At 37.2% G+C, this 72,089-nt stretch overlaps 1 protein-coding gene across 1 annotated transcript; it reads right to left on the bottom strand.

The window, feature by feature from the left end:
- Positions 1-44,611: 44,611 nt before the first annotated feature.
- Positions 44,612-57,039, bottom strand: LOC125833106 (SUMO-conjugating enzyme SCE1-like). Its single transcript, XM_049512252.1, has 5 exons — positions 56,971-57,039; positions 56,740-56,823; positions 45,317-45,472; positions 45,098-45,211; positions 44,612-44,674 (listed from the first exon to the last, which is right to left on the bottom strand). Exons 1-5 carry the CDS (start codon positions 57,037-57,039, stop codon positions 44,612-44,614), a joined length of 486 nt encoding a protein of 161 aa, XP_049368209.1.
- Between the last annotated feature and the right edge of the window lie 15,050 nt (positions 57,040-72,089).

Here is a 72,089-nt window from a genome sequence, read left to right as displayed (position 1 = left end):
TATATAGTAGTTAAGTTTGATGTTAGCTTAGAAACCCTCTCAGAACCTCTTAGTCTCTACTCCAGTCGATTACCTAGTTATAGCTAGACGGGTATACAAAAATTGCCCTATCACGGTCTCTCAGAAAGTCACCTCAACAGATCTTGTAGAGTTAGAAATGGTAGACTTCGATGTCATTCTAGGCATAGATTGGTTACATTGTTGTTATGCCTCAATCGATTATAGAACTAGGATTGTTCGTTTTTAGTTTCCAAACGAACCAATCTTAGAATGGAAGGGTAGTATCTTAGCGCCTATGGGTCGATTCATTTCTTACCTTAAGGCCAAAAAAATGATTTATAAGGGTTATCTTTACCATCTAGTTTGGGTTAAGGATTCAAGCTCTGAAACCCCAACTCTTGAGTCAGTTCCAGTGGTTAATGAGTTTCCAGAAGTATTTCCAAAAGATCTTCTCGTAGGTCCTCCCGAAAGGGAAATCGACTTTAGAATTTATTTCCTTCCAGATATCCAACCTATTTCTATTCCTCCTTACAGAATGGCTCCAGCTGAGCTTAAGGAATTAAAAGAGTAGTTGAAAGACCTTCTAGATAAGGGCTTCATCAGATTTAGTATTTCGCCATGGAGTGCACCAGTGTTGTTCGTGAAGAAGAAAGATGGTTCTCTTAGAATGTGCATCGACTATAGGCAATTAAACAAGGTCACAATCAAGAATAAATATCCCAGCCCCATGATTGATGACTTGTTTGACCAACTTCAAGGTGCTAGTCATTTCTCAAAAATAGACCTTAGATCGAGTTATCATCAACTCAAAGTCAGAGATAGTGACATTCCGAAGACAGCCTTCAGAACTCGGTATGGTCATTATGAATTTGTAGTTGTCATTTGGACTAACCAATGCTCCTGCAACTTTTATAGATTTGATGAACAGATGTTCAAGCAGTATTTGGACTTGTTAGTTATCGTTTTTATTGATGATATCCTCATTTACTCTAGGAATGAGGAAGAACATGCGGGTCATTTGAGAGTTGTTCTGCAAACTCTCAAAGATCGCCAGTTATTCTCCAAATTTAACAAGTGCGAATTTTGGTTACAATCAGTTGCTTTCCTTGGGCATATAGTGTTGAGTAAAGGGATCCAAGGGATTCCCAGAAAATAGAAGAAGTGAAACAATGGCCCAGACCTACCTCTCCTACAAATATCAGAAGTTTCTTGTGTCTAGCGGGTTATTACAGAAGGTTCGTCGAAGGATTTTCATCCATAGCCTCACCATTGACTAGGTTGACTCAGAAGATGATCAAGCTTCAGTGGTCATATGATTGTGAGAAAAACTTCGCAGAATTGAAAATTAGTTTGACTACAACTCCTGTTTTGACTCTACTAGAGGGTTCAGACAGTTATGTGATTTATTGTGATGTATCCAGAGTCGGCCTAGGTTGTGTGTTGATGCAGCGAGGTAAGGTTATAGCTTATGCTTCCATACAACTTAAGGTGCATAAGAAGAACTATCCCACCCATGACCTCGAGCTTGCAGTAGTGGTGTTTGCACTCAAGATTTGGAGGCACTACTTGTATGGTGTTCATGTAAATGTGTTCACAGGCTTGCTAATTTAGGAGTTCGTCTTATGAGCATATCAGATGGTGGTGTGACAGTTCAAAATGGATCAGAATCTTCATTGGTAGTGGAGGTTAAGGAAAAGTAAGACAGTGATCCGATATTTCTCAAACTCAAGGGTGCAGTCTATCAATAGAGAGTTGACGTATTCTCCCAAGGGGGATATGGTGTGCTTCGCTACCAGGGTCGATTATGCGTTCCTAATGTGGGCGAGTTGAGAAAAAAGATTCTTGCAGAAACCCATAATTCCAGGTACTCTATTCATCCAGGCGCCACTTAGATGTACCATGATCTGCGGGAAGTCTTTTGGTGGAATGGCATGAAGAGGGACATAGCAGATTGTGTGGCTAAGTGCCCCAATTGTCTGCAAGTGAAGGTAGAACATCAGAAACCAGGGGGTATGACTGAAGATATCGACATTCCTACTTGGAAGTCGGAAGTGATCAATATGGATTTCATCACAGGTTTACTTCGTACTCGTAAACAACACGACTCCATTTGGGTGATAGTTGATAGAGTGACTAAGTCTTCTGGCTTTTTGGCAATCTAGACTACAGATTCGGCAGAGAACTATGCCAAGCTTTACATTAATAAGATAGTCAGGTTGCATGGGGTTCCTTTGTCTATCATCTCAGATAGAAGTCCTCAATTTACCTCTTATTTCTGGAAGTCATTTCAGAAAGGTCTTGGTACTCAGGTTAATCTTAGCACAACATTTCATCCACATACTGATGGTCAGGCAGAGCGTACCATTCAGACCTTAGAGTACATGTTCAGAGCTTGTGTGATCGACTTCAAGGGTAGTTGGGATGATCACCTTCCTCTTATAGAGTTCGCCTACAATAATAGCTACCATTCCAACATTCAAATGGCCCCTTATGAGGCATTGTATGGGAGTAGATGCAGATCTCATGTTGGTTGGTTTGAAGTAGGTGAAGCAGCCATGATAGGGCCAGATTCAGTCCATTATACTATGGAGAAAGTGCAACTCATTAGAGATAGACTTAAGACAGCTCAGAGTCTCCAGATGTCTTATGCAGATGTAAGGAGAAGGGAACTAGAGTTCCAAGTTGATGATTGGGTTTTCTTGAAAGTGTCGCCTATGAAAGGGGTGATGAGATTTGGCAATAAAGGGAAGCTCAGTCCTAGATATGTAGGCCCTTACAAGATTCTGAAAAGGATTGGTAAAGTGGCTTATGAGTTAGAGTTGCCAACAGAGTTAGCAACAGTTCATCCAGAAGTGTGTGGGTGATCCAGCATCCGTAGTCCCATTAGAGAGTGTAGTCGTGAAATATAGTCTTTCGTATGAGGATGTACCAGTTGAGATTCTTGATCGTCAGGTTAGAAGGTTAAAAAACAAAGAAGTCGCTTCAGTCAAGGTTTTATGGAGGAGTCAGTCCGTAGAGGGGGCTACTTGGGAAGCAGAAACAGCCATGAAGTCCAAGTATCCCCACCTCTTTCCCTCCGATTCCACTCCAGCTTGAACTAATAGTTCCTCTTCAGTTTTTCAGTCATTCATGCGTAAAATCAGTTTAGCATCATGTTCCTTCGGTCTGTACTTGCATTTTCTGCATATTTTCATGTTCTTGGAACTTAGTTAAGTCAGAAATAAGTCTTCAGTGTTTACTAGTAGGGTTGTAGCTCATTCCCTCCATTTCAGCTATTTTAGTCTTCATTCAAAGATGAATGATCCCAAGGGGGAGATATTGTAACACCTCGAAAATCAGACCTAGAAAAAAATTGCAGAATTTCACCTGTACCAGTGAACCACGACAGGGTTCACGGACCGTGATAAAGTCCATGGTCAGTTGACCTGCCCATGGTCAGGAATTGGGCTTCACCAGGAGAGACATCAGACCACAGTCACGTTCACGGTCCGTGGTCTTAATAACGGGCCGTGGTGGCTCTCGTGGAGTCTAACCAGTAGACCCCCTAGACTAGCTTTCAGACCCTAGGACTGAGTGAGGACCATAAGCACTTTCACGGTCCGTGGTACTTCACACGGCCCATGGTAGGGTCCGCCAAGGCCAGCGAGTAGACCTCTAGCCCCGAGCTTCCAGACCTCAGCCCAAGTGAGGACCACAGGGACCTTCACGGTCCGTGGTCCTCCACATGGGCGTGGTAGGGGGTCGTGGCCAAGACCCCAGAATCCCTAAGTCCTGGACCAAAGACCACGACCCACTTCACGGTCTGTGTTCCCTTTCACGGTCCGTAAAAGTGGCCATGGTCTGCCCCGTCTCCAACTTAAGTCAGGAGTCTTTTGGTCTTTTCCTATTTCATTGGACCCCTAAATTACATTGTACTAACCCTAAACTACGTGGTTTTGGTCAGTTTTAGCCTAGAAACACAACTAGAACTTACCTAAGTCAGATCATTAATCAAAACATAGAAAATTATAAGTGAAAGAGGAGAAAAGGTCGAGCAACCCTAGTTCAAGAATGCATCAAGTTTCCTCCAGTTCCAGCCCTGAAATTGAAGGATTTCTCCGTGGAATTCGTCACCAGTTATGTGTGATTTCACTAGTGGGTTCCTTTCGCCCATTAGGTCCCTAGAATTCACTCAGATTCTTGGTTCCCTATTATTAACTAGACCTAGGGTTTCTAGAACTTCAACAGATTATCATGAATTAGTTATTTATATGTTCCAAATTAGATTATCATGTTATTACGTCGTTTCTTGCATGAATTTCAGAACCCTAGCTTGGTAGTTCTTTAGTTCTTGAATTACACATGCTAGGTCAGATATTTCAATAATTCAGATATTCGTGTCTCAGTTTTCGTATGCATTACTTTCAGTATATTAATGTGCATTCTCAGTTCACATGTCAATTTTGAGCTATCCAATATATTACAGAAACTCATTCATAATGTGTTAATCATTTAATCTATTAGAAGTAGCATAATACCAAGTTCCACTAGGGTCAGTCACCCATATAGTCCCAAAACTATGAGCCACGTATGTCGTAAGTCCCCTCTGTGGGCATCATTTTATTGATCATGCCAGCATGCCTCTACACCTTTGGTTGGGTGTATTGGGCCTTCTCGATGGGGCATATACATCAGACTCCACATTTAGCTCATGTGGTTTTATTATCGGTTATTAGTAACTCCCACAGTTCAGTCTGACTCCCTAGCATTGACCACACTTCAGTATAATCAGTATTCAACATCAGCATGTCTAAATTTGGTCATTGCATTCTGTTTGCTCAGTATTCAGTATCTATATCATGTTCAGATTATACTCTTGCTTCATTGCTTGTTCAGTTATATGTTTTTCAGCTTAACTCTATCCTGCATGCTCAGTACCTTTCAAGTAATGACACATACTGTGCGCTACATCTTCTTGTGATGTAGGTTCAGATTTTCAGCATCCAGAGCATGCATAGATTGGTCCCCGATCCCCTATTCAGCAGCATCAACGACGAGTCCTCATCCTTTGAGGACAATAGTCATGTTATCTTTCAGTTTTCATTGTTTTAGTTTCAGTTTTGCTAGACTTAGCTAGGGCATATCCCAGCCATTCTATTCAGTTAGAGGCTATTGTCAGACATAGTTAGATTCAACTTAGTAATTTGAGTTTGATGTTTCTTTTGTATTAAACTCTCAGATTTGATATTCAGTTTTAGTATATGGGTTTTCCCTATCATTTCAAATTTATTTATGATTAGCTTTCGCATCAGTTTTATTTCTCATTTTACCTTTAGTATGCTCATGATTATGCCAGCAGGGTTAGCTTGGGGTCACTTATGATCCTAGGTCCCGTGTCCGCGTCTCGGGGGTAGCTCGGGGAGTGACAAGTCCGGGCAAGTATAAAGAGGTCATGGTTAGGGAGTTCTATGCTTCTTATGCAGTGACAATGGAGAATGCCATGCCACCATGATTTAAGCCATTAGCTCGGCCTCTTCTGCAGGCCACATTGGTGCAGGGGTTCTCTGTTGACATTTTAGAGACCACCATCCATCATTTTATTTACGTCACAACTCACACTCTACCCATTAACAACAGAGTATTACTATATGATTAGAATTTTGTATAGCAGGGCCTTTTAGAAGGACGCCGAGAAGCGAGAGTCCCTACTTAGATGGATTGTCCATCATATTGCAGAGGATGGAGAAAGCATTGAGTGGGTGCGGGATATGACATAACAAATTCGGAAGGCATCATTGAACTTTGAAGCAAAATTTTTGTGGTCCATCATCCGACTCCCCCACACAGGCAGACAAAGTTGTCACTTGGGATCGTGCGGTGATGCTTGCAGCACTGATGGCAAGGCTCAAGGTAGGATAATTATTGTGGATATTCATCGGAGGGCCTTCCAGAAAACCACCACTATGCCATTTCCATGTTTGATCTTCAGTGTCAACTCGGAGGCTACAATCCCTTTTTTCGCATTGTGACAATCTAACTAAGGCGATCAAGACTGTGGATGTCGGCCTAATTAGAAATGATGCTAATCCCGCAGCCCGTAGGAAAGGTATACAAATCGACATACCTCTCATGGGTGATGATGCTACTATTGATGCCAAGCACCTTGGAGTAGAGTAGTCAGATGATGAGACCATTTCTACCGCCACTATAGAGCTCTATGTATAGGCCCCCTTCCACTTCCTTCGGACATGCTGCGAGCACACCCCGTGCTCCCACGCCTTCTAGATTTTCTTTGCTACCACTGGCTCGAGTCCACAAGCTTGAGACTCAGATGGCTACTATTTTACAGCATATGCGGCCTTGGATGAAAAGGTCTATAGAGGAGTCGAAGGTACGCATGAAGGCAGTTATTGTAAAGAAGATTGACACATTACATGAGCATATAGATGCTTTTGAGCTTAGGGTGTTGGGGAGGCCTTAAATTGGGCCTATTGTTGGTCTCACTACTTTCCAAATGAAGTTGGCTAGGCTCCGAGTTGATGTTGACGCTTTTGCTGCTACTACGGAAGATGTCCCAGAGCCCACATGTGAGGTAGAGGCAGATGATATGATGTTGAGTGCACTTTTTGGAGATAAGATGTCGTCACTTGATCCCCCGTGCGGCTAGAAAGTGCACCCGCTTTTCTGAGCCCACTAGTGAAGAATTTGGTCCTTAGTGTTAATAGAGAGAGATATCGTGTTTAGCTCCGAATTTAACCCATGAATGGTGAGATGACGTTCGGGAAGAAGGGAAAGATTACCCTTAGATTTATTGGTCCTTTTGAGATTTTGAGCCGAGTAATTGATCCGGCCTATAAGTTTGTCACGACCCAGGGTTATCCCCTAGATGTAGCATGACGTAGTTGACCCCGAAGGGGTCGCATACAAGCCCTTAGCATAATCATGCACACAATTCCATAAGAAATAATGCGGAAATTAAAACGTTTTCCTCAACAAACGAAGTCAATTTTTTTCAAAGTAGAAAGGAGTCTAAACATTGTCTCATTGGCCATCTATATAATCGAATACTTAGACATATAGGGATACAACCCTTACATAGTTCTAAAATGAAAATAATACAAGAAACTACTAAGATATCTACTAAGTAAGATGTTGGTCCCCGAACTTGATGACTCATCCACTGGCTTAGAGGATCACCTATTCCAAGCCCTTTGAACTAAAACTACCATCTCTATGAACCAACCCCCTACATTGTAGAAAACATAGAAATATGGGTTAGCACAAAAATGTACTAAGTATGGTAACCATGCAGAAAACCATTAAAACATGCATGAAAATGGACATTTCATTTGAAATCGTGCTTTATGCCATTTTTGAACATCATCTTTGAAATAGTTAGAGAATGCAACCAATAAGGCAACTCACATACATTTCATTATAACATAAGAAATATCATTATAACAACAAGCATTGTCTCCAATATCAATATAATACACATCCCAATCTTCACAATACATAGCCTCCAATTATACAAGGATACACGGTTAAATACCAAGAACATCACATCCTGAAGTATTCATCACATAAGTAACCTCTTAAACACATTTGTGCAATGTAGGGTAACTAACATGTATTTTCAATGTACAACACAAATCCAATATCACATTCATACTAATTTCATGGTAAAGCCATTACCTTAGTAACCTCTAGGAAACACTTGTGCAATGTGGAGTTAGCATCCCATAATACCAACCCTACTAAGTACTCTTTTGAAGCTACCTTAGTGATGCATTACATCTTTAGACTTCATTATATGCAATATTCACAAATTAAGGAAATAGTCATGTACATTACTCGAATAAAAGGAAAGTCAAGCATAACAACTATCCATTGAATATACATACATGAATTCGAATCTCATCATAATGCAAAGGAACCATCCGGTAACATCCTACTAAGTTTACTTGTGCAATGTGGAAGTGAAGTCCCATACCCCCACTCCTACTATGTAAACTCACCAAGAAGTCATAGTATAGTCCATGTCTCATTCATTAACTTCATTATTATAGGGAAAAGGTGTCATAACCGACATAGACCATGTGAGCTACATGGAATCCGATGTCATATAACCCTACACCGAAAGAAGGCGTTCTTACTTGACGAAGGTAGAACTAATTTTATTTAGCTTCTAAGTGGATCCACTAGCTAAGTCCTATGTTTGGCACATAGTTATGGGATAGGGAGATTGCTACTAGAAACCCAACCTATGGCATTAACGGAGGAGCTTCCATCTCATGAGTTTGCTATAGATGATCCAACCTATTGCATTAGTGGAGGGGCCTTTTCCTCATCGTCCATATCCACTCGGTACTAAGCATTATTTCCCAATTATACATAATTAGTATGGAATTGTATCTACATGAGTTAAGGCACACTTTACCCTTCATTCAATACAACTAACTATATAGCTCGTAGATTCGTTTAAAGGTAAGAACTAACTTTCAACCATATAATCATCATTAGTATGTGAGTATAACTTTCACACTAAGATTATGTGTTATCATGAGAATGGACTTTCAATCAACACAATAGGATCATAATGGTCATGTACATTTCATGCATAATAATGAGTAAAGGTGCATATGATAACTATACTTTCAATTAAAACCATTGATACATCAAATTCATGTGTATGCATGGAGTGTGTGTATGTGCATGATTGTCTTCACAACGGCACAACAACAACAACATTATCATCATAGACGCCTCCCTTCTCAAGGGGGTCACAACATGTTAATAATATCCAAACTCATGCACGATTCACATATATTGCATTTAAGGATCTTAGACCATATAAATCAACATATCTAATATTCATTACAATAGACATGGATACATTCATCATAGAAACACCATCATGATCATAACATAACATTCGTATTCTTATCGTATCGTACTTGGTCATATCTAGGGTTGTAGGGGAGAGGGACCTAATCTCAACACTACAATACATATGGCAAGTAAGCACCTCTACCATAAATGGATCAACAATTAATAATTAGAATACTTGACAAGTAAACGCCCCCACCATAAGTGGCTCTATCCATTCATATATAATAGCTTCACATAACATACCTTCATAGATTTCCCTTTAAGGCCAAGAGTCGAGATCAAGTCTAACATCTTAGATTTGGCACAATAGATAGAAGAACATCATAATCCAACAACATAACAAATATAATCATTTTCAAGGTAATTCATATCTACAAGATTCTATCATATTCCATTCATGTCTAGGTGATCTAAACTAAGGCCATTCATCAACCCTAGAAGATCATATCTAACCCCTCAATTTGCCTCTTTCATGAGATAACCCTAGACAAAGTCAATTTCATCTTAGATTCATAAGGTAATCAAGAATACATATAAAACTAAACTTAGATCATGTAATTACATCATAAACAACTCTATTTCAATCATGTGAATCAACTTCTAACAACATTCATTGTGTAGAGAAAAGCCATAGCTAGGGTTGGAGGAAAACTCATGGATTCTTTATATTTGAAGTCAAAACCATCTAAAATCAGTAGTATTACTAATAATAAACATACTTCAATCATTAAGAACAACTTAGAAAGGAATCCATGGGGTTGAGTTGAAACCATAGCTTTTGAAGATCTCTAGAATTGAATTAAAAGTTTTTGAGAGGGCTCCATGGGTGATAGCTACCCATGGATGAAAACCACCATACCTTAGGTGTAGAAAACCACGAAAAACCTAAGATTAAGCCTCCATGTTCAAGCCCCTAGACTGGTTTCTTCATTGGTCTTCAATGGTGTTCTTGGAGAGAAGACTTTGGGAGGGAAAGGGGATTTGAGTTCTTTTGATTTGGGGTCTTGACTTGTGGTGAATTAATGAATTAGTTTAGGGTCCTATAAGTTATTATAAGTCATTAATTAAACACCTAACCTACCTCCCTTAACCCGCACTTAATTAACTAATTAAAACACTAAACCTCAAATTAACTGAAAAGCTGTCAAAAACAGTCAAAAACAGTCCAACCTACGGGTAGCCTTCCACGGACGTAGATCAATCTACTGGACGTGGTTGGCTTCCGTGGTTTGGGACTGTGGCTCTAAATGTTGCAGGCTCCAAAAAAAACTAAGTATGGACCGACACCCCTCATCCAAGGACCGTGGTCTGGTCTACGGGGCGTGGAAGGCATCCGTAGGTCACCACTTAGTTACCAAACCTAGCTTTCTAGGCAGCCTTGGGGGACTGTTTTGGGGTCCTCCTCAAAGACCCCTCGAGTGGTCTTATGGGAGTCATACCCAGACTTTTTACCCCTAAATATGATGTTCTAAGTATGGGAGTCACTTCCACAAGTTTTCACCCTCATACAACACTCCAAACTTCAACGACAAGACCCTTAGATCTCACTAGTTCAAATGACTAGTTTCCGGACGTTAGTGTCGTTTCTTGACGTTTGACCTCAAATCTCCTCAAACTAAACTTGAAAAGACATATTACATTATTTAATTAAGTGTACAACTTCAACTCACATGTGAGGCTCTAGTTTCACCTACTATAATATGTCAAGCTTCCATTAGGTCTTACTGTTTCTTTGGGGTGTTATATTATCCCCTCCTTGGGAACATTCGTCCCCGAATGAAACTGAAATCATCTTATGGAATCAAAGACTCAAAACTAGCAGCCCAACAAGTAAGTAACATGAAAATGGAGCACAACCCAAAGATACACCATTAATAATGAGCATCATACAGAAGGAGGAAAACTTTATATCCAACAACATGGTCAATGCAATCTAAGGAAATAGAAACTACATCTATCAACCCATATGCATGACATTATCATATTTAGTTATGTTCAAGGAGGAACCACCTTCTCCTAGTCATGACATGCTCAACATACTATCATAGAGCTCATATGCAAGTTTCCACCTTTAAATGACATTCATTCAAGGAGAAATTTCTCAACTCCTTATTAGAACATGCTCAAAACCCATCAGATCATACAAAAATAGGAGGAACTACCTTCTCCAACATAAGACAAGTTAAACATGTCATTCCATCAAGGTCCAACATAAGCATGTTCATTAACTACCTCATGAAGTTAAAATATGCACTCATCATATATAATGCAATTCAACATGAGGAACATATAAGTCATGAACACGCATTTACTCTAAAACATGCATTCTCACAAGACATGCACAACATAAGGAGAATCATGCAAAAAACTCATACAATGCACATAACTCCCAAAACACATAGATTCAAGAGGAACCACTTTACCTCAACATATTTCATTTCATTGGAGGAGATTTCCTTCTCCAACTCAAATCATGCTTATCATAACAACTTAAGCCAACTATGCAATTTCTTCTTAAAAGCACTTTTAGGCAATTTCAACCATACACCTCATGAAGTATATAGGCTATTCACTCTAAATGCACATATACATGAGGAACATAAGACAAGAAAACTCATTTTATTATAAAACATGAATTCTCAAGAACATATTTATCATAAGGAAATCATGAAAATATATAAGTCACACATGACTCCTAAAACATAACATAAGCCCATCTAGGAACTCTTGGTCTCAAGTTAGAATAGGAATGGAAGAAAGAGATGAGGATTTCGGGATTTCAACAAGTCATGCTTTCTAACCACATCATCCCTTCCTTAGGAGGAAAGCCCTTACTAGAATCCTTAAGTAATACTCCTTTCAAGCAAAACCAAAGAAAAGACCAAGCTCACATTTGCCATCTTTGCAAAGGTCTATGGTCTCCAACAACGAACAATACCATCCTCACATGACACAACAAGTACCAAATCCAAAAAGGAGACATTTGTACTTATTTTCCATCTTAATCAATAGGTGATAGCTAATGCACAATTTCAAGAGACCCATATTCTTTCTAACCACCAATATTGGGCCACCCCTTAAAGAGATACTTCATGGTTTAGCAACTCCCCTTAGTTGCTCTTTCCATTCCTTGACTCCTTTGGAGCTATTCTTTAAGGAGGAGTGGAAGAAAAAGTTGCATATCCGGACTAAGGTCCATACCATCTAAAAGTATATTTCTCTCTCTCGGGAGGAATACCGACAAATTATCCAGAAAAAACTTCTGGAAACTCATTCATTACCGGCACCCACTCTAGAAAAGGGATTTTGGATTCAACATTCTTCACCCTAATACTAGGTTCATAAGGAAATTGGGACCTAACCATCCGGATCCTATCATCAATAAAGACATACCATGCATGTAACCAATCTATACTAAGGGTCACATCTGAACTTAACATGTCAAGTCCTACCATCTCAACAAAGGTAACCCAAGGGAACAAGGTAAAAGGGAAATCTTCCATAAACCCTTTTCTAACTTAAATCATTAACCGAGGTAAAAACCGAAAAAGGTTCTATCTACTCACCTGAGGAACATTAAACCTCATAGCCTCCTAAGGCATCATACAAGATAAGGTAATACCAGATGACAACATAGCACTTATACTCACATGAAATTACAAACATACCGGTACCTTCATCCAAAGAGTGTTCTGAGTGAACCCTAGTAGCATCCCTTTCTAAGGCCCTTACTAGGATATCACTCAAGGTCTTATATGAGTCTACTTCACCGAGTCTAAGTTTCTCAACTCACTACACCTCATAAGGGGAGATTTCAAGCAAACCTAACTCATGAACATAATGGATACTCAATGACCTTGTTATCTAAGCACATCATTCCCCATATCTTTCAACATACTACAAAGCTCATCATGACTTTCTATCAACATTACCTAAATCCATAAGGCAATTCCCCCTATACCCTAGGACTTTATCCATATTCACCATCAAGTCTTACCAAGTCATATTGCCACAATTGCCTCTAATCCCTTTCTCCCTCATTCATAGAAGCATTCACCCTCTTAAGTAGTCACATATTAAGAACCACTAGATAAGGAATAAGAGAGAGATCTTATACAGTTAGGCTCTATGGCACGAGTCAAGAGTAATGAAGAAGTGGAATCTTAAGCATCTTATATCCTCTCACTCATAAGTGTGACGCGCTTCACACTTATGAACAAGACTCTACTCGATGTAGCCTATGAGACACGAAGCTAAATTATCCCAAAACCTTATGATCTGATACAAAGTTTGTCACGACCCGGGGTTACCCCCTAGACATAACATGGCGTATTTGACACCGAAGAGGTCGCATACAAGCCCTTAGCATAATCATACACATAATGTCATAAGAAATAATGCGAAAATTAAAACTTTTTTTTCCACAAACAAATTCATTTTTTTTAAAATAGAAAGGAGTCTAAACATTGTCTCATTGTCCATCTATACATTCGAATAGTTAGACATATAGGGATACAACCCTTACATAGTTCTAAAATTAAACTAATAAAAGAAACTACTAAGATATCTACTAAGTAAGATGTTGGTCCCCGAACTTGAGGACTCATGAACTGGCCTGGAGGATCACCTATTCCAAGCCCTTTGAACCAAACCTACAATCTCCATGATCCAACCCCCTACATTGTAGAAAACATAGAAATATGGGTTAGCACAAAAATGTACTAAGTATGGTAGCCATGCACAAAACCATTAAAACATGCATGAAAAAGGACATTACATTTGAAATCATGCTTTATGCCACTTTTTAACATCATCTTTGAAATAATTAGAGGATGCAACCAATAAGGGAACTCACATACATTTCATTATAATCTGAGAAATATCATTATAACAACAAGCATAGTCTCCAATATCAATATAATACACATCCCAATCTTCACAATACATAGCCTCCAATTATACAAGGATGCACGGTTAAATACCAAGACCATTACATCATGAAGTAATCATTACATAAGCAAACTCTAAAACACACTTGTGCAATGTATGGTAACTAACATGTATTTACAATGTACAATGTACAACACAAATCCAATATCGCATTCATACTCATTTCATGGTAAATCCATTACCTTAGTAACCTCTAGGAAACACTTGTGCAATGTGGGGTTAGCATCCCATAATACCAACCCTACTAAGTACTCCTTTGAAGCTACCTTAGTGATGCATTACATCTTTAGACTTCATTATATGCAATATTCACAAATTAAGGAAATAGTCATGTACATTACTCGAATACAAGGAAAGTCATGCATAACAACTATCCATTCAATATACATACATGCATTCGAATCTCATCATAATGCAAAGGAACCATCCCATGATATCCTACTAAGTCTATTTGTGCGTTGTGGAAGTGAAGTCCCATACCCCCCGTCCTACTAAGTAAAATCATCAAGAAGTCATAGTATAGTTCATGTCTCATTCATTAACTTCATTATTATACGGAAAAGTTGCCATAACTGACATAGACCATGTGAGCTACATGGTATCCGGTGTCATATAACCCTACACATAAATAAGGCGTTCTTACTTGCCGAAGGTAGAACTAATTATATTTAGCTTCTAAGTGGATCCACTAGCTAAGTCCTATGTTTGGCACGTAGTTATGGGATAGAGAGATTGCTACTAGAAACCCCACCTATTGCATTAGCGGAGGAGCTTCCACCTCATGAGTTTACTATAGATGATCCAACCTATTGCATTAGCAGAGGTGCCTTTTCCTCATCGTCCATATCCACTCGGTACTAAGCATTATTTCCCAAATATACATAATTAGTATGGAATTGTATCTACATGTGTGAAGGCAAACTTTACCCTTCGTTCAATACAACTCACTAAATAGCTCGTAGATTCATTTAAAGGTGAGAACTAACTTTCAACCTTAGAATCATCATTACTATATGAGTATAACTTTCATATTAAGATCATGTGTTCTCATGAGAATGGACTTTCAATCAACACAATAGGGTCATCATGTTCATGTACATTTTATGCATAATAATCATAAAGGTGCATATGAGAACTATACTTTCAATTAAAACCATTGATACATCATATTCATGTTTATGCATGGAGTATGTGTGTGTGTGCAAAATTGTCTTCACAACGGCACAACAACAACAACAACATTATCATCATAGACACCTCTCTTCTCAAGGGGGTCACAAAATGTAAATAATATAACAACTCATGCACGATTCACATATATTGCATTTAAGGTTCTTAGACTGTCACGCCTCGAGCTAACCCTGAGACGCGGACACGGGACCTAGGACCACAAGTGATCCCAAGCTAACCCTGCTGGCATGATCATGAGCATATTAAAGATAATGAACTGATGCGGAAGCTAATTCATAAATAAATCTGAAGAGATGGGGAATACCCATATACTATAACTGAATATATCAAATCTGAGAGTTTAATACAAAAGAAATATCAAACTCAAAACACTAAGCTGAATCTAACTATGTCTGAAATAAGCCTCTAAACTGACTAGAAATGTTGGGACAGGCCCCAGCTAAGTCTAGCAAAACTGAAACTAAAGGACTAAAATACTGAAAAGAAACTCATGACTATTGTCCCCGAAGAATGAGGACTCACCAACTGATTCTGCTGAACTGAAGATCGGGAATCGATCTAAGCGTGATCTGGATGCTGAGAACCTGAACCTACATCACGAGAAGATGTAACGCACGTATGCGTCAGTACTTGAAAGGTACTGAGCATACAGGATAGAGTAAAGCTGAAATAACATATAACTGAACAAAGCAATTAAGCAATGAAATCATCTGAACATGATATAGATACTGAAATACTGAGCTAACTGATGCAATGACCAAATTTATAACATGCTAAGACTGAATACTGACTGTACTGAAATATGGTCAATGCAATAGAGTCTGACTGAACTGTGGGAGCTACTAATAACCGACATAAAACCACATGAGCTAAATGTGGAGTCCGATGTATATGCCCCATCGAGAGGACCCAATATACCCTGCCAGAGGTATAAAGGCATGCTGGCGTGATCACTAAACTGATGTTGCCCACAGAGGGGACTTACACCTACGTGGCTCGTAGTTCTGGGACTATATGGGTACGCTGAAACCCTAGTCCAACTCGGTATTATGCTACTCCCAATGAATTAAGTAGTTAACTGGTTATGACTGAATTTCTGTAAATACCGAATAGCTCAAACTGAACATGCAAACTGAGAATGCAACAATTAATCTGATAATGATGCATTCATAAACTGAGGCATGTAAAACTGAATACTGAAATATCTGACCTAGCATGTGTAATTCAAGAACTAAAGAAATACATAGCTAGGGTTCTGAAATTCATGCGATAAACTGAGCAATAACATGATAATCTGATTTGGAGCATTTAAATAACTAATTCATCATGATCTGCTATAATTCTAGAAACCCTAGGTCTGTTCATAATCATGGAATCAAGAATCTGACTGAATTCTAGGGACCTAATGGGCGAAAGGAACCCACTAGTGGAATCTCACATACCTGGTGACGAATTCCACGGAGAAATCTTTCGATTTCGGGGCTGGAACTGAAGAAACCTCGCTGCGTTCTTAAACTAGGGTTCTTGACCTTTTTCTCCTTTGTTGCTTCTAATTTTCTAAGTTTGATTAATGATTTTTGACTTAGGTAAGTTCTAGTTATGTTTCTAGGCTTAAACTAATTAAAACCTTATGATTTAGGGTATAAACGACGTATCTTAGGGGTTAAACGAAATAGAAAAAGACCAAAAGACCCCTGAATTAACTGCTGTCGGAGTGATCTACGGCCGTAGGTCAATCTACGGTCCGTAGATTGCGTCCGTAAGTCAAGCCTGCTCGACAAGCCTTCAATAAAACGAGCATAACCTTTTACTCGGAGGTCGGAATTTTCAGCTAATTCAATTATCTATCTAACCATAGGTCATGGGACACATAATTCATTTTGTGCTAAAAGTTATGACCATCTGAAGTTGACCCATCAGAATTTTCAGCTAACTGGCTGCTAACCTTCGATCTACGGTCACACCTACGAACCGTGGATCGAACGACGGTCCATGCTGGTCAACCATAGTTCGTGTCAGAGGCTGGGTAAAGGAGGTCTTGATCCACGGACACAGACCACGGACCGTGGTCTGATCTACGGACCGTGGGTCTATCCGTGGGTCGAGACTTAGCCAATTTGTCTGAGCTGGCTGGGGAGGGGTTGCAGTGGTGAACCACGGTCCACCAGCACGGGCCGTGGTCTGACCTACGGTCCGTGGATGGCGACCGTAAGTTGCACCTGTAACTTCTGAAAATCTGCATTTTTGTCTATTTTGAATACGGGGTGTTACATTATCTCCCCCTTGGGACCATTCATCCTCGAATGAAGACTAATCTAGCTGAAATGTAGGGAAAGGGCTGCATTCCCTACCACTAAACACTTAGAACTGAATTTCTAACTGAATTGAGTTCCAAGAACATACAAATACGCTGAAAATGCAAGTACAAACTGAAGGAACATGATTCTAAGACTGAATTTTCGCATGAATGACTGAAAAACTGATGAGGAACTATTACCTCAAGCTGGAATGGAATCGGAAGGAAAGAGGTGAGGATACTTGGACTTCATGGCTGCTTCTGCTTCCCAAGTAGCTCCCTCTACTTACGGACTCCTCCACAAAACCTTAACTGAAGCGACTTCTTTATTTCTCAACCTTCTAACCTGACGATCGAGAATCTCAACTGGTACATCCTCATAAGAAAGACTATCTTTCACGGCCACACTCTCTAATGGCACTATGGATGCTGGATCACCCACACACTTCTTCAAAAGAGAAATGTGAAAGACTGGATGCACTGCTGCTAAGTCTACTGACAACTCTAACTCATAAGCCACTTTACCAATCCTTTTCAAGATCCGGTAAGGGCCTACATATCTGGGACTGAGCTTCCCTTTCTTGCCAAATCTCATCACCCCTTTCATAGGTGACACTTTTAGGAAAACTCAATCATCAACTTGGAACTCTAGTTCCCTTCTTCTCACATCTGCATAAGACTTCTGGCGACTCTGAGCAGTCTTAAGTCTATCTCTAATGAGTTGCACTTTCTCCATAGCATCAAGGACCGAATCTGGTCCTATCAAGGCTGTTTCACCTACTTCAAACCAACCAACTGGAGATCTACATCTACGCCCATACAATGCCTCATAAGGGGCCATCTGAATGCTGGAATGGTAACTATTGTTGTAGGCGAACTCAATCAGAGGAAGGTGATCGTCCCAACTACCCTTGAAGTCGATCACACAAGCTCTCAACATGTACTCTAAGGTCTGAATGGTACGCTCTGCCTGACTATCCGTCTGCGGATGAAATGTTGTGCTAAGATTAACCTGAGTACCAAGACCTTTCTGAAATGACTTCCAGAAATGAGATGTAAACTGAGGACCTCTATCTGAAATGATAGACAAAGGAACTCCATGCAACCTCACAATCTCATTAATGTAAAGCTTGGCGTAATCCTCCGCCGAATCTGTAGTCTTGACCACCAAAAAGCGAGAAGACTTAGTAACCCTATCAACAATCACCCAAATTGAGTCATGTTTTCTGCGAGTACGAGGTAAACCTGTGATGAAGTCCATGTTGATCACTTCCCACTTCCAAGTAGGAATGTCAATCTCTTGAGTCATACCTCTTGGTTTCTGATGTTCTACCTTTACTTGCTGGCAATTGGAGCACTTAGCCACAAAATCTGCTATATCTCTTTTCATACCATTCCACCAATAGACTTCCCGCAGATCACGGTACATCTTAGTGGCACCTGGATGAATAGAATATCTGGAATTGTGGGCTTCTGCGAGAATATGCTGTCTCAATTCACCCACATCAGGAACACACAATCTACTTTGATAGCGAAGTACACCATCTCCCCCTTGGGAGAAAACCTCCACTCTCTGATTGTGGACTGCACCCTTAAGTTCAAGCAAGATTGGATCACTATCTTGTTTTTCCTTAACCTCTACTACCAAAGAAGATTATGCCCCATTCTGAACCGTTACACCACCATCTGATATGCTCATAAGACGAACTCCTAGGCGAGCAAGTCTGTGAACATCCTTTGCTAGCTCTTTTCTTTCTTCCTCAACATGTGCTACACTACCCATAGATAGTCTGCTAAGGGCATCTGCTACTACATTTGCCTTACCAGGATGGTAATGCACACTCATATCATAATCCTTGAGGAACTCAAGCCATCTTCTCTGGCGAAGATTCAACTCTTTCTGGGTGAATACATACTGGAGGCTCTTATGGTCTGTGAACACATCTACATGAACACCATACAAGTAATGTCTCCAAATCTTAAGTGCAAACACCACTGCTGCTAGCTCGAGGTCATGAGTTGGATAATTCTTCTCATGTACCTTAAGTTGTCTAGAAGCATAAGCTATAACCTTACATCGCTGCATCAACACACAACCTAGGCCGACTCTTGATGTATCACAATAGATCACATAACCATCTGAACCCTCTGGTAGAGTCAAGACAGGAGCTGTAGTCAACCTAGTTTTTAGTTTTGCAAAGCTTTACTCACAATTATCTGACCATTGGAACTTAACCTTTTTCTGAGTTAACTTAGTCAATGGAGAGGCTATGGATGAAAATCCTTCCACAAACCGTTTGTAATAGCCTGCTAGACCCAAGAAACTTCTGATATCTGTAGGAGAGGTAGGTCTGGGCCATTGTTTCACTGCTTCTATCTTCTGGGAATCTACTTGAATTCATTTACTAGACACAATATGCCCAAGGAAGGCAACTGATTGTAACCAAAACTCACACTTACTAAATTTTGCAAATAACTGGCGATCTTTAAGAATTTGCAGAACAACTCTCAAATGACTCGCATGTTCTTCCTCATTCCTAGAGTAAATGAGGATATCATCAATAAAGACGATAACGAACAAGTCCAAGTACTGCTTGAACACTCTGTTCATCAAATCCATGAAAGCTGCAGGAGCATTGGTTAGTCCAAATGACATAACTACAAATTCATAATGACCATACCGAGTTCTGAAGGCTGTCTTCGGAATGTCACTATCTCTGACTCTAAGCTGATGATAACCTGATCTGAGGTCTATCTTTGAGAAATGACTAGCACCCTGAAGTTGGTCAAACAAGTCATCAATCCTGGGGATAGGATACTTATTCTTGATTGTGACCTTGTTCAACTGCCTATAGTCAATGCACATTCTGAGAGAACCGTCTTTCTTCTTCACGAACAACACTGGTGCACCCCATGGCGAAATACTGGGTCTGATGAAGCCCTTATCTAGAAGGTCTTTCAACTGCTCTTTTAATTCCTTAAGCTCAGCTGGAGCCATTCTGTAAGGAGGGATAGATATAGGCTGGGTATCTGGAAGGAGATCAATTCTAAAGTCGATTTCCCTTTCGAGAGGAACTCCGGGAAGATCTTCTGGGAACACTTTTGGAAAATCACTGATACAGGAACTGACTCAAGAGTTGGGGTTTCGGAACTAGAATCCTTAACCCGAACTAGATGATAGAGATAACCCTTAGAAATTATCTTTCTGGCCTTAAGGTAAGAAATGAATCGACCCATAGGCGCTAAGCTACTACCCTTCCATTCAAGGATTGGTTCGTCTGGAAACTGAAAACGAACAATCCTAGTTCTACAATCAACTGAGGCATAACATGAATGTAACCAATCCATGCCTAGAATGACATAGAAGTCTACCATTTCTAACTCTACAAGATCTGCTGAGGTGACTTTCTGAGAGACTGTGACAGGGCAATTTCTGTATACCCGTCTAGCTATAACTGGGTCACCGACTAGAGTAGAGACTGAGAAGGGTTCTGAAAGAGTTTCTGGACTAACACTGAATTGGACTGCTATATAAGGAGTTACAAAAGACAAAGTAGCCCCTGGATCTAACAATGCATAAACATCAAGATCAAAGACTCAAAACGTACCAGTGACTACATCAGGAGAATCTTCCTGATCTTGACGAGCCTGAAGAGCATAAAGCCTGTTTTGGCGCTGTCCGCCACCAGTTCCAGAAGAGTTACCCTGCTGAGTCGGGCGACCTGCTGGTGCTGCTGAAGTTGTAGACTGAGCTCTACCATTATTTCCTCCTTGACCTTGTCTTGAAGGACAATCCTTCAATCTATGACCAGACTGGCCACACCCAAAGCATCTTTCCTTACCTGCAAGGCACTCGCCCGGATGGTTCCTACTACATTTCGAGCAAGTTGGGTAGGTTTTGGTGCCTGAAAAACTACCTTGAGACTTAGAGCCTGACACCCTACCTTTCTGATCATTACGGAACCTGGGGGATGGAACACTAGCTGATGAAGGGGCTGGAGTTGAAGACTTCTGTTGAAAATGCGAGCGGTTTCCACCACCCGATTTCTGTTGGGAATACTCATAGTTACCTGTTCTTGCTTTCTTAGTCTCCTTAGCATGTTCCCTAAGCTTATCACCCTCAACCTGCTGAGCATGAGTCATGAGCCTAGAGATGTTCATGTCTCCCAACAACATATCATTCCTGCACTCTGTTTTCACTAAGTCTGACACTCCATACAGAAACTTATTCATCTGAGCCCTGGAATCAACAACCATGTGAGGAGCATACCTGGAGAGTTGGTTAAACTTGAGCCCATACTCTTGGACAGTCATGTTACCCTGCCGTAAGTTCATAAATTCTTGGGCCCTTGCTTCTCTCAACTCTATGGGGAAAAACCTGTCTAGAAAGGTTTCGCTGAAACATTCCCAAGTAATAGGAGCAACATCTGTACCCCTGTTCTCCTTCTACTGAGTATACCAGATATGAGCTACATCTTTAAGTTGGTAAGATGCTAACTCAACCCGATCATTCCCAGTGACCTGCATCACCTCAAAGATCTTCTTGATCTCATCCAAGAAATTCTGAGGATCTTCACCAGTCTGCGATCCTAAGAACTCTGGAGGATTCATCCTAACAAAGTCACAGACCCTTGCTGCTGCTGATCCACCATTTGCATTCATAGGAACTTGAACTCGCTGATTGTTCTGGTTAGCGACACTCTGAGCCAACATCTGAATAGCATTCCTGAATTCAGCATTCGACACTTCCTGATCTGGAACTGGAGGAGCTGCGTTTGCGTTCCTGGCATTCGCATTCCTAGCATAAGCTCTACGAAGAGTCATGATCACTGAAACGTAGAACGTCGAGTTAGAATGGAATTTAGATCATACCTTACGCACGATAAGAGTAACAAGAAAATGAAGATTTCCTAAAACACTTTATAGCCTCCCTCTCATTAGATGTGGTGCGCACTACACACCCATGAAAAGGACTCTACCTAGTGCGGCTTTTCAGACATCCTAGGACACTTAAACCTAATGCTCTGATACCAAGTTGCTTTTGGGGCATCGATCCACGGACACGAACTACGGTCCGTGACCTGACTTACGGACCGTAAGTCCAGTCGTGGGTCAACACTTGGCCAAATTTTCTGACTGAGTTCTGGGGAAGTTTTCTGTCACGAACCATGGTTGACCAGCACGGACCGTCAATCGATCCACGGTCCGTAGGTCTGACCATAGATGAGGATCAACAGCCAGTTAGCTGAAAATTCTGATAGGTCAACTTCAGATGGTCATAACTCTTAGCACAAAATGAATTATGTGTCCCATGACCTATGGTTAGATAGAAAATTGAATTATCTTTCCAACTCCACCGAGTTTTCTAAATTTCGACAACCGAGTAAAAAGTTATGCCCGTTTTAGTGAAGCCCTGTCGGGCAGACTCGACCTACGGACCCAATCGACGGACCGTCGATTGATTGACGGACCGTCAATCAGGTCCGTCAGTCACTCCAACAGCAGCTAATTCAAGGGCCTTTTGGTCTTTTCCTATTTCGTTTAACCCCTAAGATACGTCGTTTAGATCCTAAATCATGAGGTTTTAATCAGTTTAAGCCTAGAAACATAACTAGAACTTACCTAAGTCAAATCATTAATCAAACTTAGAAGAATTAGAACGCTAAGAGGAGAAAAAAAGGTCAAGAACCCTAGTTCAAGAACACAGCGAGGTTTCTTCAGTTCCAGCCCCGAAATCAAAAGATTTCTCCGTGGAATTCGTCACCAGGTATGTGGGATTTCACTAGTGGGTTCCTTTCGCCCATTAGGTCCCTAGAATTCAGTCAGATTCTTGATTCCATGATTATGAACAGACCTAGGGTTTCTAGAATTTGAACAGATCATCATGAGTTAGTTATTTAAATGTTCCAAATCAGATTATCATGTTATTGCTCAGTTTATCGCATGAATTTCAGAACCCTAGCTATGTATTTCTTTAGTTCTTGAATTACACATGCTAGGTCAGATGTTTCAGTATTCAGTTATACATGCCTCAGTTTATGAATGCATCATTATCAGATTAATTGTTGCATTCTCAGTTTGCATGTTCAGTTCGAGCTATCCAGTATTTACAGAAATTCAGTCATAACCAGTTAACTACTTAATTCATTGGGAGTAGCATAATACCGAGTTGGACTAGGGTTTCAGCGTACCCATATAGTCCCAGAACTACGACCCACGTAGGTGTAAGTCCCCTCTGTGGGCAACATCAGTTTAGTGATCACGCCAGCATGCCTTTATACCTCTGGCAGGGTATATTGGGTCCTCTCGATGGGGCGTATACATCGGACTCCACATTTAGCTCATGTGGTTTTATGTAGGTTATTAGTAGCTCCCACAGTTCAGTCAGACTCTATTGCATTGACCACATTTACAGTTCATTCAGTATTCAGTCAGCATGTTATAAATTGGTCATTGCATTCAGTTAGCTCAGTATTCAGTATCTATATCATGTTCAGATTATTTCATTGCTTTATTGCTTTGTTCAGTTATATGTTCTTTCAGCTTTACTCTATCCTGCCTGCTCAGTACCTTTCAAGTACTGACGCATACGTGCGCTACATCTTCTCGTGATGTAGGTTCAGGTTCTCAGCATCCAGATCACGCTTAGATCGATTCCCGATCCTCAGTTCAGCAGCATCAGTGGTGAGTCCTTATTCTTCGGGGACAATAGTCATGAGTTTCTTTTCAGTATTTTAGTCCTTTAGTTTCAGTTTTGCTAGACTTAGCTGGGGCCTGTCCCAGCATTTCTAGTCAGTTTAGAGGCTTATTTCAGACATAGTTAGATTCAGCTTAGTGTTTTGAGTTTGATATTTCTTTTGTATTAAACTCTCAGATTTGATATATTCAGTTATAGTATATGGGTATTCCCCATCTCTTCAGATTTATTTATGAATTAGCTTCCGCATCAATTTATTATCTTTAATATGCTCATGATCATGCCAGCAGGGTTAGCTTGGGATCACTTGTGGTCCTAGGTCCCGTGTCCACGTCTTGGGGGTAGCTCGGGGCGGAAATTAAAACTTTTTTTTCCGCAAACAAATTCATTTTTTTTAAAATAGAAAGGAGTCTAAACATTGTCTCATTGTCCATCTATACATTCGAATAGTTAGACATATAGGGATACAACTCTTACATAGTTCTAAAATTAAACTAATAAAAGAAACTACTAAGATATCTACTAAGTAAGATGTTGGTCCCCGAACTTGAGGACTCATGAACTGGCCTGGAGGATCACCTATTCCAAGCCCTTTGAACCAAACCTACAATCTCCATGATCCAACCCCCTACATTGTAGAAAACATAGAAATATGGGTTAGCACAAAAATGTACTAAGTATGGTAGCCATGCACAAAACCATTAAAACATACATGAAAAGGGACATTACATTTGAAATCATGCTTTATGCCACTTTTTAACATCATCTTTGAAATAATTAGAGAATGCAACCAATAAGGGAACTCACATACATTTCATTATAACCTGAGAAATATCATTATAACAACAAGCATAGTCTCCAATATCAATATAATACACATCCCAATCTTCACAATACATAGCCTCCAATTATACAAGGATGCACGGTTAAATACCAAGACCATTACATCATGAAGTAATCATTACATAAGCAAACTCTAAAACACACTTGTGCAATGTATGGTAACTAACATGTATTTACAATGTACAATGTACAACACAAATCCAATATCGCATTCATACTCATTTCATGGTAAATCCATTACCTTAGTAACCTCTAGGAAACACTTGTGCAATGTGGGGTTAGCATCCCATAATACCAACCCTACTAAGTACTCCTTTGAAGCTACCTTAGTGATGCATTACATCTTTAGACTTCATTATATGCAATATTCACAAATTAAGGAAATAGTCATGTACATTACTCGAATACAAGGAAAGTCATGCATAACAACTATCCATTCAATATACATACATGCATTCGAATCTCATCATAATGCAAAGGAACCATCCCATGATATCCTACTAAGTCTATTTGTGCATTGTGGAAGTGAAGTCCCATACCCCCCGTCCTACTAAGTAAAATCATCAAGAAGTCATAGTATAGTTCATGTCTCATTCATTAACTTCATTATTATACGGAAAAGTTGCCATAACTGACATAGACCATGTGAGCTACATGGTATCCGGTGTCATATAACCCTACACATAAATAAGGCGTTCTTACTTGCCGAAGGTAGAACTAATTATATTTAGCTTCTAAGTGGATCCACTAGCTAAGTCCTATGTTTGGCACATAGTTATGGGATAGAGAGATTGCTACTAGAAACCCCACCTATTGCATTAGCGGAGGAGCTTCCACCTCATGAGTTTACTATAGATGATCCAACCTATTGCATTAGCAGAGGTGCCTTTTCCTCATCGTCCATATCCACTCGGTACTAAGCATTATTTCCCAAATATACATAATTAGTATGGAATTGTATCTACATGTGTGAAGGCAAACTTTACCCTTCGTTCAATACAACTCACTAAATAGCTCGTAGATTCATTTAAAGGTGAGAACTAACTTTCAACCTTAGAATCATCATTACTATATGAGTATAACTTTCATATTAAGATCATGTGTTCTCATGAGAATGGACTTTCAATCAACACAATAGGATCATCATGTTCATGTACATTTTATGCATAATAATCATAAAGGTGCATATGAGAACTATACTTTCAATTAAAACCATTGATACATCATATTCATGTTTATGCATGGAGTATGTGTGTGTGTGCAAAATTTTCTTCACAACGGCACAACAACAACAACAACATTATCATCATAGACACCTCCCTTCTCAAGGGGGTCACAAAATGTAAATAATATAACAACTCATGCACGATTCACATATATTGCATTTAAGGTTCTTAGACTGTCACGCCTCTAGCTAACCCTGAGACGCGGACACGGGACCTAGGACCACAAGTGATCCCAAGCTAACCCTGCTGGCATGATCATGAGCATATTAAAGATAATGAACTGATGCGGAAGCTAATTCATAAATAAATCTGAAGAGATGGGGAATACCCATATACTATAACTGAATATATCAAATCTGAGAGTTTAATACAAAAGAAATATCAAACTCAAAACACTAAGCTGAATCTAACTATGTCTGAAATAAGCCTCTAAACTGACTAGAAATGTTGGGACAGGCCCCAGCTAAGTCTAGCAAAACTGAAACTAAAGGACTAAAATACTGAAAAGAAACTCATGACTATTGTCCCCGAAGAATAAGGACTCACCAAATGATTCTGCTGAACTGAAGATCGGGAATCGATCTAAGCGTGATCTGGATGCTGAGAACCTGAACCTACATCACGAGAAGATGTAGCGCACGTATGCGTCAGTACTTGAAAGGTACTGAGCATGCAGGATAGAGTAAAGCTGAAATAACATATAACTGAACAAAGCAATAAAGCAATGAAATCATCTGAACATGATATAGATACTGAAATACTGAGCTAACTGATGCAATGACCAAATTTATAACATGCTGAGACTAAATACTGACTGTACTGAAATATGGTCAATGCAATAGAGTCTGACTGAACTGTGGGAGCTACTAATAACCGACATAAAACCACATGAGCTAAATGTGGAGTCCGATGTATACGCCCCATCGAGAGGACCCAATATACCCTGCCAGAGGTATAAAGGCATGCTGGCGTGATCACTAAACTGATGTTGCCCACAGAGGGGACTTACACCTACGTGGCTCGTAGTTCTGGGACTATATGGGTACGCTGAAACCCTAGTCCAACTCGGTATTATGCTACTCCCAATGAATTAAGTAGTTAACTGGTTATGACTGAATTTCTGTAAATACTGGATAGCTCGAACTGAACATGCAAACTGAGAATGCAACAATTAATCTGATAATGATGCATTCATAAACTGAGGCATGTAAAACTGAATACTCAAATATCTGACCTAGCATGTGTAATTCAAGAACTAAAGAAATACATAGCTAGGGTTCTGAAATTCATGCGATAAACTGAGCAATAACATGATAATCTGATTTGGAGCATTTAAATAACTAATTCATCATGATCTGCTATAATTCTAGAAACCCTAGGTCTGTTCATAATCATGGAATCAAGAATCTGACTGAATTCTAGGGACCTAATGGGCGAAAGGAACCCACTAGTGAAATCCCACATACCTGGTGACGAATTCCACGGAGAAATCTTTCGATTTCGGGGCTGGAACTGAAGAAACCTCGCTGCGTTCTTGAACTAGGGTTCTTGACCTTTTTCTCCCTTCTTGCTTCTAATTTTCTAAGTTTGATTAATGATTTTTGACTTAGGTAAGTTCTAGTTATGTTTCTAGGCTTAAACTAATTAAAACCTCATGATATAGGGTTTAAACGACGTATCTTAGGGGTTAAACGAAATAGGAAAAGACAAAAAGACCCCTGAATTAACTGTTGTCGGAGTGATATACTGTCGTAGGTCAATCTACGGTCCGTAGATTGCGTCAGTAAGTCAAGCCTGCTCGACAGGCCTTCACTAAAACGAGCATAACTTTTTACTCGGAGGTCGGAATTTAGCAAACTCGGTGGCGTTGGAAAGATAATTCAATTATATATCTAACCATATGTCATGGGACACATAATTCATTTTGTGCTAAAATTTATGACTATCTGAAGTTGACCCATCAGAATTTTCAGCTAACTGGCTGCTAACCTTCGATCTACGGTTAGACCTACGGACCGTGGATCGAACGACGGTCCGTGCTGGTCAACCATAGTTCGTGTCAGAGGCTAGGTAAAGGAGGTCTTGATCCACGGACACAGACCACGGACCGTGGTCTGATCTACGGACCGTGGGTCTTTCCGTGGGTCGAGACTTAGCCAATTTTTCTGAGCTGGCTGGGGAGGGGTTGCAGTGGTGAACCACGGTCCACCAGCACGGGTCGTGGTCTGACCTACGGTCCGTGGATGGCGACCGTAAGTTGCACCTGTAACTTCTCAAAATCTGCATTTTTGTCTATTTTGAATACGGGGTGTTACATAGACCATATAAATCAACATATCTAATATTCATTACAATACACATGGATACATTCATCATAGCAACACCATCATGATCATAACCTAACATTCGTATTCATATCGTATCATACTTGGTCATATCTAGGGTTTTAGGGGATTGGGGCCTTATCTCAACACTACAATACATATGGAAAGTAAGAACCTCCACCATAAGTGGATCAACAATTAATAATTAGAATACTTGACAAGTAAACACCCCCACCATAAGTGGATCAATCAATTCATATATAATAACTTCACATAACATACCTTCATAGATTGCCCTTCAAGGCCAAGAGTCCAGATCAAGTCTAACATCTTAGATTTGGCACAATAGATAGAAGAACATCATAATCCCACAACATAACCAATATGATCATTTTCAAGGTAATTCATATCTACAAGATTCTATCATATTCCATTCATGTCTAGGTAATCTAAACTAAGGCCATTCATCAAGAAATTTATCAACCCTAGAAGATCATATCTAACCCCTCAATTTGTGTCTTTCATGATATAACCCTAGACAAAGTCAATTTCATCTTAGATTCATAAGGTAATCAAGAATACATATAAAAATATACTTAGATAACGTAATTACATCATAAACAACTCTATTTCAACCCATTGAATCAACTTTTAACAACATTCATTGTGTAGAGAAAAGCCATAGCTAGGGTTGGGGGAAAACTAATGGATTCTTTAGATTTGAAGTTAAAACCATCTAAAATTAGTAGTATTACTAATAATAAACATACTTCAATCATTAAGAACAACTTAGAAAGGAATCCATGGGGTTGAGTTGAAACCCTAGCTTTTGAAGATTTCTAGAATTGAATTAAAAGCTTTTGAGAGGGCTCCATGGGTGATAGCTACTCATGGAAGAAAACCACCATACCTTAGGTGTAGAAACCCACGAAAATCCTAAGAGAAATCCTCGATATTCAAGCCCCTAGGTTGGTTTATTCATTTGTCTTCAATGGTATTCTTGGAAAGAAGACTTTGGGAGGGAAAGGGGATTTGAATTTTTTTGATTTGGGGTCTTGACTTGTGGTGAATTAATGAATTAGTTTAGCGTCCTATAAGTTTATATAAGTCATAAATTAAACACCTAACTGACCACCCTTAACCCCCACTCAATTAACTAATTAAAACACTAAACCTCAAATTAACTGAAAAGTTGTCAAAAACAGTCCAACCTACGGCTTTCCTTCCACGGACAGTAGATCAATCTACTGGACGTGGTTGTCTTTCGTGGTTTGGGACTGTGGCTCTAAATGTTGCAGCTTCCAAGAAAAACTAAGTATGGACCTATGCCCCTCATCCACGGACTGTGGTCTGGGCTACGGGGCGTGGAAGGCATCCGTAGGTCACCACTTAGTGACCAAACCTAGCTTTCTAGGCAGCCTTGGGGGACTGTTTTGGGGTCCTCCTCAAGGACCCTTCGAGTGGTCTTAGGGGAGTCGTACCCGGACTTTTAACCCCTAAAAATGATGTCCTTAATATGGTAGTCACATCTACAATTTTTCACCCTCATACAACACTCCAACATTCAACAACAAGACCCTTAGTACTCACTAGTTCAAATGACTAGTTTCCAGACATTATTGTTGTTTCTTGACGTTTGACCTCAATCTCCTCAAACTAAACTTGAAAATCCATGTTACATTATTAAATCAAGTTTACAACTTCAACTCACATGTGAGGCTCTAGTTACACCTATTAGATTACGTCAAGTTTCCGTTAGGTCTTACTAGTTTCTTCGGGGTGTTATAAAGTTGGACTTGCCACCTAACTTGTAACACCCCGTATCCAAAACAAACCAAAAAATGCAGATTTTGAGAAGTTGCAGGTGGAACCCAAGATTGCCACCCACGGACCGTAGGTCAAACCATGGCCCGTGCTGGTGGTCTGTGGTTCACCACTACAGCCCCTCCCCAAACCCAGCTCAGAAAATCGACTAAGTCGCGACCCATGGGCAGACCCACGGTCCGTAGGTCAGACCATCATCCATGGTCTATGTCTGTGGATCGAGGCCCCTTTCACCCAGCCTCTGACGCAAATGACAGCCGACCAGTACAGATCGTTGTTCGATCAACGGTCTATATGTTTGACCATAGGTGAGGGTCAGCAGCTAGTTAGAGGAAAATTATTGGTTGGGTCAACTTAAAAAGCTCATAACTATTAGAACAAAAGGGATTATGTGTCCCATGACCTATGATACGATAGATAATTGAATCCTCTTTCCAACTCCACCGAGTTTGCTAAAATCCGACCTCCAAGTAAATGGTTATGCTCATTTTAGTGAAGCCCTGTCGGGCAGACTTGACCTACGACTCCAATCTACGGACCGTAGATTGACCTACGGTCCGTAGGTCCCGTCCGTCGGCCACTTCGACCGCAGTTAAGTCAGGGGTCTTTTGGTCTTTTTCTGTTTTGTTGGACCCCTAAGCTACGTCATTTAGACCCTAAATTATGAGGTTTTAGTAAGTTTAAGCCTAGAAACACAACTAGAACTCACCTAAGTCAAATCATTCACCAAAACATAGAGAAATTCGAACATCAGAGGAGAAAGAAGCCAAGAACCCTAGTTCAAGAACGCAGCAAGGTTCCATCAGTTCCAGCCCCGAAATCGAAAGATTTCTCCATGGAATTCATCACCAGGTATGTGGGATTTACTAGTTGGTTCCTTTCACCCATTAGGTCCCTAGAATGCAGTCAGTTTCTTGATTCTCTTACTATGCACAGACCTAAGGTTTCTAGAATTTCTAACGATTATCATGAATTACTTATGAATATGTCCCAAATCAGATTATCATGTTTGTACTCAGTTTATTGGATGAATTCCAGAACCCTAGCTATGTATTTCTTTAGTTCTTGAATTACACATGCTAGGTCAGATATTTCAGTTATTCAAATATACTTGCTCCAGTTTTGAACGCCACATTATCAGTATATTTCAACATAAACCCTATTTTTAGTTATAAATCTTGAGAAGGTTTTTTAGACAACACTTGAGTTTTAAACTGAGTTTTTGAGAAAGTTAAGATGACTTTTGAGAAAGAGTTTCTAAAACATGATTAGTATGACAATTGAGTAGGTCATCAATGTATGAACAGTATGGTATCTAGATATACCATCAATGTTTATGCAGTATGACCTCCCAAGTCATCAATGATCATAGAATAATGTGATTTTGAATTGTTTTCTAAGACAGGTTTTAAAGTATGAGGATCTGCAGGTCAGTATTTTAGCTATTCAGTATTTCACTCATAATGTATTCAGGTATACATGCCTCAATTTATGAATGCATCATTATCAGATTAATTGTTGCATTCTCAGATTGCATGTTCAGTTTTGAGCTAACAATTATATACAGAAACTATGTCACGCTTAGATCGGTTCTCGATCTCCAGTACAGCAAAATCAGTGGTGAGTCCTCATTCTCCGAGGACAATAGTCATGAGTTTCTTTTCATTATTTTTAGTCCTTTAGTTTCAGTTTTGCTAGAATTAGCTGTGGCCTGTCCAAACATTTCTAGTCAGTTAGAGGCTATTTTCAGACATAGTTAGATTCAACTTAGTATTGAGTTAATATTTTCTTTGTATTAAACTCATCAGTTTCATTCATCTCAGTTATAGTAAATGGGTATTCCCCATCATTTTAGACTTACTTTATGATTTAGCTTCTGCATCAGTTATTATTATCTTTAGTATGCTCATGATTATGCCAGTAGGGTTAGCTTGAGGTCACTTGTGATCCTAGGTCCCGTGTCCGCGTCTAGGGGGTATCCTCGAGGAGTGACAAACTTGATATCAGAGCATTAGATTTAAGAGTCCTAGGATGTCTGAAAAGCCGCACTAAGTAGTGTAATTTTCATGGGTGTGAAGTGAACCACATCTAATGAGAAGGAGGGTACGAAATGTTTAGGAAAAATCTTCATTTTCTTGTTACTTTTATGGTGCGTAAGGTATGATCTAATTCTATTCTATCTCGACGTTCTACGTTTCAACGATCATGCCTCCCCGTAGAGCTAGCACTAGGAATGCGAATGCCCAGAATGCTAATGCATTTCCTCTAGTCCCAGATCAAAAAGTTTCAAATGCAGAGTTTTAGAATGCTAATCAACTTTTGGCTCAAAGTATGAATAATCAGAACAATCAGCAGGTTGAGGGAGAGAAGCTTAGGGAAATCGCTAAGGTAAACAAGAAAGCTAGAACAGGGAACTATGAGTACTCTCAGCAGAAATCGGGTGGTGGAAATCACTCACAGTTTTGACAAGATCAGAGTAGTAGGGCACCAGGCTCTAAGTCTCAAGAAAGTGTTTCAAGAAATAGGACCTACCCAACTTGTCCAAAGTGTGGTAAGAACCATCCAGGTGAGTTTCTTGAGGCAAGGAAGGATGATTTGGGTGTGGTCAGTCTGGTCATAGGGTGAAGAATTGCTCTTCTGCCAGGAAGGGGAAAAAATGCAACAATACTAGGGCTCAGTCTTCAGCTCCAATAGTACAAGCAGGTCACCCAACTTAGTAGGGTGTGTCATCTTGTACAGGTATTATTCAGCGCCAAGGCAGGCTTTATGCTCTCCAGGATCACCAGGACCAGGAAGATTCTCCTGATATGATCACTGGTACATTTTGAGTCCTTTTTTAGATGGTTTTGTAGTGCTAGATCCAAGGGCTACTCTTACCTTTGTAACTCTCTTTATAGTAGTAATCTTAGGAGTTAGTCTAGAAACTCCTTCAGAACCCTTCTCAGTCTCTACCCCAGTTGGTGACCTAGTTATAGCTAGACGAGTATACAAACACTGCCCTATCTCAGTCTCTCAGAAAGTCACCTCAGTAGATCTTGTAGAGTTAGAAATGGTAGATTTTGATATAATTCTAGGCATGGATTGGTTTCAGTTCTGTCATGCCTCAGTCGATTGTAGAACTAGGATTGTTCGTTTTCAGTTTCCAAACGAACTAATCCTAGAATGGAAGGGTAGTAGCTCAGTGCCTATATGTCAATTATCTCTTACCTTAAGTCCAGAAAGAGGTGAATCTAGAGGGTGGTGTAACACATGTTGAGAAAGAAAGAAAAGATCTAATGAAAGATGTTTATCGGCTTGCTCTCTTAGGAGTTAATCTTACTTACACATCAGATGGTGGTGTGATAGTCCAGAATAGATCAGAACCCTCATTGGTAGCGAAGGTTAAGGGAAACAGGACAATGATCCTATATTATTTCAGTCAGAAGGCGCAGTTCAACAGTAGAAAGTAGAGGTTTTCTCCCAAGGGGGAGATGATCGCTTATGTGTTCCTTAAGTGGATGAGTAGGTGAAACAACCTTGATTGGGCCAGATTTGGTTTATGAAGCTATGGGAAAAATTTCAGCTCAGAAATAGACTTAAGACAAAAGTCCTATGCAGATGTAATGAGAAGGAAATTAAAGTTTGAGATAGATGATTGAGTTTTCTTGAAAGTGTCACCTATGAAAGGGGTGATGATATTTGGCAAGAAAGGGAAGCTCAATCCTAGATATGTAGGCCATTACAAGATTCTGAAAAGGATTGGTAAAGTGGCTTTTGAGTTAGAGTTACCAACAGAACTAGCAGCAGTACATCCGGTCTTTCACATTTCTCTTTTGAAGAAGTGTGTGGGTGATCCAGCATCCATAGTGCCATTAGAGAGTGTGGTCGTGAAAGATAGTCTCTCATATGAGGATGTACCAGTTGAGATTCTTGATCATCAGTTAGAAGGTTAAGAAACAAAGACGTCGCTTCAGTCAAGGTTTTGTGGAGGAGTCAGTCTGTAGAAGGAGCTACATGGGAAGCAGAAGCAGCCATGAAGTCGAAGTATCCTCACCTTTTTCCTTTCGATTCCATTCAATCTTGAGGTAATAGTTCTTCTTTAGTTTTTCAGTCATTCATGCGCTAATTCAGTCTTAGTATTTTGTTCCTTCAGTCAGCCTTGCATTTTCAGCGTATTTGCATGTTCTTGGAACTCAGTTCAGTCAGAAATCAGTTTCTAGTACCTAGTGGTAGGGATCACAACTTTTCCCTCCATACTCAACTAGTTTAGTCTTCATTTGAGGATGAATGACACCAAGGGGGAGATAATATAACACCCCGTATCTGAAACAGACCAAAAAATGTAGATTTTGAAAAGTTACAGGTTCAACCCACAGATCATAGGTCAGACCACGACCCGTGCAGGTGGTCCGTGGTTCACCACTGCAACCCCTCCCCAAACCTAGCTCAAAAAACTGTCTAGGTCTCGACTCACGGACAGACCCATGGTCTGTAGGTCAGACCACGGTCCGTGTTCTGTGTTCGTGGATCGAGGTCCCGTTCACCCAGCCTCTGACGCAAATGATGGCCGACCAACATGGACCGTCATTCGATCAACGGTCCGTAGGTCTGACCATATGTGAGGGTCAGCAGCAAGTTAGTGGAAAATTGTTCATTGGGTCAACTTCAAATGGTCATAACTCTTAGCACAAAAGGAATTATGTGTCCCATGACCTATGATATGATAGATAATTTAATCCTTTTTCCAACACCACTGAATTTGCTAAAATCTGACCTCTGAGTAAAAAGTTATGTTTGTTTTAGTGAAGCCCTGTCGGGCAGACTTGACCTACGACTCCAATCTACGGACCGTAGATTGACCTACGGCCCGTAGGTCCCGCTCGTCGGTCACTCTGACAACAGTTAATTCAAGGGTCTTTTGGTATTTTCCTATTTTGTTAGACCTCTAAGCTACATCGTTTAGACCCTAAATTATTAGATTTTAGTTAGTTTAATCCTAGAAACATAACTAGAACTTACCTAAGTTAAATCATTCACCAAAACTTAGAGAAATTAGAACGTAAGAGGATAAAGAAGTCAAGAACCCTAGTTCAAGAACGCAACAAGGTTTCATCAGTTCCATCCCCAAAATCGAAAGATTTGTCCATGGAATTCATCACCAGGTATGTTGTATTTCACTAGTTGGTTCCTTTCACCCATTAGGTCCCTAGAATTCAATTAGTTTCTTGATTCTCTTACTATGAACAGACCTAGGGTTTCTAGAATCTCTAAAGATTATCATGAATTACTTATGAATATGTCCCAAATCAGATTATCATGTTTGTACTCAGTTTATTGCATGAATTCCAGAAACCTAGCTATGTATTTCTTTAGTTCCTGAATTACACATGCTAGGTCAGATATTTCAATTATTCATACATACTTGCTCCAGTTTTGAATGCCACATTATCAGTACATTTCAGGATAAACCCTATTTTGAGTTATAAATCTTGAGAAGCTTTTTTAGACAACACTTGAGTTTTAAACTGAGTTTTTGAGAAAGTTAAGATGAGTTTTGAGAAAGAGCTTCTAAAACATGATTAGTATGACAATCGAGTAGGTCATCAATGTATGAATAGTATGGTATCTAGATATACCATCAATATTTATGCAGTATGATTTCCCAAGTCATCAATAATCATAGTATAATATGATTTTGAATTGTTCTCTAAGAAAGAGTTTTCAAGTACGAGTATATTCATGTCAGTATTTTGAGCTATTCAGTTATAATGTATTCAGTTATACATGCCTCAGTTTATGAATGCATCATTATCATATTAATTGTTCCATTCTCAGATTGCACGTTCCATTTTGAGCTATCTATTATATAGAGAAACTCAGTCATAATGTGTTAACGACTTAATCTATTGGGAGTAGCATAATACAGAGTTGGACTACGGTTCAACATACCCAAATAGTCCCAGAACTACAAGCCATGTAGGTGTAAGTCCCTTCTGTAGGCAATATCAGTTAGTGATCGCACTTGTCATGGCTCTATACCTTTGGCCGGATATATTGGGTCCTCTCGATGGGGCGTATATATGGGACTCCAAATTTAGCTCATGTGGTTTTATTGTTGGTTATTAGTAGCTCCCATAGTTCACTAAGATTCTATTGCATTGAATCATTTACAATACAGTCAGTGTTCAGTTTCAGCATGCTATAAATTTGGTGATTACATTTATTTAACTCAGTATTCAACATCTATATCATGTTCAGATTATTTCATTGTTTTATTGCTTTGTTTAGTTATATGTTATTTCAGATGTATTATATCCTGCATGCTCAGTACCTTTCAAGTATTGATGCATACTCTGCGCTACATCTTCTTGTGATGTAGGTTCATGTTCTCAGCATCCAAATCATGGTTAGATCGGTTCTTGATCTCCAGTTCAGCAAAATCAGTGGTAAGTCCTCATTCTCTGAGGACAATAGTCATGAGTTTCTTTTCAGTATTTTTAGCCCTTTAGTTTCAGCTTTGCTAGACTTAGTTGGGGCCTGTCCCATCATTTCTATTCAGTTTGAGGCTATTTTCAGACAAAGTTAGATTCATCTTAGTATTGAGTTGATATTTTGTTTGTATTAAACTCATCAGTTTCATTCATCTCAGTTATAGTAAATGGGTATTCCCCATCATTTCAGACTTACTTTATGATTTAGCTTCTGCATAAGTTATTATTATCTTTATTATGCTCATGATTATGCCAATAGGGTTAGCTTGGGGTCACTTGTGATCCTAGGTCCCGTGTTCGCATCTAGGGGGGACCTCAGGGCGTGACATAACTTTTTAGATATGCACCTGTTATTTCATGTCTCCATTTTTTGAAAGTATATGTTGGATGAGTCCCATGTGCCTTTTTATGGTTCATTAGTATTGGGGCTAGATTTGTCATTTTAGGAGGAGCCTATATCCATTCTGGATAGGAAGGTCTAAAAGTTTTTGACCAAAGATTTCTTCAGTGAAGGTGAAGTGGAAGCACCGTTCATTTGAAGAGGTGACTTGGGAGATGGAGACAAACATGTGTGCTAGATATCCCCAGCTCTTCGAAGCTTCATGTACTTTCTTTTACTTCATGTTCAGGGATGACCATTATTTTTAGTAGTGAATAATATAATGACCTAACTCGTCATTTTTGGAAAATTTCATTAAATCACTATTTTACCCCTCTCAATATTGACATAAGTCATTTCTAATTTGGCTAGTGAAATTAGTTTTGAATATTGACTAAAACGTGACGTGTAGTGAAAACTTTTGAGTTTGAAAGACTTAAGTTGTTAAAAAGTGATTTTTGTTGTCCTTTTGAGTTTCGAGACTTGGAATGGAATTTCATAGATTCCATTAGTCCCATAATGTGGAAATTGGTCTGAGAGAGTTTTCAGTTTCAAATTCGGATTCTTTTCATGGAATTGAGGTTCTAAGTTAGAAATTATTGAAATTTTAGCCTTTGGGTTGATTTTGGTTAACATTCAGGGTTCGGATGCTCAGATCGAGTTTTTAACAGTTCCATTGGATTTGGGGGATGATTTTAATCCTAAAAGAGGGCTTTGTTTAATTTTCAGAAGTCCTAAGATTGATTTTGCCTTTTCAGGCATTATGTTTATTTTATTATGACTTTCACGGGATTCAGGTCAATGAGACCTCAAATTCATATTTTACTGGTTCTATTGAGTCCGGAATGGCGAGTTTATTCTGATAGCATATTTAATTTGAGTGTACTGGGTTTCGAATGAATCCTGAGGGACGTCCATTCGAAGGATTTTATGTTGGTTAATTTTCTAACTGTGTTTCTGGTGCCAACCCTCCATGTTTGTGGAGCTTGTGGCCGCGTTCACAGAGCGGAAAATGTCGGGACCTTATGTTCGTGGAGGCTCCACCACATTCATGGAAGGTCAATATGTTGACCTTCATATTCGTGGGAGCCCTGCCATGTTTTCAAATGGCTGGTTCATTAGGTCATACGTTCGTGGGCAGGGGTTCGCATTCGCGGAGGATCCCTGGGCAGGATGTTTTCGAAAATCAGGGTTTCAACCCCATTTCCTCCATTTGAGTTCTTAAGCTTGGTATTGGAGATTTCAAAGTTGATTTTGAAGAAACTTTGATTGGGTTATGAATTTGATTATTCCATGATTATGGCAAGATTTTATCATTTAAATGCTAAATTGAATTCAAACCTTTTGGGTTTTTCAAGAACTTCGGTTTTTAAGAAAAATGATGATTATGAGTTGAATACAACTCTAGTTTTAAAATGGTTTTCACCAATGAATTCCAAATGTTTTGGATAACATATTCATGTAAAAAAAATTAGATTCAAATCTTATTTTCGAAATAGAGTTTTTGAGTTGATTTGATCTATTTATTCAAATTACTTGATATGGGTGTTGTTAGTTCTAAAATCTCATCGTGAATACTTGTTTGACTAGATTGTGTTGTTTTGGATATCATTTAGAAAGGAAAAGATCAAGTCCTGGCTTGACTTTTGATTTACTTAAGGCAAGTGAACCTCTAAACCTTGTTAAAACTTGTAAAATCTTGTTGTCTCTTCATTGTGTGTGTGTTGGAGAGTAATGGGAACAAGGTGATGGGCTAGATTACTCTTATTGATTAATCTTAATTATTGAAAGGGAATTGGTGAAAAAGGCAACATGATGATAGTAGTGTATTGTATATTGTGAATTGCCTTGAGTGTTGAATTTAAATCAATGACTAATGAAATACTTTGATAGTATGATTGTGGAGGTAAATTTCCTGAATTTTTATCTCCTCATTATTATGTGAATATGCTTATTTTGCATTAATGCTGAACACTATGATGAGATGTGTAGAGATTATGTCGAGGTCAGCTCCGGTGAGTGATATTGATACCGAGGTCTATTATGGTAGGCGTATTAATGTCGAGCTCTGTTTTGGAAAGTGTTAGTAACATCGAGGTCTATTCCGATATGCGATGTTGATGTCGAGGTATATTCCAATAAGAGGTATTGAGGCTGAGGTTACATCCCACAGGTGTCTAGATCTTGGGTGTTCCCCATGGATCCCGACTTGATAATTGTGATTAATGTACTTGATACTTGGGATTGTTGAACTTAATACTTGTGAGTGATCAACTTTATTCTTCCTATTTGATGAAATGTATCTATTGGACTGTGATTATGAAGAAATGTGAACTATATATTGTGAAGGTTAGGATGAGCTAATTTATGTGTAGGTTGTAGTTGTGGTGGTTTGATTGGGATGGAAGGAGTACTCGTATTCTAGGCTAGGTTTACCTTTCGTTTATTAGGTTACTTGCTGAGTACCGTGTTGGTTGGCACTCACTTCTTGCTTCTACACTTGTGTAGGTTCCGAGCCCGAATTCGTGTGACCATTCTTCTTCCATCTTTCTCCGAGACTTTCTGAGGATACATTGAGAGGTAGTTGCTTGTCATCCCGACGGGCCCTCTTGTTCCTTACTTATTTTATTGTTCTATTGTAGAAACAAAGACATTAAGACTTGCATTTATCTTTCAATTATATATTTTATATTAGTGACTTGTACACATGACAACCAGATTTTGGGGTTATGTTGAGAATGACTACGTTTTTTGTGCTTATGTTACTGTTAGTTTATTTCCACTTTTCTATCGTGTTTTTGGGTTTTTGACTAACTTGTCTTGATGGGACAATACGAGTTCCATTACGTCCATTTTTGAATCGTGAAATAGTTACCTTTTAAAGGCCATCTTGAAGACTTATAGATGGTAGACTAGGGATGTTTTGAAATTTTCCAATCATGAATTCATTGCTGCAAATTTGTGAAGCTAGTCTCTCCTTTAAGATTATAATTGGGGGGAATAGTAAAAGATGTAGTTCCAGAAGAAATTTTAGAGGAGGAGAAGAAGGGAGTGAAGAAAGACATTACGAGATCAGCAAAAATGGTTAGGTAAATAACAATAATGACTTTAATGTCCCCTGTCCTTGGATCAAGAGAACTTTGGGTTCCATAAAAAAAACATTCAAGTTCTTAACTCAATATTATATAAAAGAGGTATATATGATAGTTAAGTTTACAAGGGTCTGATATCAATTTTATACGTAAAGGCTATAACTATTTTACATCAAGAAGTTATTTACTTAGATGATCCAGATGTTATTAATAACCATCTGTACGTCTACTAAGTCTTCTTTGACAAACCAACTATTGTTGCTTAGGAATACTACTTACAAAGTAGATATGAAAAGATCACAATATCATCCGCATTAAGATCATCCTATTAAAAAATATATATTATCAATTTGTATAAGTTGATTCAAGTTTTACCATGTTTAAATTAAAGATCCATTCATGGCATAATCCGTTGAGTTTTGGTATCTGGGATGGCTTGATCCAACAACATCTTTTGAGGATTGCTTTGTAGCATCTGAAATTGTCTGTGATTGGGAAACAACTTATACTTGGTTTTTGGTTGGCTTATGTCCAACAATAGTTTCATTCTCATTTTGTGAACTTAGTTCCAATTTATTTTCTATCAATAATTACCTACCCTGCAAGAATTCTCAAGTAAGATAACCTGAAATAGAGTTTGAGCTCCATTTGATATGTTCAATATCAAAATAAAATAGACAAAATAGCTTACCATCTAGCAAATATATGTTTAGAATCAAGGTTTTGTACAACTTTTTTTAAAATAGATTTTGCAGGTTTACAATCAATGAGTAGTAAAATCTTTTATTTAGTATATCTTCTTGAAATTATAAAATGCACAAATAATTGCTAAAGTTTCCATCTTTATAGTAGGATAATTTTGTTGGGCTTTATTCAAATGTTTGGATGCCAATGCAATGATATGCTCTTTGTCAATTTTTCCTTGTTTAAAAATACCACTATAACCAATATCTTATGCATTTGTTTTAACTATTTTGAATGCAGAAGAATTAATAAGGGATAGTCATGTTAGGTCTTTAGCTTTAAACTTTATTTCTTTAACGACATTGGAGTTGATGTTGGTCCATGGAGGAGGGGATTTCTTCAATCTATCATGAAGAGGTTTTAGTAAATTACTAAGTCCTGGAATAAAATATTCTATGTGATTGACACATCCCAAGAATCTTTGGAGCTGAGATTTGTCAAGAGTTTTATTAGGAAATTTATAAGTAAATTGAATGGATCGCTGGATAGGGATAATAGTACCTTGTTGGATATTATGTCCAAAAAACCAAATATATATTTGGAAGAGATTGTACTTATTCTTGGATAAAACTAAGCCATTACCTTTGATGACATTGGAGAAAACATTCAAATGTTTGAAATGTTGATCAATGCTAGTAGAAAATACTAGGACAACATCATTGTACATTATAAGAAATTTTGAAAAAGGATTAAAAATATCATTCATTATTTTTTGAAATTTCGAGGGAGTGATTTTTAGTCCAAAGGGCATAACATTATATTCATACTGCCCAAAAGGTATCATAAAAGTTGTTTTATGGCGATCCCTTGTATAGGGATAGAGTAATAGTACCTTGTTGGCTATTTTGTCCTAGAAATTGAATATTAATTTGGAAGAGACTATACTTAGTCTTGGATAAAACTAAGCCATTTTCTTTAATGACAAATATTCCAACCCCCAGGAAGTAGCTAATAAAATACTTAGCACTGCAATAAATTTCATCTAAAAAAAGTCCCGTATATACACAAAATATTTATGAAGGGATGGATACTCACATATACCCGATCTTGCTTGTTCAAACAAAATAAAGATGAGCAAACACTAAAATATGTTACCTAGATACCATACCTCAGTGATTTTGAACATCTTTTTGCAAAATAGATTTTGTAGCTTTACAATCAGTGCGTCGTAAAAACCTTTAATTCTGTAAATTTGGTTGAAATTTTGAATTTCACAAAAACAATTGCCAAAATTTTCTTCTTTATAGTAGGATAACTTTATTGGGATTTATTCCAATGATTGGATGCAAATGCATTGATATGATCTTTTTCTTTTTTTTCTCAAAATACCACCATAACCAATATTTGATGCATTTGTTTCAAATATTTTGAATGAAGATGGATCAAGAAAAGATAGGTTGTGAGAGGTGACAAGCCACCATTGATGCAAAAACCATTGAGTAATTTAGAGACTAACTGGTGTCCCCAAAGGGAAGAAGCATGGTTTTTTTGCTAGTGTTATTTTGAAAAGTGAGGCATTCATACATGCATTTTGATAATAAAAATAATTGTAGTTTTTGGATTCAAAAGTATTTTGTACTTGGTTGGGTTCATGCCCCATTCTTTGGGTGAGATTTTATATATAAGTATGTTTGAAAAGTAAAAGTAAATAAATAAATAAATTTTTCTTATAGTCACACGAAGTGTGGATAATTTCACTAACTTTTAGAGTATAAAAGAATGTGAGTATAATAAGTTTGGGATTTTAATGGCCATTTATTTAAGTTGCCACTAAAAATTGATCATTTGCAGTTAAAGTTTATTTTCTGGTAATTTATGAAGTTTGAAGAAAAATTAGTGGCAATTAGTTTATAGCACCTAAATACATGCCACTAAAATCCTATTATGGTGTAGTGATGGTATTTATAGAAATTTTGTTGCTTCAGAAACTGATCGAAGATCCTATTATTGAGATTTTTCCTGATTGCATAGTTTCAGATGTGTGCCTTACCTTGACTATAGACTAAGTCGAGCAACTGAAGATACCTAGACTTATGTTTTATCCACATAATCTTATGTTCCACTATGTTGGACATTGTTTGAACGTGTATACACCTAATGAGAAAGTAATTTTTAGATTCATAAAGTTTATTGATTCTAAGTTTACCTTATCAGATTGAAATTAAAAGATCTCAATTTTCGTATGATATTAAAATCAATTCTGAAGGTCCATACTCGGAGATGATGACGAGAATTAAAGAATTAGAACCTTGGAGCTATATGCCGTGATTAATAACACTATCTATAAACTGAAGACTACTTACACTGAGCTTTAGAAGGAAACCAATGGTGAGAAATCATGGTTGATTCATTGTTTGTTTCACTTTGAAAGAGAGAAGAATTGAGCAATTTGAAAACACTATAGTACTAGAGCGATACAACAACCTAAGTTAGATTGATTCTCAAGAACCAAACTTGATCGTGTACATTTTTTCTTGATGTATGGGGTGGTTTTTGATTCTCCGCTCTATGTAATAACCTTTGTTTTTGAGACCTCAAATTCATTATTCTTTGGGTAGTAAGTAAGGGTGGCAAACCCCATGAAAATGAGCGAGAAAGCTCGATGCTTACTAGCTTCAAGGAAAAAATGCTGACAAACACCAAAGGTTTCTTAGTTAGAGGATAGGTGCCACAACTGAAGATTTTGGAAAATCCAACAATTCTGGTCAGAACTCTAGCTTGGAATCTCTTACAGCTCGAATGCCAATGCAAACATAACCCTTGTTTGTGGAAAAGTCCTACCATGAAAAGATGGGTAGGATATTTGATGTGGGGTTAGGGAAGAGGTATATCACAGTGCTTTGACATCACAAATACAATTATCAAAAAGGAGAAAGATAGAGGAGAGTGTGAAAATATTGATGAACACCTCGACGGAAAGTGAAATGATCAAAAGTAGAGAAAAAGACATCGAAGCAATGATTATGAGGGAAGTGGAGAAAGAAAGATTTTCTGATAATCATCTAATGACATTAATAGAAGCTCTCAACTACCATGTTTTTTGTACCTTAGAAGAGTAATTTAAAATTGAAGGCACTAAGCTCTCCTAATATTTCCTACAATAAGCATCAAGGATGTTGACCTTGGTTGTATGATTAACTACAAGACAAAATAAAAGAGAGAACAAAATAATATGTTATGTTTCAAGCAAAATACTATAGAGAACAAATCTTGAGTGTTAAGCAATTCTTCCCAATGTCTAGAATATAGATATTGACAAATGTGAGTTGCTTTTGAGTAGGGTATATATAGTTGTTGTTCATTCCAACCTTTGAAGATCGCTATTTGTTGCATATTTGAAAGGCGAAGTATGTGATAAGCCATGAAGAAAACTTAGTTACCCAAGAAACAAGTTTATCATCTTTTACCCATTGGTCCTATAAACCAATAGTGACTAGAAGATTGCTTCTTTGGTTTCACACAGTTAGCAACTACCGGATTGTTAGCATAGAAAAACAAAGACTTTGATGAAGTAGAAAGAGAAACAACAAACCAACCACATTGTCAAAATAACATATATGAATAGCATGCATGTTGCACACATACTATATTAATTGTTCAATTATAAAGAAGATAAGAACAAGAACCAAATTAGACACACGACCGCCATGTCAATGAGGACTAAAAATGTCACATGATTATTCTTAATTTATAACAAAGTAATGTCAGAAAAGAGTTGGATACTGCTCAGCCTGCTGTCTCACTCGTCTCTTATACTCAACATTATCCTGCAAAATCAAGGTCACATATTGTAATGAAAAGCCAAAAATTAGGAACTAATATGATTTACTCAATTGTCACATTTCAAATGCACCATATTCTATGAATGGAAACTAAAATTTAATTTTCTCATTACCAATTTAACCAAAATTTGTAAGTAATCTATTGACATTTGGAATCCCTCCTATAATCCAATAGTATCTCTAAAACAGATGTAATGTATTTAATGTATTTAATATATAGTAAATTTTAATTTTTTATCTAAGCATCCATGTAAACGACTTCTCAACAGGAATCATCATAGAATTTCAAATATACAAGATATTATTATGAGTAGTTCCAATAGACAAAATCAAAATGGCAACTTAATTTTTAAAGTTTTTTTTTAAAAACAAATTTCAATGAAATACATATCAAGCTTGAGTAGTTACCTGTATGTATATATTATAACCTTCTATTTGTGCTGGATAATTAGTGCTTGGCCAATCAAGCAAATAATGAATACCCATTAGAATTTGTTTAACTGTAATGACAGGACTCCACCCCTAAACAAGGTTATAAAAACACAATAACCATAAGAGTAATCTTGAAGCCGATATACAAATTTATAAAACTAACAAAGTAACAAAACAACAATGACAATAACTTACATGGTCCTGATTAAGGATAGACTGCGGACGTACTTTTCCTGATGGATAGACATTAGGATGAAAGAAACCTTGAGGAAACTTGCATTTGGGTGGCTTGTAAGGATAGTTTTCACTAAAGTGCATTGTCATTGGATAGAAGCCACCTTCCCAGTCAGTCTGTACCATATCAGTTAAATATAGCATATCACTATTACTGACAAATATTAAAAGAAAGAACTAGGAGAAGCAGCGAGTAGAGTATCAACACTATAAAATCTTGCAAAATCCAGAATGAGTTTCACATTAAACCCTAATGGACTACAAATAATAAAATTCATAAGCTTACCAAAACCTTATAACATTTAGTAGAGCATTATTCAGAAACTCAAAAATAGTCAGAGAGAAGGAATTTTTCGCACATGAAATGTGAAAGGAATGTCCCATGATCATTTACACAATTGACTTATGATACTAAAATCACTTCAACAAGACATCCTTTCATTTATATGCAATTAATACATAACAAAAGATTAAAGTTCAAACCTTATGGTACTTTTACAAAATGGAGTTTTGCATCATCACAAAGATCATATTTTTCCTAATCTACATATTAAATCCAGAGAATCACTCACACATACATACCTTACAAGGCTATAAGGTTATAACTTTCTTTTGTTTAGAAAATTTTGAAAGAACTCGAAGGACTGAGTGACTCTCATAATATAAAAAAATTGATTTTAGGTTCATAGGTGACAATATTTTTCATAAAATCACTAACTATAACTGTTGAAGATAAGGATCAAGCTGAAGATAAGGATTGAGTTGATCAACATGGTTCAACTGTTAGAAGTCTTGTTAGTTGTTCAAGAATTAAAATCGGACTTTGACTAGGCTATGTAGGTGTAGTAGTAGTTAACCTCTACTATTGTATTTGTATTTTTAATATATTATAACTGTAATACTAGTCTACTACTGTACAAATTTACAACTCTATATCAATCTCTACTCAAATGTTTAACCATCAATACAGATCTTGATTTCTCAGTTATTGTTGAGAATTCTACATGGTATAAGAGAATTAAGATCTTCCGCTGCCTAAGTATTGAATTCAAAATGATCACACGTCTAACTGAAATGGATCCTTCTATCAATACTCTGTCCACTTATTCCCTTCACCACCTAATTGCCTCTTGTTCCATTAAACTTAAGCTAACAAACTATCTCATATGAAGGACACAAATGATGCAGTTGATTCATGTGATGAGACTAACCTATATCATCAAGGAGAATGAACCAATTGCGAGTGGTCATTCTATTGGAAAGGCTGTTGAGAATGTCGTGGTTATAAGTGTTGAGGATAATGTAGAATATAGTGGTAGCGTTGATGATTGTAGGAGAAATATGTATTGCTAAGGAACTGGATCTCAGGCACCTGGACATAAGAAGACATGTACTTTATTGAGGGTTTCTCAATTACCAAGGAGATGTGAGAATGGTTAAATAAGGCCGATCTTCAAGCAACAAAGATAAGGTGTTTTAGCTTAAACAATAACTGCAAAGTTTAGGCTAGGAACCACTAAGATTGATGATTACAGTAAGAAATTCAAAGTAATATGTGATGGTCTTGAGCCATTCACAATCCTGAGGATGAAGATAGAAAAGTAATGAACTTTAGGTTTAGGTCTCAAGTACAATTCCTTCAAGACTTTCATGCTAGGTAATGCACCATATTTAACTCTTAATCAATTTGTTAATTCTCTCAGGGTTTTTGATATGAAAGAGGATGAAGAAGAATTGCAACTACATAACCTTAACATGGCATTCTTTGCCCAAAGGATAAGGGGAAGAGGAAACCACTCTTAGAGAAGTGGAAGCAACAACTTCAACTCCAAAGGAAGGGGTCTCAAACCTGTTAGACAAGGATCAAATACTTAGAATAATCAAAGCTTCCAAAGTATAAATAAGGATAGGAATACTACTGAGTCGTTTAAAATTTGTGGTAGGAATAATGATACTACTCTTAAGTGCTTTTACAGGTGGGACTACTCTTGTCAATATGTAGATGAATTACCACATGCATTGGCTACTATCAATCTGCAAAATACATCATCTACATATGACACTTTGAATATGGACTCAAAAGCCAGTATTCTATCTAATTTAAACACTACAGTGGATTTTATAAAGATTTTGTTGGGAATGGATCACAATTAGACATAACACATGTTGGGAATACAACTACATCATGTTTGAAATAAGAAAAGGTCCTTGTAGTTTCTAAGACTGCTGAGAATCCACTCCCAGTTTGTAAAATTGCTAAGGATAATTGTTGCACTCTTGAATTTGATGAAACTAATGTTATTGTAAAGGACAAGAACACAAGGACAATACTAACCTAGGGATCTAAGAGAAGTGGACTCTATGCTTTGACTCCTACACAAGATTAGAAGACATTAGATATCATAGAGCATACTATATTAGGACATTCTAGTTTAAAGTTGTTAAAAGTTTTGAGTAACAGTAGTTGCATTAATGTTAATAGTTGGAATAAAATGCATATTGTCTGTTCTAGTTGTCAGTTGGACAAAATTTGTAAACTTCCACTTGACTTGAGGAATAGAATTGACAACTAACCTTTATTGAAAACACATTCTGATTTGTGGGTTCCTTCTCCTGTTGAATTTTTTCAGCATATGAAATATCATGTAGTGTTTGTAGATGATTACACAAGGTATACATAGATTTATCCAATGAAAAAGATGTTTGAATTTTTGAAGTATTTGTTAAATTTCAGAAAATTGTGTAAAACAATTCTCTAAAGACATTAAGATGTTCCAATGTGATAGAGGTGGTGAATTAATCAAAACATACTTCATTAAACATCTAGAAGATTGTGGTATTGTAAGGCACATTTCATGTCCTAAGACACCTGAAAAAAGGAGTCTTAGAAAGAAAGCATATGCATATTGATGACATTGGATTAACTATTCTATTACGTGCTAATCTTCCTTTGTTTCTATGAGTTGAGGCCATGCACTATTTTTCATTAATAGACTGTCGTACTCAGTCTTAAAGATGGTTACTCCATTTGTTAGGTTATATGGTGAGAAACCTGATTAAAACATCTTAAAGGTGTTTGGTTTTAGGTGTTTCACATATATCAAGGGTAGTGCCCAGTTTAGCTTGAAGACCTGCTCTTGTATGTTCATAGGATACAATAGATTGCACAGGGGATACAAATGTTATCATCCCTCAACAAGGGAAGTGTATGTGTCCAAACATGTTGATTTTATGAAAGAACATTACCGTTTATCCTCCAAATCAAACTTATAGTAATATTTATGTCTCACCTGATCTAGATACTTTTGTCGAATTTTTCTCTTAATTTCTGGCATGTGAGGATACTTATTCAGGGGAAATGCTTATATTGTGTCAACAACTAGTGAGAATCTTGCATGTATTAAAACATAGGTTGTTGATAATACACAATCTACTGGTGATAATGTTACTGAACATATAGTAACGCTCATGCCTATTGATGATGATATTGATGTTGAACACTCAGATGCAGTTTCAGATAGTGGTGGTAAGGATCAAGTTAATCATGCAGGTTTAGATAGTGGTGGTCCATCGAATCATACTTCTTTTGTGTCTAGTCCACACGAGATACATTAAAAGGTTGATATCTTAGTATGATATATGACTGAGAACCAACAATCTAGAGAAACTACACTGTAACTAGCTGCCTCACTTGATACACCTCATATACCACAAGGCATCACATGATTACTAGACACAAGGAAAAGGTTCATCACTTATCTCTTGTTCCTAAAAACAAAGAAGAGATCGTGAGAGAACCAAACACTACTAATGAGGCACTAGAGTCACCACATTGGCTTGCAGTTGTGTAGGAGAAAATCAATGCTTTACATAGCAGCAAGACATGGACATTAGTGCCTAAATCAGCTGGTATGAACCCAGTTAGTTCAAAATGGGTGTCCAAGACCAAGTTGAAGGAAAATGGAATAGTATATAGATACAAAGAAAGACTTGCTGCTAGGGGTATTTCACAGCTTGAAGGGATATAGTTTGAAGAAACATTTAGCCATATGGTCAAGGCCACAACTATTAGGGTGGTTTTATCAGTTGATATTAGCTCTAAGTTGGAAATAAGGCAACTTGATGTCAAAAATTAATTCCTACTTGGTCTATTGGAAGAAGAGGTATACATGAGTTAACCTCTTGGATTTATTGACTCTAAATATCCTCACCATGTTTTTCTGTTAACGAAGGCATTGTATGGCCTTAAACATGCATCAAGATTTTGATATGATAGATTTAGCATGCATCTCCTACTCCTTGGCTTTACTTATAGTAAGGCAGACCCTCATTGTTCACATTGCAAACTCACAAAGGTTCAATATTCCTCTTGCTGTATGTAGATGACATTATTGTAATAAGAAGTAACCAATTACATATCTTTGAGTTGGTTTAACAACTTGGAAGAGAGTTTGTTATGAAGGATCTCTGTCCTATACAATTCTTTCTTGGAGTGGAGGTCAAATATTTTAAGGGAGGAGTTTACTTGAGTCAGAGTAAGTATGCCGCTGCCCTACTTAACAAGACTGATATGAAATTGTAAAAAGTTGTAGCTACTCCTTAGGAAAAATTGCATGGTCAAAATAAAGTGGTTGGAAGTCTGTAGATGCCTCTTTGTACATAAGGATAGTAGGTAGCCTCTAGTATTTGACACTCCCAAGGCCTGATATCACTCATGCAGGGAATCTAGCCAGTCAGTTTATGCAATGTCTTAATAATGAACACCTTCAAGGAGGTAGAATGATTCTCAGGTACATCAAATGTACTCTACAATTTGAACTCAAACAATCAAACTTATCTCATAATCACCTTGTAGGTTTTATGGATATTCATATACTCATTTGGCTGTGAGGATGCACTACCACTCCGAGATCCACTACAGGCTATAGCATCTTCCTAGATGCAAATTATTTTTCTTGGATTTCCTAGAAACAGCCAATAGTAGCAAGATCAAGTGTTGAAGTTGAGTATACATCACTAACCTTTACTACAACAGAGATGACATGGATCATCTACCTAGTTCATGATCTTGTAGTGTACCTCAAGACAATGTCTACATTGTATTGTTATAATTTGAGTGTTTTGTACATGAAAGTTGATGTGAGGCCAAATATATATATTTTTAATCATTATTTGTCTCGCATTTATTATTTTTATTTATCCTTTTTTAGTATGAATTTTATGGATTGTGCTAAATAATGTATTTTATTTGTAGGAGTAAATTGGTGTAATGCTGAAGAAGTTTGGAGCTAAAACAAATTAAAGATGGAAGGTTGAAGAAGGAAATCAAGCAAGCAACTTAATTGATTAAAAGTTATAAAAGAATACGTAAGTTAAATTGCAACTCTGCTGCCATGTGTAAGAAACTGCCGATAGGCACAACATTTTGAGCGCATAGCTTCACGCACAAAATAAAAAGGAATTCAACTCTGCGTTTGTTTTAGGTTCCTAATTTGATTTGGACTCAGTTATTTTATTTAGGATTTTCTAGATCTATAAATAGTTCAAAGAAATAATTATAGGAGAGAAAAAAAATATAGGGCATCAAGTATAAAGTTGTCAATACTTTTTAGGGTTCTTTACTTCTTTTTTTCTTAGACATTAGTAGCTAAAGACCCTTGTTATGGGGCTGCAGCTATGGTTGATTGTTGAACATCGATTTTTTTGAATTAATATTGGTTATCACTTAAATCACTTCTGTATTCTTATTTTAGTATTTCATGCTTGATCACCATAGAGATAAATATATTGCCTATTCTTGGACTTGGGAGATGATAAGGTAGATAGACCAAATAATACAAAAGGCTTGATCTTCCATTAAATTGAGTTGATTTGTGTTAGGAGTGACGCACGGACGAACACCTATCTTGGTTAAAAAACAAGATGAAATATAAATGTTGGCCAATTAGGACTGCTTTTCCCCACTCAACGATGTAGTTATACAACTAATTGGAGTAGGCGATTAGAGATTGGGAGACCATGATCATAAAATAAACCTTGTAAATCAATAATTTCATAACCGTAATTACTCATTTATGAGGTGGGATAAATGAAACCCTATACATGTTGCAACTCAGGGATTTTCCAATCACTGTAAGTTATTTTATTTTTTAATTCCTACATTCTTTTCTTTACAAATAAAAATCAAACAGTTTTGGCACTCTTAAATAAATAATTAGACTAGTATAATTTAGTAAAAATAGTTAATCGACAAGTCATTTGAGTTCGATAATCTGATTCTTTTAAGAGTCACTATTACTTGCGCGACCACGTACAAATGTGTGTGCAATTGGGAGCAACAAGTTTTTGGAGCCCCTGCCGGGGACTTAGAAATTAACTATTCTTCTAGTTTATACTTTTTCTTTTTATTTCTTTATTTGTTTATTTATATTGATACATAGTTTTTTCTATTAATTAATACTCTTCGTGGGATGAACGGGAATGATGATTATTCATGTGTGGTAAGACCGTGTCCTTATTGCAAAGGAGCCCACTTTTGGCAACAATGTCAATATATTTCCCGAGGGAGAATTGTGTGCACAGTCTTTATCATATAGCTTTGTAGTGATTTGTGGGTCGGTTGTACCGTGTTTTGCTACCCTACCATGATGATTCTAATAATCTTTGTTCCTTTGATAGTATGAAATCTTGCAGGAAATTAATAGAGGAATATGAAGAGCGTCATAGGAGAATCATATATGTAATGTCACACCTTATAGATAGAAAAATGAAGCATTTTCAAGATGTTGATTTTTTTTCTTGCATACTCAGAACTTAAGCAATGAATTGAATGCAAAGGTTGCTCCGTTAGACGTTCAACAATCCAATTATGAGTTTTGTGATACTGAAAAGGCGCTCAGAAGTCAAATAGAGATTCTAAAATGGGAGGAGATACAATGCAATCAGACTTTTCTTGAAGGTTACACGTTTGAGAAATAGTACAAAAGTGAGAATGTTGTAAATAATGTTGCTTTGGAGTCGAGGCAACTTGAATCTCATTCAAAACACTTTTCTATATTATACTTAGATGGCGACATGAAAATCGAGTCATCTGAACTAATGAATGAGTGTATAGATGAGGAACAAGGCCCCTACATTCTAATGTTTTTTAGTCCACGTAGACAACGACATTCCTCACATAAGGGCCAAGAAGTGCAAGATGCAACATATATTACTTGGTTCCTTTATCTTAATACCACTGCCATTAGAGAGGAGCAGAAAAATTGATGCAAAGTTAGGGGTAAATTTCATAAGTTCAAAGTGGAAAGAAAAGTGGTGAATTTATTTGTGTCGTGCCGCGACATTAAATTAGGCGCTTATTGGGAGGCAGCCCAATTACTAGTGTAGCTTCTTATTTTATTTTATTTTATTAGTGTCACTTTTTTTGTTTTTTTGTTTTTTTTTTTTTTTGTCTTGTTTTTGCATATTAGGGGAAGTCTGAGTACCCAAAAATTTGAAGCGAAGGAACACGTTTGATCTTGAGTGTGGGGTACGTACGATCTTTCATGAAAATTAAGAGAACATGCTACTAGCTAGGCCTGAAGGCCTCAGGGAGTTTTCCTAACCCTTGTTTTAAATTTTATTTGATGTTTTGGGTGCATATCATTTTTTTAAGTATGGGGTGGAGGAATGAATTCCTAGTTTTTACTGTTTTATTGTGTCTTTTCTTTTTTTAGGATGGGTTCCTTGGCTTTTGTTTTCGGTTCTTTTCCTTATCATAGTCCCACTGAACCAAGTGTCTTTTATTTTTTTAGGAATAATTTTTTTTGAGGAAAGAAAAGATCCTTTTGAGTGGTGTGATACTTGCTATTTAGGCCTGATTTTTGAGTAGTGATTTCTTGTGAATGCTTGATTGATAAGGAAATTGCAGACTCGGTGACACCGAGGCTCATGGTTGTGACTTTGTATATAGCTTATTTTATTTTGTAGTTTGTTATGATCATGTCTCTCTTAAAAGTAAAATTGATCCATCTTGATTGATACTTGTTCCATGTGTGGTGAGAATTTGTTTATTCCATGTTTCGCATCTTAGTCTAAAACTTGCCCTGCATGTTATTGAAGCGAAATAAAAAGTGTTGCTTTGTTTAGGAGATGATAATAGGCTTTCTTTGATTTGTCTTGTAAATTTTAGTCTTTTCAAATATTATATCATTAGTTAGTCCTTTTGAGCCTGTAGCCTTTTGTTGGTAGCCATATTTTGCCCTTTACTATTTCTGAATCCCTAATTTTTTCACCTTGCTTCTTTGAGCATTATAGCATAGACTTATTCTAATTGTTAATTCTGAAGAAAAAATTATCGTTGAGTGAAAAGGTAATCAACGATAGCTACAAAGTGCTTAAAAATCCCTCTTTGAAAGAATGTGATATGAAAAAAATAAGAAGAGAAGAACAAAAGAATGTGACATTAAAATAATCCTTTGAAAAAAATAAGAGAAAAAATGATTGAAACATTCTTGAGATGATTTGTGAAATAAATGTTGAAGAGAGGGCTGAAAATAAAGAGAAGAAAATAATGGGTGATGAAATCTAAAATTGTCAAGTGCTTAAGGAAGTGTAAGTCCCTATTATATAGTTTTTCTACCCATCCCCTAGCCTACATTACAACCCGTTAAAGTTTTGATTTTATTCAAGCATCCTTAATTAGTTGAGATGTACATAATGGGCAAGCATATGATTCTTTGTGCATACATGTGAATTTTATTTCTGAGTGTGAGTTGTTCTTTGATGCTAAGTCCTTAATTTATATTTGATCTTTTGAATTGAGTGTGTGGACTATTTTTTCTTGTGAGGGCACTTGTTTCACGATGGATAGGTGATTCTATTAACTTTCTTTGATGAGAGTAGGTGAGCAAGCTTAAATTTTATGAGTTCAAAGTCCTTCCTTGAGGTTAGGAGGTTAGAGGTTTGTTGTTTATTTGGATGTGTTGTATAATGAGCAAGAATTGAACTTGATGTTTTGAAATTTGTATATGGTCTAATTGTTTGTATCTACTAAAGTGATGACATTCCTAGTATGATTTTTTGAGATGAGCTTTAATGTTTGCTCGAAGATGAGTAAAAGTTTAAGTGTGGGGTGTTGATGTGAGGCCAAAAATATATTTTTTTAATCATTATTTGTCTCACAGTTGTTATTTGTATTTATCCTTTTTGAGTATGAATTTTATTAATTGTGCTAAATAATGTATTTTATACATGGGAGTAAATTGGTGTAAAGTTGAAGAAACTTGGAGCTAAGCCGAATTAAAGAGAGAAGGTTGAAGAAGGAAATCAAGCAAGCAACTTAATGGATTAAAAGTTATAAAATAATACATAAAGTTAAATTGGAATTACAATTGCAATTCTGCTGCCACGTGTATGAATCTGAAGATAGGCACATAATTTGGTATGCACAGCTTCACGCGGAAAATAAAAAGAAATTCAACTCTGTTTTGGTTTTAGGTTCCTAATCTGATTGGGAATCCGTTATTTTATTTAGGATTTTCTACATCTATAAATAGTTCAGAGAAATAATAATTGGAGAGAAAAAAAATATAGGGGATCAAGTATAAAGTTGTCCATAATTTTTAGGGTTCTTTTCTTAGATATTAATAGCTAAAGAGCCCTGGTTTAGGGCTGCAGCTATGGGTAATTGTTGAACAGCTATTGTTTTGAATTAATATTGGCTATCACTTAAATTACTTTTGTATTCTTGTTTTAGTATTTCATGCTTGATCACCATAGAGATAAATATATTGTCTATTCTTTGACTCTGAAGACAATAAGGTAGATACTAGACCAAAGAATACAAAAGGCTTGATCTTCCATTAAATTGAGTTGATTTGTGTTTAGGAGTGACTTTCGGACGAACACCTGGCTTGGTTACAAAACTCGATTAATTGAGTCTCATCTATCGAAAACAACATTTCTTCCTCACATAACGTAGGGGTAAAGTCCGCATGCATTCTACTCTACCATATCTAAACCCTATTTATGGGGTAACATTGTGTATATTGTTATTTGAAACGTGTAGTGTAATTTCTCTTTCTTTCATAAACTCTCAAAAGGTCCATTAAGGTTCATAAGTTACATAGGACACGTCATGACTAAAGCCCCTCTTCCACAAGTATCCTTCCTTTGCAATACAATATCTACTCCCATTTTTCTCCATGGAAAATCTTTCACCATAGAAATAGAAAAAAAGGAGTTTCCTGTATTTTGGATTAGGAACTAAGAAGGCAATTGGAAGTTTCTCTAAGCAGTTGCAATGACCAAGTTGAAACCTTTGGTTTTTCTTTTATCAAGAAATTTGTAGATGGAGATAACAAAATACAAGGTCAATACAAGGCGAGCATACATGAGGATACTCTAAGCTACAAAGCAGAGCCCTATTAATCAATATATGCTTCTAACTCAGAGCCATATACATTTACATATTAAGCTGAACACCTTTTCTTTTGATAAGGTAATGTGTGTTATATTGATTGTCAAGCTATAACTATTTAAAAAATGAAACGGAGTTCCATATTTTCCACAATTAGACGAAATTAAACTTAACCCAAAATCATGAAAGGAAACATGTAGGCTAAAACTATTATCATCCAATTAGACATAACTTAGATCTCGTTAAATTTACTTCCTACTCCAATTACCTAATTCTATTCACTTTTAACTAATTCTCTACTACAATGAAATATTCGGCAAACTAAATCAAAGATAAAACTAAAGGAGTATAAAAATCCTAGAAATAATAAGAAAACTATGCAAGTCACAACCAATATAGTAGAATACTTTCTATAACTGTTGCGAGAATATCAAAATTCATGTGTCTAACTATTAATTAGATTGTACTATCTTTTCTTCATAGTTCCCATAACATAGAATAGATAAACTTCCTCATAAAACTATGAAGTATGGGTAATTATAGCACAAAATTACTGGTTTTCCACAACAAAGAAGGGAAAAAATGATAAACAATAACCTGCTAAAAGAAGTAGACCAATTCTAGCCCGAAATTTTCAATCACAGACGAGGAATATACACCAAACCACTGAATATATACATGTTTACACTCTTTTACAATTATGAGAATCCATCAAGAATTGACACATTTCACAATGTCTACAAGCTTAATTCAACCCTCACCCTTCATTTGGATTTGAAACAGGATATGTGAGCGAGCTCACACATGTGGACACTCTTTTATTATTTGTCATGATTAATTTGTATGTATCTAAACCATTTTTCAGGAAGAGTATCAAAAAACTTCTAATTTTCTCATTTTTCACTTGTAATAAACCATCCATACAAAAACTACAAAAGGAGAAAACTTGAAATGGATAGTGAAGAAAGGAAGAAAGTTTACTCACCGCAGTTTTTCCAGGGATAGAACAATGCCACACCATCAAATTGGCAGACCCATCTGGACCAGTTTCAGGCCTAGCTACAATCCCTAAGGGAAAAACATAAGAGACCCTTAAGTTAACTGAGCCATCAAATCCACAGATCTTAAAAACCCATTATTGTGCATCAATAGAGTAAAAAAAAAAAGTTACACAAAAAGTACTGAGTAGAAAAAAAATCAGAAGGGCATAGAATACATGTGGGTGATCCATCCTCCATAATCTGCGCTCCTCAGAAAGACGAAGACGTGCGATTCCGCCAACCATATTTTGCGATTTCCCCCTTTTCTACTCTCATTGTAAATTTTGAATGATAAAATCAATAATTTTCAAAGAGGCAACGGAAAATGAAAAGGTTTTTTTCTAGGAAACTGCACTTGTAATTTTAGTATGTAATTTCAAGTTGGATTTAATATAGCAATATAAATTTAATATTTGTTCTCCATCAATTTATGTCAATTTAACTTAATTTATTATGATTACGTGATTTCATAGTACATTAAATTTAATATTTATTTACTCTAACTTTAAAACAAATTAACTTAAATTTATTATAGTTACGTGATTTAATAGTGTAAATATATAAACTAATTAAGAATAATTTCCTAAATTTCCCTCCAAATTCAGCTTTATTACACTAATAGTTCAATAATAAAATGCTTATCTCTAATTATTTAAGTCAAATATTTGTACTAGAGAAATCAAACTTTACCTTTTTAAGTTCAAGGGATGATTTTTGCTCTTAAATAATGTCACGCTCCGAGCCTACACCCTGGGTGGGACTGGCACTGAGAACCATAACTGGCCCCAAGCGAGCCCCTGGCCTGGCTTAACTCTTAGCGGAAGACTTACTCATGATCAAAATACATTAAAAAGTAAACACAAATCTCAATAAATACTTAGAATGTATAAAGAACATTCACTAGCCCAAATGACACTCAAGTCACAAACATCAAAACATGAATAGAAAGGCTCAAGAACTAATATCAACTAATTGTGTCTCTGAAGCCTTTAACAACTGAGATGGACGTCGGGACAAGACCCTCGACATCCTAATGAACTAAAATGATAAAGTAATGAAAAAGGGGTCCTCCGGAAGCAAGGAGGCTCACCAACAACTCTAGAGCTCAACTAGAATCAGCGATGCGCAGGATGTTAATCCTGGTTACTTATATCTGCATCATAAAAGAGGCAGGCCAACTAACATCAATACATTGAATGTACGAGCATGCGAGGGGTATTCTAAACAAGACATAAGCTTGAAAGGAATCTAAAAGAACATATCTGGCTCAACTCAACTGAACTCATTTCAATATAAAACAATAAAATGAATGCAATATAAAGAAAAGTTTTTAAAACATTGATAACAACTGTGTGTATTGAAAAATACAGTAGTAACTCTGTTTGTATGCAAAGATACAATATAAACTTTGTTTGTATGCAAAGAAACAATATAAACTCTATTTGTATATAAAAATACAAGTAATCTATGTGTATATAATAATACAAAATATAACTGTGGGAGTTTCTCTAACTGACAACCATCACCTAATAGTTATGTGATGATACAACATTTTCCCTCACGCTACCAGGGTCGTCTTATACCTTGTCGAGGATGTAGAACCTACTACTAAGTGGAGTCACTAGTCTGCGCTAAAAAACACTAAGGAATAATCTTAAAAGAATGACCCTTTTTCTATCCATAATGGCTACATGGTTTATGGAGCCTGGGAGTTGTCTGAACTCTCCTCCATATCGGCGCTCAATACTACTCCCAAAATATAACTAGCTCATATGTTTAAAAATATAACTTCGGTGGTTTGAGATAATTACTCAAAAACTAGCCCAAAGGCTCTCTAGGAAATTAGTGTTTCCTCTCATGCTTAATTGTGAAAGCATATACTCTTTACTAAAAACTAGCTCAAAGGCTCTTTTGGAAATAGATGTTTAGAAGTCATTTAGAGTAACTAAAATCGATAGGAAATGTTAGCACACTTTGGAAGGACTAAAATGGGCTAAACGACAAAAACGGGTTGGGGCGGATGACTATGGCGCACCGCACCAGCCCCAAACTTCATAGGGCCATTTATGGTGCACTGCTGGCGCCCCGCCCCAGCCTTTCTGGCGCTACAGGCGTGTGCCGTGCCAGCATGCCCCCAGGCAAATCTGACGAATTTTTTCCTCTAGTTTTCAAACCTTAATTCGATTAATTTCTTTTTTTTTCTCAATATATGTTTAGATTCAGGTACCTAAAACATATACACAAGAATCTATCTCAAAGTAACTCTAATAATTGACATTAAACTCTCAAGAACTCCTTAATCTCATCCTAAATTCAAGAGCGAAAGCAATTCAAGAACACGACTTGAGAACATTAAATTCTCAATCTTCTAGGACAAAATTACATTGAATTAAACATGTTTGGCGCATGGGTGAACGAACCCAACACTATGTGAATTCACATACCTCGTTAGATTGGATCCTTGGTGTAATACACAATGAATCCCTCAAGAAAACGACGAATCTTGACTTTCCTCTTCTCTTCTCCTCTTGAGTTCTTCTCTCTAAAACCCTAGTGTTAATTTTCAATTGTGTGAACTAAACCAATTCGGTTTAGACCCTAATTAATTCACTAAAACCGAATTAAACCAATTGGGTATGGAAAAGACCAAAATACCCTTTTAAAATCCGGTTTTGAGTTTCCTTATCTAGACAGTCCGACTTCAAATGGGCATATCCCCCTCATACGAACTCCAAAATGAGAAAAGTCGGTGGAGTTGGAAAGATAATTCAATGCTCTTTCCAACTGTGTTTTGTACCCCATATAACTCATCATGTGCGAGGAGTTATGGTCGTTTGAAGTTGACCCAAAACTCATACTTAACATAACTTAGCCAAATTTCAGATTTTCATACTTTTCAAAAATGGTTTCTTTCTAATTCTAGTTCTTTCAAATAGTGAGGTGTTAAAATATCTCCCCCTTGGGAGCATTCATCCTCGAATGAGATTACTCTTAGTGGGCTAAAGGCATAGCATCTAACATTTAGCTCAAACACCCAACAAGCAAATCTAAGACATTCAATATATCAATTAAAGAGTACTAAGAAGGGAATTAGTACCTTGATCTGGAATTTCTCTGGGCTCAAAGAGATGTGGATATCTCTTCTTCATATCCTCCTCAGCTTCCCAAGTAGTTTCCTCAACAAATTGATTTCTCCACAGAACTTTGATTGATGCTACATCCTTGGTTCTTAACTTGCAAACCTGACGGTCTAGCATCTAAACATAAATTTTCTCATAAGACAAGGTATCCTTGATACTAATATCTTCGGTTGGTATAGTTAGTGAAGGATCGCCCATACACTTTTTCAACATTGAAATGTGGAATACTATATGAACTGCTACTAACTGTTGTGGTAGCTCTAACTCATAAGCTATATTACCAATCCTTTGGATATTCTATAAGGACCAATATATCAGGGACTAAGTTTCCCCTTCCTTCCAAATATCATAACACCCGTCATGGGTGAAACCTTTAAGTATACCCAATCATCTACTTCAAACTCTAAGTCTCTTCTCCTAACATCAATGTAGGATTTCTGACGACTCTGCGCTGTTTTCAACATTTCTTGGATAACTTTCACTTTCTCTATAGCTTTATGAACTAAGTCTGGTCCTATCAACCCAACTTAACCAACTTCGAACCATCCAATATGAGATATGCATCTTCTCCCATAAAGAGCTTCATAAGGAGCCATTTGGATGTTAGAGTGGTAACTATTGTTATAAGAAAACTCAATGAGAGGTAGGCGATCATACCAATTACCCTTGAAATCAATCACACAGGCCCTCAACATATCTTCTAAAGTCTGAATAGTGCGCTCTGCTTGACCATCTGTCTGAGGATGAAAAGTAGTACTTAGGTTCACCTTTGAACTCAAGTCTTTCTGAAAAGATTTCCAGAACTGAGTAGTAAATTGTGCACCTCAATCTGATATAATCAAAACAGTGACTCCATGAAGTCTTACTACCTCTTGAATGTATAACTTAGCATAATCCTCTACTGAATGGGTAGTCTTTACCAGCAAAAAGTGGGATGACTTTGTCATTCTATCCACAATCACCCAAATAGAATCATGTTGCCTTCGAGACCGTGGCAACACAGTAATGAAATCCATATTGATCATCTCCCACTTCCGTTCTGGAAGTTCTATATTCTGAGCCATACTACCGGGCCTTTGATGCTCTACTTTTACTTGTTGACAATTCAAACATTTAGCAACGAACTCAGCAATACCTTTCTTCATATTATTCCACCAATATATTTCTCTCAAGTCACAATACATCTTTGTGGAACCCAAATGGATAGAATATCTGGAGCTATGAGCTTCCTCCATGATCCTCTCTTGGAGTTCATCCACACTTAGTACACACAATCTACCTTGATACCTCAATAAACCATCTCCCCCTTGTTCAAAAGCCATAACTTTTTGCTTATGAACATTTGCCTTCCATTCAAGAAAAATAGGATCTTGGTCTTGCTTTTCTTTCACTTTTGACACTAATGATGATTTAGCCCCATTCATCACCACTACTCCTCATTCTATGGAATCCATTAGTCGAACTTCTAGTCATGCAAGTATGTGCACATCTTTCGCTAACACTCTCTTTTGTTCCTCAACATGGACAATCTACTCAAGGCATCAACAACAACATTAGCCTTACCTGGGTGATAGAGGATACTCATGTCATAATCTTTGAGTAACTCAAACCACCTCATCTGTCTGAGATTAAGGTCGTTCTGACTAAACACATATTGAAGACTCTTGTGATCGGTGAACACATCCACATGAACACCATAAATATAATGACGTCATATTTTCAAAGCAAATACTATGACAACCAACTCTAGATTATGGGTTGGATAATTCTGCATTAACACACAACCCAAACCAACTCTGGAAACATCACAATATACAACAAAACGTTGTGTACCCTCTGGTAAGGTCATTACTGGGCAGTAGTCAACCTAGTTTTCAATTCCTGAAATCTTTTCTCACAAGCTTCAGACCATTGAAACTTCACTATTTTCTGAATCAACTTGGTCAAAGGGGGAGAAATAGATGAGAACCCCTCTACGAACCTTCTATAATAGCCACTCAACCCCAAGAAACTCCTAATATCCGTTTGAGATGTGGGTCTAGGCCAATTCTACACAGCCTCTATTTTAAAGTGTCAACTCTAATTCAATCACCAGAAACAATGTGGCCTAAGAATGCCACAGACTCAAGTCAAAACTCACACTTAGAGAACTTAACATACAACTCTCTATCCTTTAGATTTTGGAGAACTACTCTGAGATGACTAGCATGATCGTCTTCATTCCTCGAATAGATTAGTATGTCATCAATGAATACAATAACAAACATATCTAAATAAGGCTTGAATATTCTATTCATAAGGTCCATGAATGCTACAAGAGCATTGGTCAAACCAAAGGACATAACTAGAAACTCATAATCATAGCGGGTCCTGAATGATGTCTTTGGAATATCACATTCCCTTACTTTCAACTGATTGTAGCCTGATCTGAGGTCTATCTTAGAAAAACAAGTGGCACCCTGAAGTTGATCGAAATGATCATCAATTCTCAGATGAGGATAATTATTCATTATAGTAACCTTTTTCAACTGACGGTAATATATACATATTCTAAGAGAACCATCCCTCTTTCTCACAAATAGGACCGGAGCGCCTTGGTCAAATAAAACCTTTCTCTAGGAGGTCTTTCATCTCTACTGGTTCCATCTATATGGTGGAATAGATATATGAGGAGTATCGGGAAGAACATCTATACTGAAGTCTATTTCTCTCTCAAGAGGGACTCCGGGAAGGTCATCTGGAAAGACTTCTGGAAATTGTTTTACTACTGGAACTGACTGAATATGAGGTATCTCAACACTAGACTCATTAACTTGTACGAAGTGATAGACACACCCCTTGAAAACTAACTTTCTTCCTTAAGGTATGAAATAAAATGACCCTTAGGCACTACTGAACCACTCTTCCACTCTATAACTAGCTCATTAGGAAACTGGAACTTGAAAACTCTAGTTCTACAATCAACTGAGGTATAACATGCATGAAGCCAGTCCATACCTAGAATGTCATCAAAATCTACCATGTCTAACTCAACTAAATCAGCCATGGTGCTCTTGTGATTAACAGAAATAGTATAATCACGATAGACTCTCTCTGCTAGAATAGACTCACAAACACGTATAGAAACACTGAAGGGCTCACTAAGTTTCTTAGGAAGAACATCAAAATTCATCGCAACATAAGAAGTCACAAAGAATAAACTTGCTCCTGGATCTAGCAAAGCATAAACATCAAAGTTAAAGACTTGGATCAGACTAGTGACAACATCTGGAGAATCCTCTTGCTCTTGGCGACTAGTAATAGCATAAAGACAGTTTCTTCTTCCGTCTGCCCCTAAAGTAGCTCTTCTAGATGTAGCTCTGTCTGGTGGAAAAGAAGACTGGGCTCTATTACCCCAATTACCATTACCTTGCCTATTGTTAGGACACTCTCTCATAAAATGATCTTTCTGACCACATTTGAAGCAACCACTGGAGCCATCATGACACACCTCTGAGTGGCTCCGACCACCCTTATCACATGAAGAAGGCTTACTAACCCCTTCTGTCGTACTACCCGAAGTATGGGTAGGTCTAGCTCTGAAATTCTGTGAATTCTGACTATTGCACTCACCTTTATCACTTGGTGCAGGTGCACTAGCAGATGATGGAGCAGGTCCCTTTTGTTTCTGCTGGAAAGATGACCGGTTGGCGTTACTCTTATTCTACCCTGACTAATTCCCTATCTTAGCTCTCTTGTTTTGAAACTCCTCCCTATCTTTCAGCTTCTCTTCCTCAACCAGTTGTACATGGATCATTAGTCTTGCTATGTCCATATCCCCTATCAACATAGCTGCCTTGCCTTCCCTACTAGACATCTGAGACAACCCAACAATACACAAACTCATCCTGCTTCTAATATCAGCAACCATCTCCGGAGCATAGCGGGAAAGTTGTGTGAACTTCAAACTATACTCAAGAACACTCAAAGAATCCTGTTTAAGAGTGATAAACTCTCGTACCTTTGCTTCTCTTAGTTCCCGGGGAAAGAAACGCCCCAATAAGGGCTCCTCAAAACAAGCCCAACTCACAAGTAGTGCACCCTCAACTCGATTCTTTTTCCATTGATCAAACAAGATTCTAGCGGTACCCTCAATTTGGTATGCAGCTAGTTCCACCCTCTCAGTTTCAACAACATGCATAATCTCAAAAACCTTCTGAAGCTCTTCAAGAAAGTTTTCTGGATCCTCAGTGACACTTGAACCAATGAAGCTTTGAGGATTCGTCCTTAAGAACTCACGAATCTTTTAAGTATCAGCCAATTCTTGTCGATTCTCTCTTTGTCCAACTTGATTGGTCACAGCTTGACTTAACATTCAGATAGCTTAACAAAATTTAGCATTGGTGACCTCTCATTCGGGCTGCACTTCTTATGCATTAGGTACCCCTTGTTCCTGTGGTTCAACATTCCTTCTAGCAGGATGACCTTTGACAACTCTTCGTGGAGGCATGATCGGAAAGACACGCGCAAGCACAAATTAGAAGAAACTTTTTATAGATAAACTATATCGTACAAAATGAGTATGAAAGAAGTGAGATAGTTCCTAAGTATCACAGCCTCCTAATTATAGATGTGGCGTGCTTCACACTGATAACTAGGAATACACGTACACGACTTCATAGACTCCCTATGACTTTTTAACTCTGTGCTCTGATACTATGTTTGTCATGCCCTGAGCCTACACTCTGGGCGGGACTGATACTCGAGAACCATTGTTTACCCTGGCTTAACTTAACTCTTAGCGGAAGAATTTCTCATGATAAAAATACTTTAAAAAGTAAACTGAAATCGCAATAAATACTTAGAATGTATAAAGAACATTCACTAGCCAAAATGACACTCAAGTCTCAAACATCAAAACAAGAATAGAAAGACTCAAGAACTAATATCAACTAACGGTCTATTATCCCTCTAACAATTGAGATGAACGTTAAGACAAGACCTTGACATCTTAATGAACTAAAACGATAAAGTAGTGAAAAAGAGGTCCTCCGAAATCAAGGAGGCTCACCAACAACTCTGGAGCTCAACTAGAATCAACGATGCGTTGGATTCTGATCCTGGTTACCTGTATCTGCATCATAAAAGATGCAGGCCAACTGGCATCAATACATTAAATGTACGAGTACGTGAGGGGTATTCTAAACAAGACGTAAGCTTGAAACGAATCTGAAAGAACATACCTGGCTCAACTCAACTCAACTGAACTCATTTCAATATAAAAGAATAATATGAATGCAATATAAAGAAAAACTTTAAAAACATTGATAACAACTATGTGTATTAAAAAATTCAATAGTAACTATATTTGTATGGAAAGATACGATATAAACTCTATTTGTATGGAAATATACAATATATACTATGTTTGTATGTAAAAATACAAGTAATCTTTGTGTATATAAGAATAAAAAATATAACTGTGGGAGTTTCTCTAACTGACAACCATCACTTAAGAGCTATGTGATCATACAACGTTTTGCCTTACGCTGTCAAGGCTGTCCTACACCTTGTCGAGGGTATATAACTTGACTACTAAGTGGATCCACTAGTCTATGCTAAAAATCACTAAGGAATCATCTAAAAATAATGACCCTTTTCTACCCATGATGGCTACATGGTTTATGGGGGCTGGTAGTTGTCAGAACTCTCCCCCATATTGGTGCTCAATACTACTCCCAAAATATAACTAGCTCATATGCTTAAAAACATAACTTCTGTGGTTTGAGATAATTACTCAAAAACTAGCCCAAAGGTTCTCTAGGAAATTAGTTTTTCATCTCTGGCTTAATTGTGAAAGAATATACTCTTTACTAAAAACTAGCTCAAAGGCTCTTTTGGAAATCAGTGTTTCCTTTCTTGTTTAAATGTGAAAACATTTACTCTCTGGGAATACATAGTCCCCATATACTATTTTGAAGAAATGAACTTCATTTGATACTCTTTACTCAACTCTAATCTCAAGTCTTAAAATAAGTTTAAAACATTTGCAAAAGACTTCTTGAAAAGACTTAATGAACTCTCTAGACTTAGCTCTTAACTTTCCTTGAATTTGATTTTATGGATTCATGTTTATAGATGATTTATAGATGTTTAGAAGTCATTTAGAGTAGTTATAACCAATAGAAAGTGCCAGAACACTTTAGAGGAATCAAATAGGCTAACGACGAAAAACGGGTTGGGACAGACGAACTTGGTGCAACTCTAGCACACCGCGCCAGCCCCAAACATCAGAGGGCCATTTCTGGCGCATTGCTGGCGCGCCACCTCAGTCTTCCTGGTGCTACGGGGGCTCGCCGGGCCATTATCCCCCAGGCAAATCTGACAAATTTTTCCTATTGTTTTCTAGCATTAATTCAATTAATTTTGATTCTTTTTCTCAATATCTCATTAGATTCAGGTACCCACAATATATACACAAGAATCTAACTCAAAGCAACATTAATAATCGACATTAAGCTCTCAAGAACTCCTCAATCTCATCCCAAATTCAAGAACGAAAGCAATTCAAGAACATCAACTTCTCAATCTTTTAGGATGAAGTTACAGTGAATTAAACATGTCTGGCATGTGGGTGAACGAACCCAATGCTATGTGAACTCACACAATTCATAGGGTTGAATCCTTGGCGAAATCCACAATCAATTCCTCAAGAAAACGATGAATCTCTCTAAAACCCTAGCTTGAATTTTTAATTGTGTAAACTGAACCAATTAAGTTTAGACCCTAATTAATTCACTAAAAACGAATTAAACCAATTTGTTATGGAAAAGACTAAAATACCCTTTTAAAATCCAGTTTTGACTTTCCTTATCTAGACAACCCGACTTCAAATGGGCATATCCCCCTCATACGAACTCAAAAATGAGCAAACTCGGTGGCGTTGGAAAGATAATTCAAATATATTTCCTATGGTATCTTGTAGACCACCGAACTCATCATGTTATTGGAGTTATGGTCGTTTGAAGTTAACCCAAAGCTCATACTTAACATACTTAGCCAAATTTCAGATTTTCTTTCTTTCCAAAAATGGTTTCTTTCTAATTCTAGTTCTTTCAAATAGCGAGGTGTTACAAATAAAAAGAGGAAAAAGAGCAATGAAAAATGAAAAATTGAAAATAATAGGCATATGCAGCAAGACTACTTCAACTTCTCATTTTAATTTTTTCTTGCATGATGACATTTTAAAAATAAATATGAATCTAATATTTGATATGTTAGGGTTTGTTTTAAATTTCTTAAAAACTATTTTATCTGGAAAAACTAAGTTACTTAAATGAAAAAAATTATCTCCTTAGTCCTATCTATTACAAATAAATCACAGGTTGTTTCCCGTGTAGCGCCTGATTTATCGTCGTGGTTCGACCAAACTCATGGATCATTTATCACCCAATGTGAGTACTTCCTTATAGCGATCAATATCGCTCCAAAGTAGTACCTCACATGTTTTCCATTTATTAGAAAAGTGGAACTCTTCTCCTTGTTTCACAACTCAACAACCCCATGAGGCGTCATCTTTACCACTTCAAATAGTCCACACTACTTGGAACTCAACTATCCAGGAAACAACTTCAACCTGAAATCAAACAGTAATACTTGTTGGCTTGGCTCAAAAGTGTGAGAGACAATGTGCTTGTTGTTCCAACACGTTTTATTTTCCTTGTACAACTTTTAATTGTCATAAGAATGAAGCTTGAACTCCTCAAGTTTGTGCAGCTGCCTCATCCCGTTCTTTCCATCTAGCTCTAGATCAACATTCAACTTATTGAAAGCCTAATAAGCTTGATTCTCTAGCTTCACTAGATGATGACATGCCTTACTAAACACCATTCGATAAGGAGAAATCCCAATAGGCGTTTTGTACCTTGGTTTGTATACTCAAAAGGCCTCATCAAGTTTCATTTCCTAGTCCTTTATTTGTGCATTCATAGTCTTCTACAAGATATATTTAACCTCTATGTTGGACACTTCTACTTGGACACTATTCTACGGGTGGTATGCCGTCACCGCCTTGTGTTGTATTCCCTACTTAGCCAATACATTCTTCACTTAACTACTTGTAAAGTGAGAACCTTCATCACTAATAATATATCTAGGAGTTTTGAATGAGTGAATATGTGCTTCTTTATGAACTTGATGACCACTTTTGAATGATTAGAAGTAAGACCTACAACATCAACACACTTTAACAGTAGTCCACAACCACAAGGATAATCCACATGTTATAATTCTGATAGTAGTAAGAGCCACCTTATAAGTCTTGTCTTTGCATTCTTCTTGTTGAACAAGTATCTAATAGCTACATGGACAATGTAAACAATATATTTGGTTCGCACCAAATATAACGTGAACTTCTCAAATTCAAAGCATAAGGAAAACATTTCCTTTTCAGTCACGGTGTAGTTCACTTGAGTAGAGTCGTAAGTCATACTAGTATAGTAGAATGAATGGAAGACCTTCTGATTCCTCTCTTCAAGCACAACACCTATAACTACATCATGTGAATCATTCATCAACTTAAAAGGCATCTCCCAATTAGGAGTAATGAGGATTGGAGCTTTAATTAAATTCTTCTTTGGCACCTCAAAAGCCTTGATTCAACTCTCAACAAACAAAAATTCCACCTCCTTCTTGTAACACCTTAGAAAAATTCTAAGTTTACATCAACCCCAGCAAAGCGGGGAAAATTGAAAATTTGCAGGAGTTTGAGTTCTACAAACAATCATACGACCCGTGAAACTATCAATGGATGAAAGATTAGCCCATGGAACAAAGCCTTGAAGACCTGAGTTAAGTCTTAGTTTTACGGACAATCAAATGACATGTAAAAAGTTCTACGAACTGTAGATTGTCTCATGAAACAAAGTTCAACAGTGACTTCTAGAGATGGATCAATGGACCGTGTAAGGTTTTACGGGTTATAGTGTTCTACTGCACACCTTACAAATTATTGTGTAGACGATCACTTGCAATATAATTCAAAGAGAAGTTGGGATTGATCCCAAATGAATGTATAAAAGGAATTCACCGTATGATGTAATCTTATGCACTAGAATTTTGATCCAATTTATGGATCTAAGTAACTAGGGGGGGGGGGGGGGTTCCACTAAGAATTTGATTTCGAAACCTAAATAATTAACAAGATGTTAATAAGTCTCACATGCAAAGCCTAAAATATGGCTTTGTATCAAGTAAGAAAATAATTTTAAGAGTGTGCTTCAATGGATGCTAATTTCACAAAATGGGTATTGTTAATTGCTTAAATAAGTTGATTGTCAAAGGGTATGCTAGATTTAAAATAATGATACTATTTGTCAATCATATTTCATGTGGATTTTATCAAACACCAACATGCATTGCGATAAGATTCAATCTACAAATTTAATTCAACCAAGCTTCAACTATAAAGGAATTAAATCAAGTAATTATCAGTTCTCTCTAATCTCTTCCATTATAAGCTAAAAAAGAATTTGCAACCTCAAATTATACGTTAAATAATGAAGAGCCAACGGAAACCAATCAAACCAACATTATATTAATCAATTTTCATGACCCAAAGTATACCCTAGGTGTAACATGACATATAAAACCCCGAAAGGCCCTACACAAGCCACTTAGTACATCATACAAGATAGTCGAATATAAAGAATTTAAAAAGATAGTCATATATCATAAAGAGTTTGACAAAAAAATGAAAGTCTAAGATGAGTCTCAAGCCATATAATAAATCATAATGAAAGTGATTGGGACCTAACCCATACATCACATACAAGTCTGAAATGAAAATGACATAAAGCAATAAATGAGTCTCGATCCTCAGAACATGAGGACTCACCTATCTTCAACCAAAGCACTCAAGGGATGTCTAGCCACGAGTTTGCTGAATAGGAGCGTCAGACCCTATATTAGTGAAACAATGTAGACACAAGTATGCATTAGTACATGGAATGTACTAAGTATGATAGCAATGCATAGCAGTTATGAAATCATGCTAAAAGGGACTTTACATGACATGCAGTGACCAAGCAAAATCATAAAATAACATGCTATAAAATATGTCATAATCATGGTCAATGCAACCTAAACATCTTTAAAACTCATTTGAGAGATACTTTTAGAAAGTAACCATAATTCATTATTGTGGGAAGTTTTTCATTAACTGAAATTGACTATGTGAGCTATACCATGGAATTTGGTAAGTGTCCCACAACAAAAAGGGGTTTCCTTACTTGCCCAGATAAGAACCATAAGTCTGGGCTAAAGTGGATCCACTAGCTAATGTCTATCTAAGATAATCATCCTTTGGTGGAACATAGTGTGCGGGACATGGGTAATCGTCGGTAGTCCACTCAGTGCTAAGCATAAATCCCATGGAATAGTCATTAATCATATTCATCATATTACCCATGGAAAGGCACATTTATGTAGCCAATCCAAGCTAGAGTTCATTTAGAGTATCTCCTAAATCTTGATACAAATTTAGTTAAGAAAAACCTTTCTACCCAATGAATCCTTCATGTGTGAGAATAACCTTTCACAACAATAACATAAATGCTTTACTCTCAAAGAAACCTTAAATAATTCATATCAATTCCATAGAAAGAACATACATATCTTTATAAATTCATATTCCACAATTTATAAACTTAATCATGTGCTCATAGTCTAAATTTTATGGGGGAATTCATGGGTTCATGTGGATTTAACTTCAAAACATGTAATTATTTCAATTCATGCATAAATAGATAGAAAACAATCAATTTGATCAAAATTGAAAAGGAACCATGAAAATTGAAATAAATCCTAACTTTGATTGGGTAATGTCATCCCCCGAGGCTACCCCCTAAGCGCGACACGATGCTTATTGTCACGAGTGGCCCCAAGCAAACCAATGGCCTGACATATCTATACAAGTTCAGTTAAATCATGCTCTCTGTGGAAGCTAAAATAGTTAATATCTGAAATAGGGAAAAACCCAATAAGTCTGAAATATATCAACTAAATAAAGAGTATAGTGATGACTTAAACAATACTTAACAAGTCATAGTGAATCTACTTTATGTCTGAGTGCCTCTAATTGAATTAAGTTGTTGGGACACGCCCCTAGCTAATTCTAACAAGACTGAAACTGAAAAGTAAAGAATAAAAAGTAAATCATGTCTATTGACCTTGAACTGTGAGGACTTACCACTGATATTTCTGAACTGACTGGAAGTCGAGCTAAGCACGATTTGGATGCTGAGCTCTAGAACCTTCATCATACAATGATATAACGCAAAAGTATGTGTCAGTACTTTGAATGTACTGAGCATGCAGGATAGATGATATGCCAAACAATATAGAAACTAAACATGGAAATAGACATATTGAACATAACTGAAAACTGAGTTGGATACAATGACTAAGTACTAATCATTAAGAGAACATATTGAATTGAATACTTAAGTAACTGTTGAATATATGGTCAATGCAGCATGACTCTGACTGTGGGAGATACTATTAACCGACCTAAACTACATGAGATAAATGTGGAGTTCGATGTATATGACCCATCTAGAGGACCCAATAGACCTTGTCAGGGTATAACGGCACGACTTTGGCATGATCACTAAAATTGATCCCCAACAGCAGGAACTTATAAACCTATGGGGGCACATATTTCTAGGACTTGAGGGTATGGTGAACTCTAGTCCAACTCAGTGTTAAGTCTACTCCCATATGAATGTAAAGATAAAATGCAACTGACATACTGAGTAGCTTAAAATACTGGTTATTATCTAAGAATGAAACATACATATACCGAAAGATATGGCATTTGAATTCTGAAGCATGATTTTCTGACTCATCTACCTAGCAAGTATAATTCAGGAAATATTGTTAATGGACATAATTTAGGGTTTTGAGTTCTATACATGGGCCATATAAGTCTCCAAGTAACATGTGATCAGTAATATAGAAACTATAACAACTAAATTTCAATGGATTCGTAAGATTTAGGAAACCTAGCTCAGAACAATTTATGGAGAAACTAAAGAATTGACTAAATTCTAGGGACCTAATTGGTAACAAGAACTCACTAGTAAAATCCCACATACCTTGTGATAAAAACTATAGAG

Source organism: Solanum verrucosum, unplaced genomic scaffold, assembly GCF_900185275.1.
Source record: "Solanum verrucosum unplaced genomic scaffold, falcon-dt-bn FXZP01000036.1, whole genome shotgun sequence".
In the NCBI taxonomy this organism is placed as follows: domain Eukaryota; kingdom Viridiplantae; phylum Streptophyta; class Magnoliopsida; order Solanales; family Solanaceae; genus Solanum; species Solanum verrucosum.
The sequence above is the reverse complement of the archived record's forward strand: the minus strand, read 5'-3'. Positions and strand labels throughout refer to the sequence as shown.

Excerpts from the sequence above, each read along its gene's own strand:
- LOC125833106 (XM_049512252.1), bottom strand. The coding sequence starts at position 57,039 with ATGGTTGGCGGAATCGCACGTCTTCGTCTTTCTGAGGAGCGCAGATTA. Across the intron at positions 45,473-56,739 it reads CTATCCCTGGAAAAACTGCG|ACTGACTGGGAAGGTGGCTT; the intron begins GTGAGTAAACTT and ends GATATGGTACAG. Across the intron at positions 44,675-45,097 it reads GTTATAATATATACATACAG|GATAATGTTGAGTATAAGAG; the intron begins GTAACTACTCAA and ends TTGATTTTGCAG.